The 71,688-nt window shown below is 38.0% G+C and overlaps 6 protein-coding genes across 7 annotated transcripts; 5 read left to right on the top strand and 1 right to left on the bottom strand.

Moving 5' to 3' along the window:
- The first annotated feature begins 11,859 nt into the window (after positions 1-11,859).
- On the top strand, positions 11,860-14,993 carry LOC137733607 (subtilisin-like protease SBT1.7). The gene has a single exon (XM_068472742.1). The coding sequence runs from the start codon at positions 12,149-12,151 to the stop codon at positions 14,540-14,542; it is 2,394 nt and encodes a 797-aa protein (XP_068328843.1). The 5' UTR covers positions 11,860-12,148; the 3' UTR covers positions 14,543-14,993.
- Positions 14,994-19,335: 4,342 nt separating this feature from the next.
- LOC137731408 (uncharacterized) lies at positions 19,336-19,925 on the top strand. Its single transcript, XM_068470520.1, has 2 exons — positions 19,336-19,578; positions 19,808-19,925. Exons 1-2 carry the CDS (start codon positions 19,350-19,352, stop codon positions 19,876-19,878), a joined length of 300 nt encoding a protein of 99 aa, XP_068326621.1. The 5' UTR covers positions 19,336-19,349; the 3' UTR covers positions 19,879-19,925.
- A 2,850-nt stretch (positions 19,926-22,775) lies between these two features.
- LOC137728869 (probable membrane-associated kinase regulator 1) lies at positions 22,776-24,298 on the top strand. Its single transcript, XM_068467662.1, has one exon. The coding sequence runs from the start codon at positions 22,802-22,804 to the stop codon at positions 23,996-23,998; it is 1,197 nt and encodes a 398-aa protein (XP_068323763.1). The 5' UTR covers positions 22,776-22,801; the 3' UTR covers positions 23,999-24,298.
- An 8,666-nt stretch (positions 24,299-32,964) lies between these two features.
- LOC137708633 (probable protein phosphatase 2C 78) lies at positions 32,965-35,968 on the top strand. Its single transcript, XM_068447756.1, has 4 exons — positions 32,965-33,336; positions 33,596-33,963; positions 34,950-35,186; positions 35,284-35,968. The coding sequence occupies exons 1-4, from the start codon at positions 33,075-33,077 to the stop codon at positions 35,551-35,553; spliced, it is 1,137 nt and encodes a 378-aa protein (XP_068303857.1). The 5' UTR covers positions 32,965-33,074; the 3' UTR covers positions 35,554-35,968.
- A 2,922-nt stretch (positions 35,969-38,890) lies between these two features.
- Positions 38,891-49,776, top strand: LOC137741462 (suppressor of RPS4-RLD 1-like). 2 transcript variants are annotated; one of them, XM_068481178.1, is made up of 25 exons: positions 38,891-39,150; positions 39,268-39,377; positions 40,070-40,288; positions 40,361-40,728; positions 40,849-40,893; positions 41,115-41,216; positions 41,306-41,386; positions 41,565-41,631; positions 42,179-42,279; positions 42,399-42,506; positions 42,862-42,932; positions 43,041-43,097; positions 43,601-43,709; positions 43,789-43,869; positions 44,268-44,354; positions 45,240-45,446; positions 46,291-46,628; positions 46,799-46,885; positions 46,971-47,070; positions 47,268-47,359; positions 47,443-47,481; positions 47,593-47,683; positions 48,633-48,730; positions 48,830-49,139; positions 49,590-49,776. In XM_068481178.1, exons 1-24 carry the CDS (start codon positions 39,029-39,031, stop codon positions 49,116-49,118), a joined length of 3,069 nt encoding a protein of 1,022 aa, XP_068337279.1. In that variant the 5' UTR covers positions 38,891-39,028; the 3' UTR covers positions 49,119-49,139; positions 49,590-49,776. The 2 variants fall into 2 exon arrangements, with proteins under 2 accessions (XP_068337279.1, XP_068337272.1); XM_068481171.1 differs by having other exon boundaries at positions 40,070-40,728.
- Positions 49,777-53,067: 3,291 nt separating this feature from the next.
- LOC137721662 (uncharacterized) lies at positions 53,068-55,180 on the bottom strand. The gene is made up of 2 exons (XM_068460711.1): positions 53,455-55,180; positions 53,068-53,111 (listed from the first exon to the last, which is right to left on the bottom strand). The coding sequence occupies exons 1-2, from the start codon at positions 55,178-55,180 to the stop codon at positions 53,068-53,070; spliced, it is 1,770 nt and encodes a 589-aa protein (XP_068316812.1).
- Between the last annotated feature and the right edge of the window lie 16,508 nt (positions 55,181-71,688).

Raw genomic sequence — 71,688 nt, 5'->3', positions numbered from 1 at the left:
CCTATAATTAATGCAAAGTCTCATCGACCTATCATTCTTTTTTACAAATAATACAGGAGTGCCTTAGGGAGACATGCTAGGTTGGATATAGCCTTTGTCCACGAGCTCCTGAAGTTAAATCTTCAATTCCCTCAACTAAGTCGGTGTCATTCGATATGGTGCCAAGGAAATCGGGTCAGTACCTGGAAGTAAATCAATGGTGAATTCGATTTCCCTCGCAGGTGGTAACCTTGGCAAATCCTCCAGAAATACATTGGTGAATTCATTCACCACTGGCATATCTCCAGCACATAAAGAAGGTTCACCCTATGTGACCATGTGAGCTAAGAATCCCACACAACCCTTCTGTAATAACTTAGTTTTCTGGATGGCAGAAATAATACTATTTTGAAGGATCCATTGCTCACCCTGAAACGTGATCGCTGATCGTCTAGGCCGATCAAATGTCACAAGTTTCTTTCTACATCCGACATAAGCATTGTACCTAGATAGCCAATCCATTCCCAAAATGACATCGAACTCCACAAGGTTGAAGAGAATCAAATTGGCCTCCATAAGTTCCTCTTCAACAATAACTAGGCAATCCTTAAACTCCCATTATGCACAGAATAGATCTCCCGATGGCAATTGTATGAACATATCAAAACCGAGCGATGTAGGTTGCGGGTTAACAACTCGTGCAAATTGTGGATATATGAAAAAATAAGTAGCACCTGAATCAATCAGAACATGAGCCAATTAGCACAAACAAGTAACGTACCAATAATAACTATAGGGTTCTGCTCCGCTTCTTGCTGAGTCATGGCGTTGATATGCCCATGAGCCTGAAGTTTCGAACCACTATTACGACCCCCACAAGTCCTAGAGCCCTGGCTGTTGTGGCCTACTCGGTTTGTCTGAGCATAACTGCCTAAAGCTGCACGAAAAGACTGCGGTTGTCTTCGAGTAGAAACCTGAGTACTCAAATTGCTACTCCCACCATAACTCTGAGTAGTCGAATAATTTCCCCCACCGTAATTCGAAGTCCTCGAGTTATTACCCCTACCGTAACCTGAACCAGAAGCATAACTCTTTGATGGTGGCGCCGAAGGACAATCACGGACATATTGCCCAATGCCACCACACATGTGACACTTGGTTGTAACCATAGTGCAATTCCCCTGATGGCGCAAACCACAATGCGCACAAGCCGCGATTGCTGGACTGAAGTGGGTGAAAGATTGCCTAACCAACTCACTACCTGAGCCCTCACTGGATGATCCTGAACCCTGACCATATCATTTGAACGACTGAGAGTGTCTAGGGCCGAAGGAATTAAAATAAGTAGAAGCATCCCTCATGCTTCAGGATCAGAATCCACGATCCCACTGATTCTGATTTCGAGGTTGATTATGGTTCTGAGGTTGATTCTGGTTAAGTCTGTTTTGCAGCTGAATCATCATCTCTCGAGGGTTCCCATAAGTTCCCTCATAGTGTCTCGACAAACACTGAAAAGTAATATTAAACTTTGTAATACTCAAATTGCCCTAGTGAAACTCTAAGAACCCCTGTTTCATCCTCATCTGATAACCGGGCTAAAAAAGTGTGCTTTGAAAAGTTTCCTAAATGTAGCCCAAGTCATCAAAGAATTACATGGGCGATAGCTCATCACCAACTTCCACTAATATCTTGCGTTCCCTTGAAAGAAGTAACCAGCGGTATTCGCCAATTCAGACCCTGGGCATCTCATACTCTCTAAAGTGTCCTTCATCTTTTCTAGCCAATCCTCAGCCACTTCACAGGCTCCAACTACATTAAGCTTCGTAATGTCGTGGCTACGAGCAATCTCCATATAAGTACAACTCGGCCTATTACTACCAGGAAAAGCATTTTGTAGTACGGAGGTCAACTACTGAATTCCTCCCATTAGACCAAAACGAGGTCGCCGAGGCATATTCCCACCAGTAGGATCCATAATTCTGATAAGAGGCAAAACAAAATTTAGAAGAACAAAAGATTATGGCCACAAGAAAGCTTATGATTACCAAATGGAAGAATGAAGTCCTAAGTAAACTCTGATACTAATCTGACACGCCCCAATCCCGATGTTCGGGGGACAGCATGATGGCCACGTACTGGTTGACACCCGAGGGTGACTCAAGCCATTTTATGAATGCATATGCCGAGAACATGTGAAATATGCATATAAATCACTAACTACACAACAAAATTTTCATATACAAACCTTACCCAAAATAATATAATAATATTCAGCCGTCAATAAAAATGATAGTGATAATGCATGACATGCTCAGAGCATACATCTAATTCAGAAAACAAGCGGAAGGTGTAACATAAAGTGTTATTACTAGTGATGTCAAAGGCAGAGAGGATGACATGATATAACTGGTAGGGGAATACCTCGTAGCTCAGATCATATGCCTCGTTCCTATGTCCTAAAGGGGCACAAAACAAACATGAGTGGACCAAGTTGATATATAAGTAGTACTAACATAGTTATTCAACAACGTATTAACGCCCACAGTTTATGGAAACTCATATAGCATAATAAGTAATAGGTTTTTCAAAAACCCTAGCATGCTATAAAACCTTTCATAAAATATATATCATATAATGTTCTTAATAGTGGTATTGTATGTCAATATCTTACAACTGAAGCCACCAACCTATGCACGACCGAAGCCAATATAAGTATCTCCCGGTCGAAGCCACCAACCTACGCCCGGTCAAAACCAATATAAGTATCTCCTGGTCAAAGCCATAAACCTACACCCAGCCGAAGCCAATATAAGTAGCATTGCCCGTAGAGAGAACAGTGACCGCTAGATAAGCACAGAAATCATTGAACATAATATTTCCAAACATAATATATATATATATATCTCATCGGAGCTCAGTAGCTCAAACATCATATCTCAAAACAACTTCGTAGTATATAGTCATCCATCATATATACTACAAAGAACATGAAAATCGATAAAGTATGGTATTCCAAAATATTCTCAGTAAAACATGATATCTCATAAAGTGTAAATCCAATTTACTCATAAACGTTTCATAAAACGCAACCATTAAATCATGTTTTTCATGTATGCATTTCTAATAGTAAAATCACGCATTTTAAAAGGGGTCCACTCATATATACTCTGTCGTCGAAGAGCCGTGTGAAATAGGAAGGATGGAATCACCGCTAATAAATGCACCTAAGCATATAAAGGGTCAAATTAATAAAACTTTACCATAACGATTGAATTTCGAAAAATAGACGTCATAAACAGAATCAGGACGTCAAAAAACATAAGAGGGAACCTCGAGTACCCCCACACGCCGCCGTAAGGTTGTTGCCCTGGTGGACCTACGCCTCTACGTTCTAAGATGGGTCGTCAGAAAGTTGGCCGAAAAAGTCATCGACGGTGCCGAAAAAGTCATACTGGCTTTGGGCTTGGGCCTGGGGCCCTAGGGCACAGCCCAAGGGCCTCTGTTAAAATGGGGTTTTACGTTTGAAAGCCCGGCCTAAAGCTTTGGGCTAAAGGACCTGGGTTTCCGGGTTTGGGTCAAGTTGACTCGGTTTCATCAAGGAAGAAGGCCAGAGCCTCCCGAGCTCCGGTCAACGCCGATTCACAACCCTACCTTACTATCTACCTACCACAATGAAGATAGAGATGAGAGGAATAAATTCGTTCCTTCGTGGTCCCTCGACGTGGCCAGGAAGTGGTCGAAAAATAGGCTTGAAGCCATCGGACTCGCAGAGAGGGTTAGGTGTGCTAGGTTCCGATGGGTGTGCTCTGCGCTTCACGAAGAAAAGGAGAGAAAACACGGAGTAAGGGTGATGGTGGGCGGTGTCGTCGTCGGCATGGTGTCAGTGGGTGCTTCCTTGGGGAAAGAGAGAGTTGAGAGAGAGATCTACGAGAGGGAGAGAGAGTGTAAGCTGAAAAAGAGTGTACTGGGGGGGGGAAAGGAAAAGAGAATGAGAGAAAGAAAAGAGGGAGAGGAGTTGCCACGTGGCAGCCAAGAAAGAATGAGAGTTATGAGGAAATCCAAAAAGGGAATCCGGATTGGGTAGGGGATAGGGGACAAAAATCCCATGTGGGTCCGATGGTTCACAAATTAGTAATCGTAAAAGACGATCACCAAATGTCCGAAAATGTTCGACGTTAAAAAGATACAATAAAAGTGGGACAAGGTTTCATAGATAAATTATAGATACCTAATGATTATTATTATTATTTATTTTTTTTATTTTTTTATTTTTTACTTTTTGGACAAGAGCTTAACTTCATTAACTTAAAACAAATTACAAAGCCAACTAAAGGCCTAAGACAAACAATAGGAGGCCCAATTCCACAACAACATAGGCCTGAAACTGAAAACACATGACAATAACAAATAAAATCTAAAAATCATCCCAGAAACCCAGCTTGCCGCCACCGAACTCTTGCCAGCAATCACCGGAATGACAATCATGTAGGAACCAGAATGAAGGAGGACCCGCGAAAAGTCAAGCACAACTGGAAAAAAAAACACAGAAAAAAAAAGAGAAAATCCACAGCAAAAATCAGATCTCAAAGTTGTGCAATCTACCAAGCCATCTAGATTTGTACCACCAACCACCACGCCTGCAGGAAACGAACCAAGTTGACATAACACGGGGGTGGAGAGGGCCAATAGGATGTGTAAAACACCCTTACTACGACGGAGACCGCAGAACATTTCGCCCAAAATTTCTGGCATGGCAGTAAAGCAGGAGGCAGTGGTGGTAGAGATCTACATCCAAAATCGAGTCCACAATTCGAAGATTTAATTTTTGGTAAGGGTTAAGGAGAGGTGAAATGGGGGTTGGAGATGAATGTGTACGCAAGGGAAAAAGAGGGAGAAGGAAGTGAGCACTACTACAAAAGTACCTAGTAATGTCATTTTAAAAAATGACAAGAAAAGACTATTTTTGTCAAATGTTAGCAAAAAATCCAACAGAAATTCATGTGGCGGCGGATAAAAGAACCGATAACATTGTTTGCGTCACGAAAAGGCTTTTGTTGTCGGACATGACTCTTAATTTGCCAAGAAAATAGTGTCGGACACAAATGACATTAATACTCTCGTCGGTTATAGGTGACATTAGTTGTTGAGAAATCCCGTCGGATATAAAGACAATGATGTCACATATAACCGACATAATAAAAAAATATAAAAATATAAAGTATATAAACCAAATTTATGTTTTTACTAAAAATAAAAAATAAACAAAAATGCTCCTTTATCCGACACCCATGCTCATTTAAAAAAAAAATTAAAAATTAAAAATTAAAAATCATATCTGACATAAATGCTTCCATTGGTAATGTTCTTCAGCAATACATCTCATTATACAAAGTGTTTATACAACAAAATAAAGAAAACATAATGATGACTCTTCATTTTTCCTATCTTCTTTTCTTCCCCTTCTTTTGTTAGTGCTACCTTTCTCCTTTCCCCCTCCCCCCCCCCCTCCTCCTCTTCTCTATTCCTCTTCTTCGTTCAGTGTTCTTCACTGCAGAACAACAATCCATCACATGAGAAAACATGAATTAACAAAATTTCAACAGCAATTGATGTCAAAAACATCACTAAATATTAACAAATTAGATAAAATAAATGTGGTTTAAGTAGAATAATGTATGAGAAATTTGATAATTAGCAAATTAGTCATAAAAATAGATTGAATTGAACAAAAACTACAAAACCATAATAAAATTAGGGAACTACAAATTTTTAGTTAACTTGAAAAAGTTGAAACAAAATTCCTCACTAAGTACCTCGGATAAGCAAAATCCCTTACACACAATAGAAAACAGGAGCAGGAAAGCGAGACATTTCTGGTGTTTGGCATAAATCATGTGTTGTCGTACTAGAGAAAGAAGACGGGGAGATGAGATCGGCGACTGTCGTGGGGAGAGTGATGGAGGAACTGGATGAAGTGGATAAAAAGAGCATGGTAAGAAGATGAAATGAAAAGAAGAAATGGGAGAAAAGAAGAAAGAGATGCCGGAAAGAAGAAGGGGGAAATGAAAGGGAAATGAAGGAGAACAGGAGAAAATAAGAAAGGGAAAAGGAGATAGGAGAAGGGGAGAAGAGAAGGAGAAGGAAAGAAAGAGGAGAGGAGAAGGAATGCAGCGGGAAGGAGAAGAAACTGGAGAAGGGAGAAGGCAGCGGCGCAAGGAAGAGGGAGACAGGTTTTATTATGTAGAATTGGTAGTACTGTCTGTTAGAATTGATAGAACCGACATCACACTTTTCAATGTAAAGAATGGTGGGAAATATCCCCCCCCCCCCCCAAAAAAAATCGCTCTCAAAATTTGCCAAGATTTAAAAAATAAAATAATAATTGAGTCGGATATAACTACCAGCGTTAGTATAAAAAAATTGAAAATATTTGTGTCAGATATAACCGCTAGAGTTTAGTATTAAAATTTTGAAAATAATATAATATAATCTAACACATTACTTACTCATGTCGGATATATCCGCAAGAATTGGTTAAAAATATTTTAAAAATAAATCTGGTGAAGTTAAGGACCCGCTTCATTATTCTTGTTAGAAAGTAGTGCACTAATGTCGACAGTAGTACTTTTTATCTGACACTTTTTAAAGATGTTGCCGGAAATATTTTATCCGACAGTAATAATATAAAACCGTCATCACTCTTCGACACATTAAGCCAATTTTATAGTAGTGGAGGGAAAAAGGCTGCAGAAATGGAAGTAGAAAGAGAAGCAAGGGGAACAAGGAGAAGGAGAAAAGAGGGGAGGCAACAAAACAGGGAAGCCATAGAAAAAAAAATCAGTAAGAAACACCGGGAAAATAGGGAGGACCGCCGAGACTGTGACCTCAAAAACCGACAACAAAGATTGTGGAGGGCAGGACACAGACAAAAGACAAGGAGAAGAAGAAAACAGAGGAGATAACAACCAAAGGAAGGAGTCGGCAGCGAAAATAAAGAAAAAAGGGGCTTCCGCGTGAGAGAAAAAGAGGAGGAGAGGCTAATTGGTGAACACAAAAGAGTACAACAATCACAATCTCACGTAAACAAACATGTCATTAAATTTTGCATGTAATTGGTAACTCAATCACATCCTCCTAAAAAAGTCTTCAAATTCAATAATGCATTGTCCGACTCTTCTCTCTTCTTCTGCTGTCAAGACTGTCAACCACTCACAAACATCTCTCTCAATCCAACTCTCCAAATCAATGTCATAATACCATTTATGTTTCGGTAGTTGATCAATTTGAAATACAAGACTTTTTAAGTACATTTTGCCAACAAAATCAATACAAGACTATCTATCTGTTATAAATTATAGTGCTGCCGTACGTGAATGCGGTTGCAGTTTGGAGATATATACATGAGCAATGACTTAATTTCTTCAAATGGAGAGATATATAGGGATTTTCTACGGTACTCCGGATTATCTCATACTCTAGGTGTTTTAATTGTTAAATTTTTATTTAAAAATATAAAAAATTATAATTTAACGGTTAAAACTTCAGAATATCTTCCATATGCTTAGAATGCCCCTAGAATTTTTGAATTACATAAACCATGGTCCATGCATGCCAAAAATAGAAAGAAGAAGGACAAAAGGAAATGTATTATTAAGTTCCTAAATAATGAAAGGTACCTGGAACAACTGGAAGGATTGCAAGTTTGTGGAGACAAATGATTGGTGTTGATATGGATATATATATGTTTTGCTTTTGGTTCACAAGTATGAGAGGAAAACAGATCTATAAAATATCAATATGGTAGTAATAGTCTTCATGCCAGACCAGGCTGTCACTAGGACAATAATGAACCTCTTTTGCATAATTCAACCATTATATTTCGGAATACCGAATTCACCTGTACCAGTGATTGTTATCAGAAAATTTTGTAGTGTGACCGCCTCATTACTACATGATGTTTTTAGTCTAAGTATTATACTACTCTCATTTCATAAAAAAAGTTGAGATTTCATCATAAAATCAACTGACAATCTTTGAAGAGTAACCCAATTAGTTATAAGCACATGTAAGATCTCTTTTTATGTCATGGAATTCATCTCCACAAACTCTTCATCGACCCTTTAGCAAACAATATCGTTTGCTATAAAAATATTTTTTTAATATTAATTTTAACATAATAACAATAGCAAATAGAAAGACGTCAAGAAATGAAAGTTACAAAATTAGTGGTAACCCACATGTGACAACTTGTATGGCTTTCATCTTGGTACGTATCTTACTCAGACGCAATTAAGATATTTTTATAAGTATTTCAGCACCTGCTCTCTTCAATGTATTGCTAACAATCTCATAATGTCCATACATATAAAGAACATTACTCCATCTAGGAAATGGAAAGGCTTCGAGTCTCGAACACGTCACATGTATCGTTGAATTTTTAGCACAAAACGTTACAATACCAATCAACCATTGCACTTGTCAAGTACTGTTTTTCCATGTTGGTGATAGTTGTGCTGGTGAAAGTAGAGCCCCTCTCTCTCGCTCTTCCTTCAAGCACGGTAGTTGGTATTTATCAAACGAAGAAACATGGTAGTTGGCAGTACTGCTTTACACTTAAATTTGACTATAATTAATGAAATCAAGCGGTAGATTAAGTAGTTAATGAAGATCCCACCAAGAGATGAGATTGACTAATGCAGGTCTACAGGTGGATATGCAATGTGCACACAGGATTGCCCCTCACCCTTAATTTAGCAGGGCATTGTCCTGACCGGAAGAGAATTCTCTACCTTTCTAATTTCTTTACCCTTTCATACTATTTTAACTGTCATGGTTAAGTCACGTCAACATTTTATATTAAATTTTTTATAAAAATAATAAAATAAAAAGTAATATGTAAGAAGAGAAAATGAAAAGAGATGAAAATAAGAAGATAGAGAATCCTCCTCCGTCCTAAATGAGCAGCAGCATCTAGAGTGTTGGAGAAAGCAAGCAGCTTTTGCAGCAATAAGCTGAGTAACAAGGAAACGACTTAATGACAGAGACTAGTCTCCAGATGAATAAATTAAAGAAAAACAAATAAAAAAAATTTGAAAATTTTGAGTTTTAATGATAAAGATAAAATAAAGGGTAAAGTAAATAGTACCATGATTGATTTTTTAGTGTAAAAATATAGTTTTTCATTAAAATGAACAGTACCGTAAGTTTTTCGTTAAAATTCGTATAAATTAATCGCATCTCACATTTATTCGATTCCTAATTTTAGCTGTCCGATTCTACTGTGGGGTGCACGTGATCTTAAGGTCCACACCACAATGACATGACATAGATTCTTAGGCAAAACAATTCGTGAGACTTGTCACTCGTTACATTACATATTGTTACGGATTCACCCGTATAATAATTTGCTTGAATATTAGTAGTTAATATTATATTTTAGGTACTTAATACGTCCATCTGGTTGTCCACTCAAGTTAATAATACCGAAAGTGTAATACTATTATGTTGTTCGAGCTTTTGACGCCACGTTGGCAAGGAATCGAAATCCTTGTGAGTCGATAATGCCAAGCGACTAATTCCGTGATTGTTGCTGGTGGGTTATGTCTTGTTCGACCTTCGACGCGAATCTCTTCAGCTACGCACCACGAACCACGAGTGAAATGGCCCTTGTACACTCAAATCACGGCTTACAATGTGCGATAGGGTCACGATTGTTTCATCTTTGACATTCTAATCGTCGTCAATAAAGCAATTGATAATAACATGAATCATAGTTATTACCTTGACATCAAAGAAGAGTTTGACTCAATGTATTATTTCTGTTCTATTTGATTTTGATTTGACATTAGAAGTATATTGAATTTTCTGCAATAACCGAGTACTTTTGTCTGTAAATGCTGCATATTTGATTCGATCCATAAATCTATTTTCTTCCTTATGAGTTTTAGTCTCAATAAGAATGCTAGTTATTAATGTTCATATGTATTGATATGAATATACGGTATATACCACACCAATTTGCTATGTATAGATGATGAGATTCCATTGATACAGAGCCAATTCTAATAGACTTATTGGAGGGTTCTATTAGCGTGCATCCAGTAGAAATTGAACCTACGAATTCACCAATTGTGAGTTGGGCGCTTTAACTATTCAACCATGGATGCTTAGCGGGAATCCTTGTAAATGATGAATAACCAAACTCGAATTGAAATGAAATCTTTATGATAAATCTATGCAATTTAGGAGGACATCAATTCAAATCCTGGATTTTCGAATTGAGGCCTTAAAAAATGATTAAATGAAGTCCACGAGGCTGCAGATACTATGGATCTTGGCGTTTCACACTAAGCAAGCAAGTTACCCTTCCCTATGGTCGAGCAAGTAAACTACCTTGTAGAATAATGAAAGTGAAGTCTGGAGTCAAACCGTATTTGTTGTTGCCTGTATAGCAAACCGCGCACATATGTATAGATAATTAGAGATCTCCGAACGATATCTACTCTTATCATAACACGTGAATCGATAAAAATAGTAACGGAGTAGCACACCCAATGTTATAAGTTGTGTTTTGTTTAATTATTAACAATATGTTTAACATTAACACGGGAACTATCGGTCACATTAATTAATGAGAGCAATAAACAAACCCGTGAAATTTCTTGTCTTTACGTTGTTCTACTACGTGTGTGTGGTGGGAAAAGTAGCCAGGTAGATGGCGGTAGTCACCACTCACCCACCAAAAACAAAACAAGCAAAATAGACTGTACGACATAAATATTAATTAATTATGAAAAATGTTAATGGCATTTCAAAATCTCATTCTACACTTCTCGAATGTATTTTTCTTTCTAAATATAGAAAGTTTGAAGTGCAGAATGAGATTTTTGGAATGAAAATAATAATTTCCTTAATTATATTCACTTTTTTTTTTTCTTTTCAAAAGATCGATTTATTAGATTAGAAAGTCAATAGAATTCGAATCTACATTGTAATGCAATGAGAACATTCTTTGTTACTACGGTAATAGATGACCATTTGCAATTAATTATATTCCCCGGAGAGTATAGAGAGTGTTGAGAGTGGATACACAACTGACAAACCCGTGAACCAAAAACACGTCAAAATTTCAACAATTTTGACATTATATGCGGTGCAGCTCTCAAGTCTCAACCATCTCTCATGAAATTTCTAAGTTTATCGGATTGAAGAATTGGATTCTAGTTGGGAAAAATAGTAAATGATTGAACATAGTGGGACCCCCCCAGCATGGGTTGTGTCATATTATATGTTTATATTGTAGTGCTATAACTGTTCGTTTCATGGGCGTGTTGATCCACCATCCGAGCCAGTGGTGGAACCAAAAATCTACGTCAAGAGGGACCTTTAAGATAATGAAAGAAATGTAAATGTGAAATTTCAGGATGAGCGCTGGACAACCCTCGCATCTATGTGGCTCCGCAATCCGAGCTTTTTGTTTTTTAGACCAAGTCAATCAAAGATCATTCTTACAAAAAATCTACTAATTATCACGATTGGTCGTTGGATTGTTATTGAGAATGTTTCTTTAGACTAATGTTGGTTGGTTATGTATGCATGGATGACTTTTTTTTATTGAAGTGATTTCTTGTAAAATGATGTTTCAGTGATGGTCTTACCAAATTAGTAGTTGTTCTTATGATGAATAGGGTTTGCCAAGTGGGTTTACGCCCAAACTCAATTACTTTGTATAATTAATCACACTTTAATATCTTATTTAATTGCAATTTAACGTGACTGGGCGATACATAACAGTATCTGAAGTGTGAAAACAAAAGAAACTCAGCCCCAAGGAAAAATGGAGAATATAGGCTAGTGTACAAAGGCAATGAGGATAGGCTTAGAAAAAGTTAAAAAAAAGCCTGCAAAAATGCATGTGATGAAAGCCAATTCACCCAGCTTTCCACTCACTCACGCACATTTTTGTCCCAACTCAAAGCATTCAACCTACCGGACAACCACCCACCGCCCCCTTTTTTCTACGCTCCTGTCCCATGAGCCATGATTATTATTTTCACTCTTTCACCATTACAGCTATCCAAATCCTACCACCTCTCTCTCTCTCTCTCTCCATTTATGTATTAAAAGCGGGCGTCACTAAAGCTGCTTCTTCTTCTTCTTCTTCCATTTTATGGTCTCTCACTCCCTTCTAAACACAGGGAGTGAAGAATATACAGTGACTGAGATTTCAGCTGCTAAGCTGAACAGAATGGCCATTATGTCTACCTCTTTTGTGCTTCTTCTCCTTCTGGCTCTCTGCCGATTCTCCACTGCAGCGGCGGCGGCGGACAATACCGATTTCTCCCACCCCAAAACCACGCCTTCTACTTACATCGTCCACATGGCCAAATCCCAAATGCCCGCGAGTTTCGAGCATCACACCCACTGGTACGATTCGTCGCTCAAATCCGTCTCCGACTCGGCCGAAATGCTCTACACTTACACCTCTGCCATCCACGGCTTCTCCACCAGGCTGACGCCGGAGCAGGCAGCGTCGCTCAGTTCACAACCCGGAGTACTCTCCGTGCTTCCTGAACTCAAGTACGAGCTCCACACGACTCGGACCCCCGAGTTCCTCGGACTCGGCCAGACCACCGAGACAATGCCCCAGTCAGACTCGGCCGGTGACGTCATCATCGGAGTACTGGACACCGGCGTCTGGCCCGAGAGCAAGAGCTTCGATGACACCGGATTCGGACCCGTGCCCTCCTCCTGGAATGGCACGTGCGAATCTGGAACCAACTTCAACTCCTCCAATTGTAACCGCAAACTAATCGGCGCCAGGTACTTCGCCAAAGGCTACGAGGCCACGCTGGGCCCCATCGAGGAGTCCAAAGAATCCAAATCCCCGCGCGACGACGACGGCCACGGCACTCACACCGCGACAACCGCCGCTGGTTCCTTTGTCTCCGGCGCGAGTCTATTAGGGTACGCGCCAGGAACCGCCCGTGGGATGGCCCCGCACGCCAGAATCGCCGCCTATAAGGTGTGCTGGGTCGGCGGCTGTTTCAGCTCCGACATTCTTGCCGCCATGGACAAAGCAATCGACGACAACGTCAATGTCCTCTCGATGTCGCTCGGTGGCGGGAATTCGGACTATTTCCGTGACAGCGTGGCGATGGGAGCTTTCTCAGCGATGGAGAAGGGAATCTTAATCTCGTGCTCTGCTGGAAACGCGGGCCCCAGTGCTTATAGCTTGTCGAACTCGGCTCCATGGATCACAACCGTGGGAGCAGGCACACTGGATCGAGATTTCCCCGCTTTCGTCAGCCTCGGTAACGGCAAAAACTTCTCCGGTGTTTCGCTTTACCGCGGCAACTCCAACTCAATGCCAAGCGCCTTGACGCCGTTTATTTATGCCGGTAACGCGAGCAACGCCACTTCCGGGAATCTATGCATGATGGGGACTTTGAGTCCCGAACAAGTGAAGGGAAAGATAGTGATGTGCGACCGCGGAGTCAACGCTAGAGTCCAAAAAGGGGCCGTGGTCAAAGCTGCGGGAGGATTGGGCATGATTTTGGCTAACACCGCCGCGAACGGCGAAGAACTGGTGGCCGACGCTCATTTGTTACCGGCCACGTCTGTGGGTCAGAGAAACAGCGACGTCATCAAGAGCTATTTATTCTCGGATCCGAACCCGACCGCCACGATTTTATTCGAGGGGACAAAAGTCGGAGTCCAGCCATCTCCAGTAGTCGCGGCATTTAGTTCTCGGGGCCCAAATTCGATCACAGCGGACATACTGAAACCCGATATAGTTGCTCCAGGTGTCAACATCCTAGCGGGGTGGTCAGGTGCGGCGGGACCCACGGGTCTTGCGATCGATGCGAGACGCGTGGCGTTCAATATTATCTCCGGGACGTCAATGTCTTGCCCGCACGTGAGTGGGCTGGCGGCGCTGCTGAAGGGGGCGCATCCGGAGTGGAGCCCGGCGGCGATTCGATCGGCGCTCATGACCACGGCGTATACGGCGTACAAGAACGGGCAGAAGTTGCAGGATGTGGCTACCGGGAAGCCATCCACGCCGTTCGATCACGGTGCAGGACACGTGGATCCTATATCGGCCCTCAACCCGGGACTTGTCTATGATATAACGGTGGACGATTATCTGAACTTTCTGTGTGCGTTGAATTACTCGGCGTCTGAGATCAGCAGCCTGGCGAAAAGATCGTACACTTGCGACGAGAAAAGGAGGTACAGCGTGAGGAACCTTAACTACCCGTCGTTCGCGGTGAACTTCGAGGACAGAACGACGTCGACGAATGTAGCTAAGTACACGAGGACGGTGACTAATGTGGGGCCGGCGGGAACGTACAAGGCAACAGTGACGTCGGACAACCCGTCGGTGAAGATAACGGTGGAGCCCGACACGCTGAGTTTTGGTCAGGTGAACGAGAAGAAAGCCTATACGGTGACGTTTAGTGCTTCCGGTTCGGCGCCGTTGAATGCGAACAGTTTTGGGAGGCTGGAGTGGTCGGACGGGAAGCATGTTGTGGGAAGCCCAATAGGAATGAGCTGGAATTAGGGGGGAAAAGGTTCACTCACTCAAAGAGTGGTGTGGATGTGATTAATTGCCAAAATTAATCTTCTAAGAATGAATGATTAAGGTGGTAATTAATGTTAATTTTCAGCTTAGGATTAAAGGAGCTGAGAATTGAGACGGTGTGCGTGTGCGTGTGCGTGTGCGTGTGTGTTTATAGACTTGTATGAGAGTATGCAAGTTAATGCATGGGATGGTTGGGTGGTGGGATTTGTATTTGATAGAATATTTCATGTATTTGCATAAGCCCGTCAATGTCATCAATCATCATATGTTGGAATAATTATTGGATAAGTGAGATTTCATTGACCAAGTGACAGCAGCAGCCATTGTTTTGGAATCTTTGGATCCTATTTTCTTTGAAGTTTGCAGCTAAAATGGTTAAACGAACTGTCACTTAGTATTACGGTTTAATAATATTTTTTTTCACTTGTAAGTGAAAGGCGTCTTAACTTCAATTCTCGTCAAAGGCGAATTCACTTGTCTGGCTTCCTGTTTTTCATAACTTGAGCTATAAGATTTTGAGGGAAAGTAGTATTTTAAGTTTTGCCTCATCCATTTACCTCAAAGTTGTGTAACTTGTGTAAGTAGAAATATGTAGCATCACTAAATGGACCTTATAAAAGATGTCTTGAGTCCCAATTTGTCTCATGCTTTTCAGAGATTACATTTGCCTTGTTGAAATGAATACCTTGTCATTCCAAGATGCTCAAATTGAATGTACAACCCAAACATTAGATTGTAGAAAACGAACAAAAAAGTGTCAAATTAAGAGCTCCTATGGCCTGCGTAGATCCACAAAATGAAAGCCCATTCCTCTTTCCCTTCCGCAGACACTTGAAAAATGTTAGCCATGGGGGCCACGCCCAACATGCTATTTTTAGGAAGTGCAATTTACATAGCACAGATACATCGTTACGTGACATTCTATGCAAATAAAATAAAGACATTTAATGAAAATTTACACATGTAATAACTTTATTGATACGAAACGCTACTGTGGCAATACATTCGTACCTTATAAGTCATTCACATTTTCAAGTGTTACCAGGACATACTACTATTGACCTATCTTTCTTTGTGCACTTATTTCTATTTTCCTTCTTCATTCTTCACCGCATTCTGTAATTATGTACCATAATCGAAACAGTTATGCCATCCGTTACGAATCATTTGTGTAAAATATAACAACTCAAAATCGTTGAGCCGTTTAATTAATATTGTGATAAATCAGCACTTCCCCATAAAAACTTCCATGTTTTCAACTTGGCTCCTTGAAGGCCCCTAGCCCTGATGGTTTTCCGGGGCTGTTTTACCACAAATTTTGGGATACTGTTAATGAAGTGATAGTAGGGACAACCAAGGAATTTATGGATGGTTTGTTATATCTACACCAACTCAACAAAACCCATATTGCCCTCATTCCGAAAGTCCCTAACCCAGAAAATACAAGCCAATTCAGACATATTAGCCTTTGCAACAACTCTTACAAGATTTTATCGAAAGTTCTTTCCAACCGCCTCAAAACCATACTACCAAATATTATATCCTACCACCAAAGTGCTTTTGTGCCTAACCATCAAATCCATGACAATCTTTTTGTAGCCCATGAAGCTTACCACTACTTGAAACTCAAGAAAAAAGGAAAGAGGTGTGAGTTGGCTTTGAAATTAGACATGAACAAAGCTTATGATAGGGTGGAGTGGGACTTTTTGGAAGAGACTATGTTGAGAATGAGGTTTGAAATTTCTTGGGTGGCGTTGGTGATGAGTTGTGTTGGAACTACTTCTTTGTCGATGTTGGTCATTGGGAAGTCGGGGAAGTTTTTCAACCCATCAAGGGAATTGAGGCAAGGGGATCCCTTATCTCCCTACCTCTTCATCTTGGTGAGTGACGTGCTTTCACAAAACATATGTTATGCTACTAATGCGAATTTTGTGTAGGGGATGACTATTAGCAGAGGTGGCCCCATGCTATTACATATCTTTTTCACCGACGACTCACTTTTCTTCCTTCATGCCACTGTGGAGAATTGTCACAATATTATAAAGATTTTTTATGTTTATTGCGTTGCTTCGGGGCAACAAATCAATTATGATAAATCTTATGTCTACTTTAGTGACAATACTCCGATGGATACCAAGATAGAAATGTGTGCAATTATAAGAATTCCAGCTACGGATGACCCGGGGGTGTACTTGGGATTGCCGTCTATTTGGGGAAGGTCTAAAAAAGCAGTGTTGGGTTACATCAGAGAAAGGATTTCGAAGAGGATTAAGGGTCGGAAGGCCTCTCACTTGTCAATGGAGGGGAGATAAGTTTTTATCAAAGTCGTGGCTCTCGCGGTCCCGGCTTATCCGATGGCTTGCTTTAAATTTCCCACCACTTTATGCAAAGCTATTAATGGAGATATGAGCAGTTTTTGGTGGGGAGATTGTGAGAACAAGTAGAAGATTCATTGGAGCAGCTGGGGAAGTTTATGCAACCCCAAGTCTGAATTAGGAATATGATTTAGAGATATTGAAAGTTTCAATGATGCTCTTCTTGGGAACCAGTGTTGGATAATCATTTGCAACCCCGACGCTCTATGGGTCAGAATTCTTAAGGCACGTTACTTTCCAAATTGTGACTTCATTCAAGCAACTTGAGGTTCACTGCCTTCATGGGCTTGGGTTAGCCTTTTGGAGGGTAGAAAAATGCTGGAAAATGGTGCTTTTTGGCAGATTGGTGATGGTGAAACTGTGAAGGTATGGAATGACAACTGGATCCCTAATATAGAAAGACGGAAGCCCACTCCTAAAGCAATTCTACCGGGATGTGCTTCTTCTCTTGTGTGTGACTTGATTGGGAGAGAAGACTCAATGTGGAATTTGAGTATATATGAGCATTTGTTGAAGGAAAAAGATATGAGTCTAATTCGTGCTATCCTGTTTTACCTTTTGGATAGCCTGAATCATCTTATCTAGCCTTGGATGAAGGATGGTGCGTACACACTGAAAAGTGGTTACTTTTGGACTTTCAAATTTAAATATCAAAATAATGTTGTCCACCAACACTCTTCTCATCAAGTCGACAAGAAAATATGGAAGTTTGTTTGGAGTGTGAAGTTACTTCCCAAGATTTGGAACTTTTTGTGGCGAGCTATGTTTTCTTTTCTCCCAACCAAGTTGGTCCTATCTCGAAGACATCTTGCAAACAACTCATGTTGCCCTAGTTGCCTGGTAGATGATGAGCCGATTCAACACGTTGCTGCTTTGTCCATGGACTCGGCCGATGTGGTTTGGCTCTCATTTGAGCTACTTACCGAGCCCACATTGTATAACCAGGTTTGATAAATGGTTTTTAGGGATGAACGAATCGTCTCTGGCACCTAACTATAATCAGCTCGTTATTGTTCTTGGGATTACTTGCTGGGAAATTTGGAAAGAAAGGTGTAGGGTGTCTTTCATTGATTATATTCCCAATCCTGTCCAAGTGAACCACAAATGCCGTTTGTCCACTGCTGAAATTATGAGTCACCGATCTAGAATAAGTCACGCACGAGGGAATAGTGGGAATGAAGTGCAGGTTATTGCATGGTGCCCTTCTACGTATCCCATGATCAAAGTTAATGTAAATGGCGCCTGGAAGGGCAATCTATAAGCAGTTGGCATTGGAGTTGTTATGAGAGACTCAGTGGGCAGTCTAAATGGGGGGAGTTGCATCCATTTGATTCGGTCGTCACCTGAGGAAATGGAAGCTGAAACTATACTTGAAGGTTTGAAACTTGTGGCTTTTAGCGATCATCGTAATGTGGTTTTGGAAAATGATTGCAAAATTGTTATGGACATAATTCAGAAAAGAAACTTGAAAGGTCTGTGGAAAATCATTCCAATTGTGGAAGAAATAAGGAGACATGCTTGCTTGTTTTCTTCTCTTCATTGGAAATGGATTCCTTGGTTAGCAAACAAATCAGCTCAAGCAGCTGCATCGTTGGCGATACAGAGGGTGTGCTCTTCGAAATGGGACTATGTGCCTGCTCCCTCTTTTGTCGGTGTTCTGTCTAGGGATGGCCTCCCTTGTCATCCTTCTGTATAATCCCCATATGGGGTGGGAATAGCCCCTCCATTTTGGGTGTAGGTAGATTTTTTGGTAGCCTTTTTGGCTAGACAGCTAGTTCTTACTTACTGGAACATGTCTATTCTTGCTCTATGCAAGAGTTGTGCTTATCTTCTCATTTTTTAAGGAGTCTTTCTGTATTCTCTTCTCCATGTTGCTTTTTAATGGAATTCCAATTGACCAAAAAACATCATATCATATATCTATAGACTATAAGAACTGGAATGAGGATCCTCTTCGGATTGGAGATCCTCAAATCGTGTATGTTCATTGTATATCGTGCAATCGGTTTTTGTCATATACTGTTTATGTTTAATTTTAAATAAAAATATTTAAAATAATTTTTAACCGTACTATATACGATAAACAGACACAATTTAAAAATTTTCAAAATCCTCACAAATACAATTAAGAGAGAATTCTCATTCATATGAATTGGATCGTAATTCGTGTCTCATCCCAGATCCGACTCTGTTGTCCTTTTTTTAGCTTATCCGATTTTATTGTCGTCGATATATGTAGCATGCCGCACAAGAAAATAGTAGCTGACCAGCTACGTTGCGCGACACGTGTCCTCGTCCAAACACGTGGCAGAGTCAGAGAGCTCTACCAAAACATCATAAAAGCTATGCAAACCACGAGAAAACCAGTGAAATATTGGAAGACAAATAGCCTAGAAATCGAGATCTCTGAGATGACGAGCAACCAAGAGCAGCAGAGCAGAAAGCCAGCTGAGGGCGAAGCAAAAGGGAAGGTGGAGGAAGGGCTGCCGATGAAGGACAGTCCGTACCTGCAGTATGATAACCTGGAGGATTACAAGCGCCAGGCATACGGAACAGAAGGCCACCAAAAGGTGGAGCCAGGGCGAGGTGCTGGCTCCACCGAAGCCCCCACAGTTTCCGGCGCCACTGTCTCCTCTCAGGGTGATATTTCTGCGCCTGAAGCTATTAACCAACAAGGAGTTCCTTAATTTAACTTAGTTTCCTTGCTTGTTTTTTTTTTTTTTTTTTTTAGCTTTTTGTTATGAAAAAATCTCATTGGCAATACAATGCATGTGTTTGTGTGAAGATTCAATAGAAATGCGAGCTTGCGTTTGGTATGGATTGCATTTTGTTTTGGGATCATGTAGTTGATTCAAGCTGTGTGTTGCAGGGATGATGGATGATGTTGATTATTCGATGCCCGTAGGCGTAGGGACGACTCCGGCATTTTTCTTAAAATGAAGACATTAACAATCATATTCCGGTCGCTCAAGTTCTTCGTGTATTGTAATTACACACACACACACTGTGTGTGTGTGTGTGCGCGTGTGTGTGTTTATCAAATACATTCCTTTAATCATTTTCTTACAATTGATCTTGGAGAAGGCAAGATTAAGGGCCATTACTTTGGAATTGAATCAAATCACGATGGCAAACTAGGTATATCTGATAGATTTTGAATATTCTTCTATCTTGTGAGGGAGGGATCAAGAAGTGGTAAACTTAAAAACCAATGTATTTTGGGACTGCTTCTGTAATACTCTTAGTTTCCACTCGCTGGTGGTAATTGTCATGCATTTATAAGGAATGTTATATTTTGTAAATGTAGGACCTAACCACATCATGAATGAGGCTTTTCTTTTTACAAGGGATAGCATTTCATTAATGAACAAGTACAATTATAAGTGTTGTCACAATGGTTGCATTTTTTCAGTGATTTGGAGATAATTTTCACACAAAAACAGTAATCTAATGACTAGCGCAAGCAGCATCGGCACTAGCACAACTTCCTCATCTATTCTCTTAAATGTTAAATAGTTTTCACAGGTTGCCAACTCTAACTTTCTCGGTTTGAAACAAGTTGATATTTGTGCTGGGCCAAAGAGAGATTTAACTATGCCACCTCCGCTAGCAGTCGCGGATTCAGAAATTTACCATAATGGGGTCACGAACAAGAAGCTTCTGAAAACTAAATATATATACTTTCATTTGTAATTGGCGACGATATGTTCTCATATTTTAGAAACGTCGTATCACAATCAACATAATCAAATATATTTTTCATCGTATATAATTATGTTATTATTTAACCATTGATTTTCATTCATTTTTTATTGTATACAACCAAGTTATCATTCAACCATTTTTTTTCATATGATGTGGATTCTTTACAATATTGATCACTAGAAAAGTTGTTTCTATTTTGAAAACGTTGTAGCTTTGGTATGTTTTAATTATAAAAAAACTAATAAATGGTCTCTCTATTGTGCTTGCCTTAGCTATTATAAGAGTCATTTAAGTATTTAAAGGGGAGATATTTGAAGTTGTTGGGGTCAGTAGCAGCCAATACCCACATTGGCTCCGCCACTGTCTGCTGGTTAGCCGTATCCCTTTAATGAACCTAGGTGAAAATACACCTTGGTTCGTCCTAACCCAAGTTAAAATCCTCGACGAATTTTCTTCGTTGGACTTATTCTCAACTGCAAAACTTCTTTGGCCAAGACTTCATCTTTAATTAGATAGACATATCCCTTTAAACTATATCTTATTCTTCACAAAATTATTATATTTCGCCGAGTAGACCTCTCTTCACACATGAGACTCTCGGCAAAACTCATAACCCAAAAAAATCGCTTCTAGAATCGGATTTACAAAAGTCCAACATGATAAGCCCTAGTTTGGTACTGAGGTGATTCTGAAAAAACTGGCTATCAAAAAAAGCTGTAAACATTCAGCTTCAGCTTTTTTACACAATTTTGGGTGAAAAAAAGCCAAAAACACAAAGCTGCAAAACCTAGCTTTTTTTCACATATGTTTTACATAAAAGTTTATCAAACACTATAATACTATTTTTTTTTTTTTTTTCAAAAGCACTTTTACAAAAAGTTTACCAAACACTGTGCTGCTTTATTTCACAGCTGCTTATTCTCACAGTACAGCAAAAACAGTTTTTTTTTCAAAACATAGCAATACCAAACCAAGTTGGCCCGCTAATGCTTCTTACTTTACAACCACTGAAATCTGGCCTAAACCTTAATAATCTTAATAAAATTACTGCCACCCCATCACATGATGTAATGAATTCATTCATAATTATTTTATCTATTTTATAAGACTATCCTCTATATGATCAACCATATAAACAAAAGAAACACCTTCATTCACCCAAAAAAAAAAAAGAAAGAAAAAAAAAAAAAAAAGAGAGGAATCTCAACTCCCATGAATGAACATAAACGATCGTACTACACCACTTGGAGCTTGGCATGCAATGGAAGGCAATCCACTTTGATTTCATAATTTCGATAGAGACAAACTCGGTCTCAGCTAATGGCCGGCCCCAGAGGCCACAAATTCCACACTTCCTTTCGTCACTCCCAAACAAGAAGAGGAGACACCACTATGCCACTGGGTCGCCTGCCCTGCCCCCCTTCTCCCATTCCTCCTTTATTGCTTTTTCGGCACTCCACTTGCTTTTTATCATATATATTTTGGCACACATCGTTTTCACTTCTCCAGTAGTCCAGATATTCTTATGAATAAGACTTGCATCTTCAATGAGAGAATACAAATGAACGGTTCATGATAAATATATTACTTGATAGTTGATACTCATTATCTTATTCTTTATCGGGTGACGTCACATGACAAACATCTATTAGATAATTGAGGTGACTTTTAAACATGCAACAAGCATTATTGGAATTATGCAATAATATCAATGGAGAATATCTCCTTGCGTAGAGTGATTTGAAATCACTTTTCTTTTATATACATAAATAGTGCAAATGAGATTGTACTGAATCATACAATGAATTATCCATAATTTGTATCGAACTTGTCATTAAGAAAGCTAAACTTTTTTTTTTTTTTTTCAAACAAAGAAAGCTAAACTTAAAACCTCATACTTAATAAAAAAAAAAATATTGAAAGATAAAGCGAGTGGAAAAATCACTCCCTATATTTTTTATATTTTAAATTTGGGATGTTCTTCTGTTTATATTCCACATGTGTCACTTCCTCACACCCTCTAAAGCCTCTGACCCAACTCTATTTATAATTCTCTCATTTTCTCAACATCCTTGCAACCCTCATTTCTTCACAAAGAATAAAAAATTAAAAAAAAAAAAGAAAAAAAAAAAAGGAGAACCCCAGTTCAGAAAACACAATGGCAGCAGTTCCAAACATTGCTGCTGATGATGAACAAGAAAGAGTACTTCTTGACGAAGATTTTACCTCCGACGCTGACGAATTGGAGGAAGAACAAGAAGAAGATGAAGAGGAAGAAGTGTCACTCTGTGATCTTCCAGTGAATTTGATCAAACAGGATCAAACACAATTTTCCAATCTCAATCTCAAATCTGAGTCTTCCCATGTCGCCATTGAAAAGCAAGATCAAGAATTTGATTTCTGTTCGTCGATGCGTGGCGGGTTGAATAATTTGTTGGCAGACACAAAAATGTGTGCTGCAGATGAAGTGTTCTTCCAAGGCCAAATTCTACCTCTCCGCCTCTCCATCAGCTCAGATACCCACTCCAACAGACCAACCAGTCAGTGTCCGTTGAGCGGTGTCGGGCTCAGAAGCAGCAGTTGCAGAAGCAGAAGTAGTCACAACTCATCATTCAGCAGCAGCACCAGCTCCACCACCACCACCACCACAACAGGCATTGCTTCAAAGCCAAGAGCAACAAGACCAAGAAACCAATTCTACACAGAACCAAGTCCAAAACTGCAAAACAAAATTCCGAATTCTCGATTAGAAAAGGCGGGCAGCCGGCATCATAAGTCCTCGATGTGGGATTTTTTCCGGTTGGGATTGGTGCGCACTCCCGACATGGAATTGCAGGATTTTAACAAGGTACTTCGTAGCAATTGTAGTACTAGTACTCGCGCGAATAACAACGCGAGAAATTCCGTCAGTCGAAATAGCAGCGTTAGTAGCACCAGCAGTACAAGTTTCATATCCAGTTACAACAATGCTGCTAGTGCTATTAGTGGTTTGAAGTCGGAGAATTTGAAACAGAAGAAGCAGAGCTTTTTTAGCAGTGTTCATGGCTGCAAGTGCTCGATCGAAACGGTGGCGTCTGATAACGTGATTTTCAAGAGCCGATCGAGCAGCGGTAGGAGTAGTAGTGCAAGTCACATCAATGAAGATGGTGGTGTAAGAGCGGCAGCAGCTGCTTCGATGCATGCCGCGTCGGAAGAAAAAGTAGCGACAGAGTTGAAGATGATGACGAGGAAGAATAACAAGAAGCAGCAGCAAAGTTGTAAGCAAAAGGAAAAGCAGGCCCTTTCACATCACAGAACGTATGAATGGCTAAAGCAGCAGTCGCATGCAAACTCTCCTTTTCCTGTGCATGTTTAAAGTTGATGGCGGTGGTGGTGGTGGTCGACGACCGGTGGTGGGGATAGGAAGTTAAAAAGGAAAATGATTTTTGTACGTCTCTTTTATTTTTCTGCACACTCGTTTATTTTTGTCCATCGGTTCCACCAACACTAAGTTATTTTGTGATTGACAAATTAAAATTTCAATTATATTTTTGAAATTTAGTTTTTGAGTGCTAGTTGAGTATACGTGGTATAAGGAGAAATGAGAAAGTTGTTAGCATTCTTCATGCCGGATAAACATAGTTGTGTCGAGAGAGAAAGATAGGTGTGCGGTTGAAATGAGAAAATTGTTAACATTCCTCATGCAGGTCAACGCAGTTGTGTCGAGAGAGAAAGAATGGTGTGCAAAAGTCATTTTTTCCCTAGTGTAAAAAAGGCTTTCCTCTAGAAAGCTATACGTGGATCCAATGTTTAGAAGGTTTTAGCTTTCTTGATGAAAGCTTGAAATATGGAAAAACAATTATATGCTCTCTAGCATGCCTGCAATTTGCTTTATTTAACTATCATTTGTTTATCCTTTTTTTTGGTTCGCTTTAATTTGAAATAATATTTACATTAGTTTTGCTGTTTGTTGTTAAACTTTTAGGCTCTTTGGGTTTAATTTTTATAATTAGCTTTGAATTTGAGGTTTAAATAAATAAATTCAATGATTAAGCATGGGTGGGTGTGATTGTGGTAGTCATGATTAAAGTGTGAGTAAGTTGAAGCTTTTTGGGTGGATGCTATATTCGTGACTGTTATAAGGGCACACGAGAAAGAGAGAGAAAGGGAGAGGTGGTGAAAAGCTAATGGAAGAGGGAACTCAAGAAGTTCTTTCAAAGTTCAAAAAGAATGGGAAAAAGATGTTTGGAAAAAGGCAAAAAAAAAAAAAAAAAAAATCTAAGAGAGCTGTTGAGAAAACTAAACAAGGAAAAGAAAAAAGTGGTAGGGTTTTTATCTTTTGACAACAAGGCATAAACTCGAAAGAAAATGATGGATTACATAAAATATCACATGGTAACGAGACTCCAGCTATATCTACAATTAGCAATCAACGACAAGAAATGAGGAGCTTGCTAAAAATCTAATAGGTTTTGACACAAGAAGTATGGACATTCTACGGATGGATGAAAAACAACCAAATTGGACCGGATTTATGATTTGGTTTGGTTTTCCACAAAGTATAACTTTTATATTGAACCAAACCAAATCAAATGAGTATGAATCGATATGACTATGAATTCATTTATATTAACCTTCAGTTTGAACCAAGCTGAACTGAACTACTCCCTTCGTCCTTGATATTAAACCATCCATCTCCCCAAAACCAAACCCAGTGGCTCAAATATAATTCACATCTCCCTTACTCATTCACATTTTATCTCCCCCCCCCCCCCCCCAAAGTTGCTTAGCCATCAATGACAACATACAACATTAGAAGCCGCAATTGAGTTAGATCTACTCAATTTGTGAGCCAAATTTGACATAATTGAGCTTTTAAATCTCAACGAAACCCAATTGAACCTGAGCTTCGATTCGCAATTATTTTTCACCGAAACCAGACCGATTTGAACAAACAATGAAGATGCGTTTTTAATCAAATTGAGCTTTAGTTGGGCACATTGCCAGCCATTGGAGATGACTTTAAAACCCGACTTCATAGTAGACCCAAAATGCCGTCAAACTAAGAGTCTGCACGTTCCAATTTGTTTCCCTTCAAAAATGATAACCAAACCAATTAAAATATAAGGCTATCTCCAACCGAAAGAGGGCCAGAGGGCGACTTCATAGTAGACCCAAAATGTCGTCAAACTAGGAGTCTGCATGCTCCAATTTGTTTCCCTTCAAAAATGATAACCAAACCAATTAAAAAATAAGGCCATCTCCAACCGGAAGAGGGCCAGAGGGCCTCCAAGAAATTAATATTTTAATGAACAATGTAGGGCCATATTTCTTACCATCTCCAACCGAGGGGCTAGAGGACCATAGGCCAAACATAGCCTTATGACAAAAAATCATCTCCAACCGAGGGTCAAACATAATTTATTATTTAAATTTAAAAACTACAACAACTTAAATTTAAAGTCTATAATCTTCATCATCTTCATCATTCGTCATTATAGGAGTATAGTCTGAGGTAAACAACTGCCATCGGGCCATAATTTTCTTCTTTTTCCTACCAAAATAGGCCTTACTCATTTGAGTGTAATTCAAAGTGTTCCTTTGCATATTTCTATCGTCCATCTTTTCTTGTATTTGTTTGGCCCGTTCTTCATGCCTACGGTTCCTTTCTTCCACAGCAATGGTATTTTGCTCTACCATGAATTGCAAAGAGGCAGCCACTTCCTGTTGAAAGACGATATCATCATTTGCCTTGCCATTTTCCTTCAATTTTTGGGCTTTGTTTCGTCCCATAGCCCTAGGTATGGAACCTTCACCTAAAGACATTTTCTACCCTTGTTTCTTGAATGGTAGGAGATCCATCTTCATCCCCATCTACAGTTGAGGATGCAGTTCCGAACACTGGCGTAGAAACTACTCTGTGTTGAGGTGGATCTTCAAATAACACCTACCCTTTAAAATTTCCCAACAACCGTGATGCTGAAAAGGTTTCGAGCTGCCCTCCATATACAATTCCTTCGCTTGGCGTACCTAGAAAATATAATTACAAAAATTAAAGGAAATTAATTTACAAAATTAAATGTAATATAATTAAATATTTAAAATAAATTGTGAAAACACTTACTTCGCCGTAGTAATTGACGCCGCTTTCATGTCTACTCGCAGTTGTTAACAGTGTTTGATGTCATTTATTCAAACTTGGATGAAGATGTTTCTTCCATCTTGAAGAGCAACTCTCATGGTTTCGGGTATTCGGTGGAGTGGTGCCTTCGTAGAACTCATAGTATTTTTTGGACACACGAGTCCAAACACCTTCACTTGTTTGAGAAGTCCCCTTCACACTAACTTCCGAAACCCATCTATAAGCCCTGCAAAGAGCTTCATCTTCTTTTCGGGTCCAAGCCCTACCTTTCATTGCAGATGTGGCCATTTGAAAATTATTGAAAAAATTGAAGGAAAGATTATTGGAAGAGGTAAGAAAATAGAATGTGAAGAATTGAAATAGAAAGAAGTGAGATAGTATGAAATTGTGAAATTATATAGGAATGGCTTACGTATTTATAGGAAAAAAAGGGGAAATTTTTTAATTTGGTTGAAAAAAAAAAAATTCAAAACCAACGGTAATTGACGTCAGCTACCATTGGATTCAAATTTTTGCCCAGCACTGGGCCGACTGGCTGGCTGGGTTACCTTTTCTCTTTTTTTTTTGGCCCGGTGGGGCCCACAAACCATTTGGCATGGCCCTCGGTTGGAGACGGTTTTCGTGTCATTTCGGGCTATTTTCGGCTCTCTGACCCTCTGCCCGAATCGGTTGGAGATGGCCTAACATGTTTGATTTGATTCGAGTTTAACAAAAATTCTTAAAGAAACTGAACCAAATCAAACTAATGTTAAACCTTTTGGTACTGGTGGTTTCAGCCTTAATTTTATTTGTTATTCTTTCATTTTTCTGCAACCTTATAGTCCAATTACGAAAATTCAATAATTTGCAACATACTTTTCTTATGATACATCAAATCATCCTAAAATCCAACATAACATCAAACTTCCAAGTTTAGTGATCAATATATATAGTTACAACTCAAAGAGCTTCAATTTTCCATCAACCTTGAAAATCAACTTTCTTTCTGCTTACCTAATTATTAGCCAATAAAAGGATTTAAATTTGTAAAATAAAATCATTTAAATATCAATGTGTAAATTGTTAGTTCTGTTTGATTTAGGTCAGGTGACAAAATCTCAAACATGTAATCAAATCAAACCAAACCAAATTAAAAGCTAGATAGTAAAATTTATCATTTACAATTTTTTTTTTCTTTATAAATGTGGAAGTGGGGTTTCATTTGCATCTTAAGAAATTAACTTGTAAGTTTCTTCTTCGAAACTTATCAAGAAAGTGCTAAATCTCTTGTTTTACATTGTTTTTTAGTAGCCTTGCTTTCTACGTTCTATTTTTTATTTTTGGCTGATATGATGTATACCACTTGTTGCTTGTAGCCTCATATTTTTTTTATTATTTTTTGTTTTGTTTTGTTTTGAATAAACGATATTATCTACACTAAGAGAATGTGGGTGTGGGCTAAGCCTCACAATAGGATAGCAATAATGTGGTTCAAATTCACATTTGGTGAGAACCAAACCTAAAACATCTCACTAACAAGTGAAAAAAAATACTACTATACCGTAGTACTAAGTGCTGCATATCTTAGTGGTGTGAGTTTCAATGGATCCTTGTTATATAAATGCTAAACTATGTGTTTTATATTTTTCTTTTCAGTTGGTTATTAACCCAGAAATTTCTTCTGAAATATTTCCTTAGAAAAAGAAAATGAATTAGGGACGGGAGAAACCACATTTCCAAAAACATTCAAAGAGTGCGGAATTTTCTAAAGCATATTGTCTGTTCAAAGTATTTAATTGACCTAGTTATAATGGAATGGCCAACTTTTAACTCGACAGGAAACTTCGACATTGATATCGACTTTTTTGGTCTCCTCACATCTCGACTAAATTTACAGGAAATACATATTTGGTTGTTTCCTAGTAACATTCCAAGAGCTGAGGAGAATAGCGTTCATGCATGCATGCAGTCGAGTTTTAAAATTGATACTTTGGATGCGGTCTCTGGTCCCTAGTCCCTAACACTCTTTGACTAAAATCTTAATGGTATTGAAAGTTTGATCAAAGTTCATTGACTTTGTACACCTCATTATATTACTATTACTATTGATATTTTTATAGTTTTGACATTAATTGTTTGATATTTTATGAGATTTATAATCTTATAAATTTAAAATTCCTCATTATAATACCATTAGAAACAGCTACAATAAAAAAATTCAAATATTTTGATTGAATAAATGGATAAAAACTATGTAACAATGGGAAATAATAAATGGCAAAAGAATGTATCCATAGTGTTAAATGATTAAAAAATTATGAGTGTAAATGAAATTTTAAAAAATATGGGCGAAAAAAGAAATTAATACATGGGTACAAATTAAAACTAAAAAGAAAATACTACAAATTTTTTAAAAAAAGTTGCTAATTAAAAGTGGGTACAAACTAAAAATATAAATATATGATACAAAGTTTAGCCATAAAACATAAATATACCATATGTAATCTTTCTATCATTGATTAATTATACAATGTTATGTGATGGTAAACACATGGGTACAAATACAAATAAAACTTTAAAAAAAATGGGCATAGTACAAATTAAAACTAAAAAGAAAATTGGTACAAATTAAAAAAATTTGCAAATTAAAAATAGGTACAAACTAAAAATAAAAATATATGATAAAAAATTTAGTCATAAATATAAATATACAAATTGTAACATTTTTAACACTAAAGGAATAAATTTCAAAATAAAAAATACTTTAATATTGAAATAATTAATGATGTTATTAATATTCAAGGACCTTGATCAAAAATTGAAAAGGAATAATGTTTTAATCAATGAAGTAGCAAAAAGAGGGATGAGAACCTAATTTCTCCTTTAGAAAATATAAAAAATTCAAAGATAAATGAGAGATGCTTCTATTAGACAACATGATTGTACTTTGTGATAAATAGTTCCTCTTTGGGGGGCATCCAATAAAATTGGAATGGAACTTTGTGATAAAAATATGAGGTGATTGAGAGTCTATGAAGAGTCCTACTTTTGAGAGAGTTTCCTTAACATTTCTCAATAATTAAATAGAAAGTTGGAACTATAGAGATGAGCTAGCCATAATGAACAGGATGGCCGGTGTTACCAAAGACGACTCAAAACACCCGCCATTGAAACTGACAAGGGAGAGTTGTCCAAGGGTTTGTTTTCTTTCTTTTCAATTCACCCACTCTGAGACCTTGATATCAAATAGTTCTGCAACGCTCCGAAAATTTTATACGGAAGCTAACTACGGTGATAGGCACAAAAATGTCATAGTTACCCTTTATGTTATTAACCATACTAACATTTCTCTCTTTGACGATTTTTCCACTAATATTTAATCTCGTTTATTTTATGGCTGCATCTAACTTCTCGTTAGACTGCCTACGTACCCTTTGGAGGGATCAAGCCAAGCGTAGTTCACAATCCATTTTACACATTTTAGAAAAACAACACTCTTGGACCAAGTTTAGGCTCCCTTTGGAACATTCAAAACTAAACCAAATCGTGTAATTATATATGGGTTTTGAAGCTTGTGTTATGTACTTTAAAAGCATATAAATTTTGTGGAAAACGGAGCTCTAAATTGGAAGTTATGCCAAGAAGAAAAATGGAGTCTTGAAACTGGAAACCCAGTTTTCTGCTGCTGTTTAGTAGCTCGCGACCCAAGTTTAAATAAGGTTTTGATCAACCAAAACTCAACGGAACTGAGTGAAAACAATTGGGTTATAATCATGAACATATGTACTTTCAACACACTAAAATTTTTCCCCAAAGAAGCACATAAAGACCTAGAAATTAAGAGCCAAAGAAGGCTACTTGAAACTTGAGTTTTATTTGCAACTTACGTAACAGCCCACTCCCAATTCATATAACAAATCCCAAAATACTTCCAGGTAGTCCAGAAGTCATGCATACAACATCCAAAACTAACAAGGCTCAAAATTAACAAGAAATTGACCTTTTGAACTAAACCCTTAATCAAGAAATTTGATCTACAAACCCAATCCGAATTACCCAACTCTAATTCATGTTCATATTGGTTCATTGAATGATAGAAAACCCTAAATAAAACTAAGAACTCCAAATATATCATGGCAGTTTCAATTCAACTTAAGGAAATTAAATTCAAAAATCAAGATAATCAAGGAACAAGGAATTTACCCTTCAAATCTCTAAATCCTTCATTCACAATCACGTTCTCTAACTCTCAATTTCTCTGCCAAACACTCCCTCTCCAATTTTTGTCTAAAATGGAGAAGAATTTTCTTCCAAAAGCTATGGAAGAGCCACCTCCTCCCCCCTTTTTTTTTTGGGTGTTTTAACGAAAAGTCCACGGTACTGTTCACTTTAACGAAAAATCACATTTTTACACTAAAAAGTCAATCCTAGTACTATTGACTTTACCCTTTATTTTGTTCTTATCATTAAAACTCAAAGTTTTCAAGCCATTTTCATTAGTTTTTTTTTTTTTTTTTTTTTCTTCCCTTCTTTCCCCTTTTTCTTCCCTCTTATTTGTCTCCTCTCTTTTTCCCCCAACCATAGCTACACACGTGGTTTATCTCCACCAGGCCTTTAATTTCTCAATTAAATTTTCATAACCATAAATCGATTTATTTTCGATTTTCTCCACATATTCATAATTATGAATATCTAATTCATATATTTAAATTTTCAGGATATTACAAGTTCGTTCTTATATTAGTCGAATATAGTTTTGGGGTTGTGATTTTTCAGGGCCGAAGTAAGACGGATCAGGATGCGAATACCCCAAAAGTCTTTGATGGACTCAACATCTTCCCAACGGAGTTGAATAAACAGAGCAGCGATGCAATTATCATCCAGTTCCAAAGCAGTGGGCGAAATCCGATGACTTCACTCAAATTGACCATGCATGTTCCACAAGATATGAAAACCTAATCCAACAAGTAATCAACAAGTTTCTTATAATTTTGGCATGCGCAGCAAGTAATTACACTCCTAAGAGAATGCAATATTAACTTTCTAGATATCATTTGGGATCTCCTGGTTTAATACAGATCCGAAAAGGTCTCATTCTCGAATGGTATAGATACACTCTTCTATGGTTCATCTCTAGTAACGCAATTATCACACACTTGTTCTCTTGCCTATGCTTGAGTTTCATAATATTGCTGACTAACTTGACGGTCGGAGAGTCTTTTATCGGCACACCTCAGTCTTTAGCTACTTACGATTGTTTACTATTTTGCATGTAAACGGATTTGTGCGTCTCTAACCTCCATGGCAGTGTGCAAATTTAATTCCAACAATAATAATGTTTGGGTCGTTTGGAACTGCTTCTTCTTTAAAACGCGCTTATGCTCACTTCTAATAAAAGCGCTTATATTAAAAGCAAATCAATTTTTTTTTTAATAAAATTTCAAATGCTCCCTGAAAAAGCATGTCTATTACCTTTTTTGAACTCAGAAACTCTTTTAACTTTTTTTTTGTTTTGCCAAACATGATCAGAAGTGCTTTTGATAATTAAGAAACGATTTTAGTTGTTTAAAAAACTCTTCCAAACAAGCTCATGTACTTCAACAACAAGAATCAAATGGTTCCTTCTTCTTTTTCTAATATTATCATGGATCATAAGTCAAATGGCAAAACCAAGACTTAATCCTCGGAAAATCAAGGGGTCTCCACGACTTCATGAGTTGTGAGTCCTATCCCATATTCCTAAAACACACCATAACACTTGTTTTCCAAAATTTTAATAAAGATAATAAAGAACATGATTCCTTCTCTTTCTCCTTCTTCTAACAAGGCTCTAGATAAGTTTTCTCCGTCCACTCACCACCACATTCCAAAATTAAAACCCCATCTTTTAATTAAACGACTAATTGGTTTCATTAAATCGCTAATCATCTATCTATTTACATATAAAGGGAGAAAGAATAATGAAGCTTTTATAATTCAAAAAATTAACCGTTCAAAAGAAATTCGCAAAAAAAAAAACTGCACAGGTAAATTGTAATTGGACAATGTGTGATTAATAATAATAATTTTCAAACAGAAAAAAAAAATTAAAAAAAAAAAAAAAACTAGTCCCAATAACCATCATTAAAAGTTAAAACGCACCAAAGTCTGGCTTTTGGGCCTCGCCCAATATAATCCTTCATTTACCCTTTAACACGGGATCCCCACGTCCCTCTCTTTTTATTCCAACACAACACCCCAACTACCAAACCAAAACCCGCGAATTCCTCTTCCTGTTTTTCCCCAAAACCATAGGGAAAATCCAAGTACAACCAGAGAACCCAAGCTGACAATGATGTTGGACATGTGTAGGAGGCCGTTGGAGAAGTGTTTTGGTGGCGGAGACGGCGGCGATGGCCTGCTTTGGCACATGGACCTCAAGCCACACTCTTCTGGGGACTATTCGATTGCAGTGGTTCAAGCAAATTCGGCGCTGGAAGATCAGGGACAGGTGTTCTCATCTCCTTTCGCAACGTACGTTGGAGTCTATGACGGCCATGGCGGTCCTGAAGCTTCCCGCTTCATTACCAACCGACTCTTCCCCTTTCTTCATAGTGAGTAATATGCCCATCTCCAGAAATGCCCACGTTCTTGTTTTTCTTTCATTTCAATTAGGAGATATATGTATTGAGACCAGGAAGATTCCCAGTTGACTTATTGATCTCACAGATTTTTTTAGTTTTTTTGGCTAAGCAATTTGAAAGAAATTCAGATGCTACTTTTATTTCTTTTCCTTTTAACATTTATTTCAACAAAAAAGAACAAAGGAATTGTGTTTTTCTTCGAAATTAAGGTTGTTTGGTGTTCCCTCAGAGTTTGCAACCGAACAAGGTGGACTGTCGGAGGATGTGATAAGGCAGGCATTTGATGCAACAGAGGAGGAGTTCTTGGAGTTGGTTAAGCGATCATGGATGGTGCGGCCGCAGATTGCTTCAGTAGGATCGTGTTGCCTGGTTGGTGCAATTGCGGATGGTCTTTTACATGTGGCTAATCTCGGAGATTCGAGGGCAGTCCTTGGCAGGAGATCATCGGATGGGCAGGCGGTGGTGGCAGAGCGGTTGTCTACGGATCACAATGTTGCAGTGGAGGAAGTGAGGAAGGAGGTTAAGGATCTTCACCCTGATGATGCGCACATTGTGGTGTTTACGCGTGGAGTTTGGCGAATTAAGGGCATTATTCAGGTACTAAATGTGGGGTTTTTTTTTTTTTTCAGTTCGTGAATCATCTTGCTGATCATTATTTCAGATACTAGTGGAATACTAGAGTTTCATTCAAGTTACCTTCATTGTAGTGTAGTGTTAATTTATGATGGTTATATTGGTTAACGTATTTAGGGGTTGTTCGAAAAACTTAGTTCAAATGGTAAGTTATTTGGAATCTGAACCCGAGGTTTGATTTCAGTGATGCATAAGAATCTGGGGAAACTTGTCCCCTACTGCAACTAAAAGAATCTTATGAAACTTTGTGGTACGAGCGTAATGAAATTGTGCGCTTGTACTTTAGGATGTCCGCGATTATTAGCTCTAGTCCTATGAAGAGGAGATTCCCTGTAATATGTTGTTTTGTCCTGCGGTAATACAAACGGCTAATCGTCGTCTCATGCCTTTCATTATTGCCATCTTACAGCATATTGTTTGAGGGCATGAACCTCGTCCTAGAAAGTCCTGCTCTGATTAGGAACCGTATCTTACAGCTTTTCTTTCTTGGCGAGTACGAAGGAAAAGTCCACTTTTTTGTGGATATGGTATTCTCTCATTGTTTTTCCAGATCCATCTACCTTCACAGGTTTTCCTCTTTACTCTTTAGCCGCTTTCTAGGCAGCTAAGAATTTAAGTATATGAAGCAAATGGGATGGTGGTTCATGAAATGCTCATTAAAGCCTAAAATGTATTGTATTGTGTGACTAGCAAATCATGGTCGGGTGGATTCTTTGTATCTCATTTGTTGAAGTGCAATTAAGAGATATGACAAGTTTCAGGCTCATTACGGAAACACACATATAGCAAACATACTCCAGCGGCCTTATGACGAAAGTTCAGTTTGGTGGTAGTCAACTTTATAAATCCTAAATACCTTGTGAAAGTGAATGTAATATTCTTGTGAGTTGTTGCTTTATCTCATTGGTACTTTACTGTGCTTATTGTCTGATGAAACCTCCCCTTTGTAGGTCTCAAGGTCAATTGGTGATGTCTACTTGAAGAAACCTGAGTTTAACAGAGATCCTCTCTTTCACCACTTTGGCATGCCCGTTCCTTTAAAGAAGCCTGTAATGACAGCAGAACCCTCTATAGTAGTTCGAAAGTTACAGCCACAGGACATGTTTTTGATATTTGCAACAGACGGTCTCTGGGAGCATTTGAATGATGAAACAGCCGTGAAAATCGTCTCCAAAAATCCAAGAGCTGTAAGGCCCCGACAAAGTTCAGTTCTGTGTTAGTTTTCTGTTTTGTAAAAATTTTAAGATGTTGAGAACTTAAGAGTTGCTCATAATTTAATTACAGGGAATAGCAAAGCGATTGGTAAGAGCTGCCATCGGTGAGGCTGCAAGGAAAAGACAATTGAGATATGACGATATAAGAAGAATTGAAAGGGGGGTAAGGCGCCATTTCCACGACGATATCACTGTAATAGTGATATTCCTAGATCATTCACAAGTTTCCTCAAATGCTAGTCTCAAGGATGAGAGCCTCTTTAACTACACTAATGTCCCTGTCGATATATTTTCAATGAACGAAGAAGCAGCAGACAGATCACTCCACACCTTCCCATGAAAGAAATCGGTGGCATAAAATTTGCATCTGTTGTGTAAATAGAATGAGAAAATTTAAACGTAGGTGCAGCAGACTGCGAGATTTTACAGGAAAGGTGGTGGCTTGTACATAGTTTGATGGCAAGATTGAAGGTGCTGTTGAATTCTCGGCGTTGAGCTTCGACTTCATTTGCAGCTCTCTCTCTCTCGTCAGTGTATAATTTGTTGTGATTTCCCACATTGTGTATATTACTGGGATTTATTTATAGAAGCTTAAATTTGTCTTGAACTGCAATTCACAGTCATGATAGTTTGATAAACTGGACCAGAGTGATGCCGCTGTGATGGTATTTGGAAAATGATTTTTGCACTCATGTTTACTTTTGTATATTGATTCTCTTTTGATTTGTTGAATCTAATATATGAATTTTTATGCACTCTTTTAAAATCCTAATTGAATATTCATGGATTTTCACTCTTCTAAAATTCCTCCAAATTCCGATTGAATACCACGTCTAAATTTAGGAATAAACATTTTGGTGTGCATGCAAGGCTAATTCCGCACGGTCTTGTGTTCTAACTTTTCATGTTGCAATGAGCAATTGGTTTTCCAAGCTAAACACAAAATGTGTCGTGTTTGAATATTTTCTATAATGATCAATACGACTAAATGATCACAAAAGAAATCTTGATTGTCAGTGTAATCAAACACTCATAAACTTATCGTGTCCCGTTTATAGTGTTTCCCTTTTTTCGGCGGCCTAAGCACATGGACTCATCATTTCACTCTTATAAAATTCATCAATTTTTCGAGATGAATTAATTCGACACTTGAATGTTGTAGTTCGTTAAAAAGAACCAACGTAAGATTAAGTGCATGGACATGGAAGTTGTTTTGTTTCAAGATTGACATACCAAACTGATACTAATAGTCACGTGGTTTCTTCAACTTTTGTATGTGGTGCCAATGCGGCAGGTATTCCATGTGAACCACCGGCCCACCGCCTTCAAAGTTTTCAGGAAAATACAAGACACCGTCACACCACCAACCCCAACAAAACAAACAAGTAGTTGATACTAATTTGACGGGTATTAATTCCACTGATTTATTTCTCGACACATGTTACAAGTGGCACCATGCCCACTGTTTATTTCTTTTCCTCTAAAAACATAGAATGAGGATCCTTTGCGGATCTTCTTTGTGAAGATATTGGGATCTTGGGGATCCTCAAATCGTATCCGTTTATTGTATATTGTGCGGTTATAAATTATTTTAAATTAAATATGAATCCTATATGACAAAAAGTTAACCGCACGATATACGATGAGTGGAGATGATTTGAGAATCTCCAAGATCCTCATGAAAAGGATCCGGAGAGGATCCTCCTGGAAAAACATAGACCTTCTCACAAGTTAAAGAATTAGATTGTTTTATATTATCAATTGATCTTCTGGTGGAATTTTTATTGTATCAAAATATATTGTCTTGCTTGTAAAGTTCAATGACTATACGTGTTACACATCACTTAGTATGTGTTATTCATATATTAGGCTTAAAAATTTGTTATACATGAGAAAACGTATGAACAGTATCAATCTCACACATCACACCAGGAAAATAAAGAACCTTGCAAGTTACATGGGCTTATAAGAGTTAGATTACTACCTATGTTGCTAGATTATTTCTCATATTATTAATTAATTTTATATTAGAAACTCAACTTTTTAAAATTAATTAATGGATCGAATGATTGTTATTGGAATATATAACTTAAGTTATACCGTTATAGTCTAACAACGCAACTCTCACATGGCAATTATTTAAAAAATACAAGCATATAACATTTAGGAAGGATCCAGAGTACCACCTCTACGAATAGAATGGGGAGCAAAAAGGGGGAAGAAAAAAAACGCAATCAGTGTAGCTGTGGCAACGAGTTTCCAAGTGTAACGACTAAAACGAAAATGATGTTAAGTTTTATGTACTAAACATGTTAGTAAAGAAAAATGTATTTGACTTGGGCCTTATAGTGGTGCGGTGAAGGTGTGGGTGGTGGCACTGGCAATGGTGGTAGAGAGCGGTGGTATGGAAATGGTGGTGCCCGTGGAGGTGATGGTGGCTCAAACGGTGAAGTTGGTCGTGTCTAGGGTGGTAGTAGCCTAAGCAAGTCATCACATATGATACAATGAGCGGGGTTTGGTGGTGCGAGTCTAAATGCTACAATGTTGGTGGGGTGGCGTTGGTGGTTGTGGTGGTGAGGGTAGTGATTAATATGAATGAATTTGATTATAAGCACAAAGTTTTGTGAATCTGTCATAAACTATTTTGAGGAGTACCAAGTATTATTATTTCTTAATGTGGTTTGATTTAAATTAGGTTATCTATTTTCATTTATGACAAACAACTCCAACTTTGCTCAACATTAATGCTAATCCAAATACTTGTTTGGATGTAAGTGGTAAATTGCTCAGATAGTTAGAGCGTTCCTTTTCAACCCGTGGCGTCTCAGGTTCAGACTATTCGCTTAATATAAGTTAAAGTAGTTATATCATTTGTATTAAAAAAAATTATTTGAATTATCCGAAGTATTTTGAGAGAGGAGATACTGGAAACTTAAGGAAACCAACAACTTGAGAAACGGAGAAAACTCAAAGACGACAAGGGAGAAAGTAGATGCGTGTTTATGTTTTCAGCAAGTTTTAGAGCTCCGGTCTAAAAAATATCGGTTTTTTGGAGTGGATAGACTGACGGTGTTGATTGTGTAAAATAGACTGGACTATTTAATTAATTTGGCGACTATTTTTTATGTAAGTACCAAACACTCATGTTTGTATTAATTAATCATATCCCATCCTTTATATGAGTATATCTTTGCACGGGAACTTATAACTCAAGTGATAAGGATGTTTTTTTTTCTTAGTACAACAATATATTTTATATTAAGGGGAAATAGTTCGGCTAAGCCATACAATTGACAACATAATTTGATGTTGAATTTTTCATCTACGAGATTTGAACCTAATATCTCTCACTTACAAGTGAATAGGAATACCACTAGACTGTAGTAGTGACTGACAAGTGATAAAGATGCCGCTTGCAACGTGTTCCTAAATGGGCCTGAATAGCACATTCCAAAGAACAAACGAACCCAATTCAAAGTCCGGCCCAGCCGACATGGAGAGGTTTGGTTTTGGATTGTTGCCGTACAAAATGTCAAACAAAGTGCTAAAGCTCAACCAATCACGTCAAATTTCGAAACACGTGCGAATCGGACGTGTAGGCACGCAAGCCCATCTAGTTATGAGTCGCCCCATTCTCAGTTTTCGACTCTCAGCTTTTTCCTATTACCAACTTTACCCCTATCCCTCTTTAACCCCCACCTCACCACTTTCCTCTTGCTTGAGCCGTTGAAGCGAAGAAAGGAACACACATCAAACACACACAGAAAACGCGAGACTTCCCGCGACATCCCGATCCCTCACTCCGGCGACTCAGAATGGCTGCCGCCGTCGCCGAGAGGGCGGAGCTCGCCAAGCTCTGCACCTCACGTGACTGGTCCAAGGCCATCCGAGTCATCGACTCCCTCCTCTCCCAGTCTTCTTCCATCCAAGACATCTGGTCCGCCGCGCTCTCCATCTCTCTCACTTGCTTGTTCGATTCTTGCTGATCTTCCATTTGTTAAATGAATTGTGTTCTGATCGATTTTGCGTGGCTCTGAATGTTGGTGTATTGCAGCAACAGAGCATTCTGTTACAGCCAATTGGAGCTCCACAAGCACGTGGTTAAGGACTGTGATAGGGCGCTTCAGCTGGACCCTGCGCTTCTTCAAGCTTACATCCTCAAAGGTTTTTCTCCGATCATTTTCGTCGAATTCCTGCTCTTATTTGACTTGGAATGTTTATTTCGTTTTCTTTAAATTTGATATAATTGGAGTAATTAGCTGATATTTATAGCTCCCATTATGAAACTGTTAAGCTACTCGTAATTAGAGGTCTTGGATTAGATTTTAGGTCATCTTAATTTGAATTTTAGGTGTTACCAGAATATGTGATTGAGTGGTTAGTTGATGCCGAGTTAAAAGTGCCAAAAATTTGTGAGCATGATATTAAGGAATCACAAGTGCATTATTTAGATGACTTGCGGTGGTGTTGATTGTATCGGTCCTTGTTTTACCAGATTTTTTTTTGGTATGATCTAGAAGTTCCTTAACGATGATTTAATGAAGGTTCTGTGTGAGAATTATAAATTAAATTTTATGTATTTTTAATAGTTGGTTATTCCAATAATTAGGAGCTTACTCCCCGACATTATATACGAAAGTACATTTAAGAGAATGTACACTTTTTCGCATAATTAATATACACGCATACACACTGAAACAGGACAGTTAATTTTGTTACAATTATGTTGCTCTTTGTGATGCATGCATACTGGTGCACTCTCGGTGTGCACTTAGTCGATTGTTTTATGATTCGACATGAAGTACTCTTGGGGCTCAGGCATCTTTGCGATCTTAGAATTGGTTTTTGTCCTATAGGCCGTGCATTTTCTGCTTTGGGAAGGAAAGAGGATGCTTTTTTGGTTTGGGAGCAAGGCTATGAACATGCCTTGCGTCAGTGTGCAGATCTGAAGCAGTTGCTAGAACTGGGAGAGCTTTTAACAATTGCAAAGACGGACAAAAGTAATGGAGATGATAACCAAGCAAAAGAGTCAGCATCATCTAAACTTGTGTCCGAAGCAAGCCCGCATATTAATGGTAAATCTGGTGATACTTATAAGAATCACAATAAATTGAGTGGTGAATCAAAATTATGCTGTGAATCAACAGTTACCTCCGCGGTCCATAGCAAGGTTAATGGAAATGGAAATTTTGTCGCATCCAATGGAATTGGTGATAAAGCCCGAGGGAGTAAGAAGTTTGATAGCCAAATGAATGGGAATCATGATATTAATGATAAATTACATTCTGAATCATGCAATGATTTAAGTGATACATACAGTAAGTTACCTATGATTTGTAGCAAATCAAGTGATTTAACAGAAACTCCTCCCACACCCCCTAAACTAAGTACTAAATCTGATATACGCCATGAAATTGGTGAGGAGTCCAAGAGAAGTAAAAAGTTCTCTGTTGCTAGACTTTCAAAGACCAAGTCAATAAGTGTGGATTTTCGACTATCAAGAGGTATAGCAGAGGTATGTTATAATCCTTTATTTGGTAACAGTTTGTCTGTTTGAGCACAGTTATTGTTTGTGTTGAACTTCCAGCGTTTTAAACCTTATATTCTGTTTAACATATAATGCAACTTTTTAAAGGTTAATGAAGGGAAGTATGCTCATGCCATATCTATGTTTGACAAGGTAAAGCTTCACTCCATGCCAGTCATCCTGAACAGTTTCTGGCAATTTCAGTTTGTCTTCCCATCTATACTTTTCCTTGATTGTCTTCCGCTTCCATTTGTGTTCTTTTCCCTTCTTTGTTTCTTGTTTGTGGATAGGGAACAAGTCTAGAGGGTCATTGTTCTATGGGGCCATTAGCAAGTTTTATGAGCAGTTGCATTTTTGTATAATTATATGCACAGATATTGAAAGAGGATCCTAACTATCCAGAGGCACTAATAGGGAGAGGGACAGCCTATGCATTCCAACGAGAGCTTGATGCTGCAATAGCTGATTTTACAAAGGTATTTGACTAAATAATATCTGACAAAAGAATAAAAATATTTTGGCTTCACCTTCACCTGCAAGTAGTCGATCTGATTATGTTGTTCAGGCCATGGAATCAAATCCATCAGCTTGTGAGGCATGGAAACGGAGAGGACAAGCACGAGCTGCCATGGGAGAATTTGTTGAGGTGTTTATGCTATCTCAATCTTTCCATGTAGCTGTATCATCTCTGAATTTAACTAATGAATGTTTTTGATTGTGGTTGTACACTGTTCCTCCGACTTAATTATTGGTAAAATAATAAGAAAAATTCTTTTGTTATGACACAAGGACTGCCTTGCATATTTGTTTCCTCATGATTCCAGGCTATTGAAGATTTGTCCAAGGCATTAGAGTTTGAACCAAATTCAGCCGACATTTTGCACGAAAGGGGTACCTAGCTCAAACCCCATATCTTTTCATTAATCATCATATCTCAGGACTCAGTTTCAAAGGCTATAACATAATGCTTTCATCTTTTATATGAACAAAATGAAATTGTATTACAGGAATTTCAGTATTTCGTTTTGTCTTTCCTGATGCAATAAGTGCTGTTAGGATGTTAAGAATGACGCAGGCAAACAATTTTCTAGAGAGATTGATAGTCTAATAGCTGTACAAGCTTGATATTGAAGTTTGTGAGGTCTTTAATTATATTAAATGAAAATTTATATGCAAGTGACAGAGACTATTGCATGATAACCTCAGTACTATGAGTAACAAATGAAACTTATATGATAACCTAAACTTATATGATAATTTCAATACTATAACACAATAGCCGATAGAACTACACATATTGGGAAATCTATAGAACTACACATATTGGGAAATCTATTCACTGTATTTTTATTAGTAGCCAAAAGAACGAGTTTTTTTTTTTTTTTTTTTTAATTTTTTTTATAGACGGATAATGACAGTAGCATTTTAATTTTTGTAGGAATTGCCAACTTCAAGTTCAAGGAATTCTACACTGCCGTTGAAGACCTAACTGCATGCGTGAAACTTGACAAGGATAATGCATCTGCGTACACATATTTGGTGAGTCTTCAAGATTCGGTTTCCTGTTGATTCTTTAGTCTAGTGATTGGTCACACTGGTTTCCCTGTATTATATCTTGTCCTATTGAGTCTTGACTGAACTGAAATTGACTTCCCTAGGGTTTAGCATTGTCCTCTATCGGTGAATATAAAAAAGCTGAGGAGGCACATTTGAAAGCAATTCAACTGGATCCGAAATTTCTTGAAGCATGGTTGCAGCTAACCCAGGTATCCATGGCAAATTATTTTGTTTACCAAGGCCAAATGCATTTCCATTAATGTTTGAGAAAGCTTTGTGTGCGTCTGGTTCATTTCATTGCATATCCTCATTCCAATGGCATCATTCATGGTGAAAGGCAGGGTCCCATGGAATCAATATGGGACAATGTCTCTGTTAGTCAACATGGTACTCATATAATACACTAGAATCTAAGGATAGGCTCATAAGTCATAACTGATGCTTGGTAGCAGTTTATTAGTTCACTCCTATAGAGCCAATAGGACTTGCCATTTTGGATGATACAAATCAAGCAGTTAGAACTTATTACAAATACTATTCTTCTGGGCATGTTGGTTATTTCAGTTCTATCAAGATACGGCAAACCCAACCAAGGCTTTGGAATGTCTGCAGAAAGCTCTGCAAATTGATGGGAGGTGAGCATTTTCTGTCTGAACTAAGCCATTTGTGTTTGTAATGTTCATGTTGACCTTCAGGTGCCTGGTGTTAACACTGGAGATTTTTTCTCTGTCTAAATCTGAAAGGTTTGCCAAAGCATATCATTTGCGTGGACTACTGCTCCATGGGATGGGAGAACACAGGTGCGTTCTACCAAATCATATATTTGGTTTCAATGATTGACATGTAGTCCATTAACCATATTACTACTAACATGTTTGCATGACCTTCTGAAGCATAAATGATTTATGGATATGGATATTACCGTTGTCTTTGATCATATGTAGATGATTTAATAAATTGTGATCATCACTTGCAAGGACGATATATTTTTTGTGATACAACAATCCACTTAGGCACTACAATAGTCCACAGGCACAATAGCTTTTTCTTGTATAATTATTTATTTGTTTTATTTTATTATTTTTTCTTTTTTGTGGTGGGGCACTATACTTTTGGTCTTCTAGTTTCCATACATATTGGGTGTATTAAGTATTATGTTAAGGATGATGACATTTGACCATATTGATAGATGAAAAAGTTGCCAATGTTGCTTGGAGATGCCTGACTAAATTTGTGGTATCTTGTTAGTGAAATCATACCCCTTGAAATAGTCTGTAATTTATTGCTGGATTCTATCGTGCAGCAAGGCTATTAAGGATTTGTCAACTGGTTTGAGCATTGAGAGTGCCAATATTGAGTGCTTGTATTTGCGGGCATCCTGCTACCATGCCCTTGGAGAATATGGACATGCGGTATTAGAAGTTATTTCTTTGATTGGTTAGGAATATCAGCTGCATATTTATTCATGTTTCAGTTATGTACTGGTCACAGGTCAAGGACTACGACGCTGTGCTCGATTTGGAGCTAGACTCAATGGAGAAGTTTGTGTTGCAATGCCTTGCTTTTTATCAGGTTTAATTGATCTGGAATAATATGGCTTATTTGATGTTGATATTCTTGCACTTGCATTGATATTTTTCTGCTTGTAAGAACTATGTAAGTGCTGATGTGAAAAGAGCCAGACTCATAGCGTGCACTCTGTAACTTTTGGCGTGCGGTTCCATGTTCTAGCATATATCTTGGATGAACCTTTGACACTTTGCTCCATTGCATTTTATTTAGTTATTTCAAATACATTGAATGAAAGTAGTATGAAACAGTAGTATCCCTTTCATGAGTGAAAACGTATACATGATAAATCACAATACCACACAAGGGGAACTGATGATTGACGATGGCCTTACTTGAACTCAAACTATTCATTGCTTACATGTTAAAACTATAACTTTGTTATTTTGTTTTGTTTCCAGAAAGAGGTTGCTCTATACACAGCATCAAGAATCAACAGTGAATTTTGCTGGTTTGATATTGATGGAGATATTGATTCACTTTTCAAGGTATTATCTCTTGAGAATTATATTTGGTCTTGATTCTCAGTTCATTGTGTTAATTTTGCATCTACTTTTTGTCATACCATTTCAGCAGGTGCATGCGTCTCAATTCTCAAATCAGAAACTTTACAATGTGTGGCACAGTTATACTTCAAATAACATGCATTATTGGCATACTGTAAACAATAACACAAAAGGCATCAAGTATACAATGTCATCGGATATATATAAAATATACAAAGGAGCTATTCCCTTATCCTAGTCCTTTAAACAACTAATTGTGAAATTGAAGCTGAAATATGAAACTCTCAAGATCGTCTATTTTCCACTGCAAAGAGGCTATAAAGCCAACCATGTTAAAAGTTATTAATTCAAAAAGAACTCAAACTATAACTTTAATGGCATGTTTGGATTAGGGTCTTTAAAGTAACATGGAACTTGGGCTATATTTGGTAGGATGACCTGCAGCAATTAGATAGAGGAAGAAAATAACTAGATCCAGTACATTTGAGAAAACTTCGAGTTTTGAAATGACAACTTTCTAGGTGTCATTTGTAAGTCCTTTTTTTGGTCTCTTTGTGGTGTGCTAGAAGAAGCTTTGTAATGTGCTTGAGTAGGTCGTTGGTAGTCTTCTTTTCTTGCATTTTTAACATTTGAGTCTCATGTTCCTTGGAACTTTAAAGTCCTTAATCCAAATGCACTTTAATAGTCATGGTTTTCAAAGAGGACACTAAAAACTTCTTTTTCTTTTGGCTATAAAGTTCAACCATCTTTTCCCAAATAGAGGGTAAAACACAGCCTCTTATAAATCAATATGCAAAAGGAACATTAACCAATTGCTCCAAATTCTCCTACATTATGTTTATTGTTTGTTCAATATCAAATATTCAGGAGTACTGGTGCAAGAGATTGCACCCCAAGAATGTATGCGAAAAGGTCTTTCGACAACCTCCCCTGCGTGAATCTTTGAAGAAGGGTAAGGTTAGAAAGCAAGATTTTCCAGTTACAAAGCAGAAGGCTGCTCTTCTGCAAGCTGCTGATTCAATTGGAAGGAAAATCCAATATGACTGTCCTGGCTTCTTACCAAATCGACGTCAGGTGATTTGATTAACTTTGAAGTTTGTCTACAATTATTGATGTGGCTTCTTAATTGTAATTTTTTTTTTCTTGCCATTTTTTCGAGTTTCAACTTTTTATCATTTTAAGTAAACATATTACCTGAGGAATAGTTGCACCTCTAGTTTTTCCCCTAAAATTGAACAACCTGGATCAGTTAGATTCATTTGAAGCTGCAGATGTTGCAATGCATTCAAGCCCCATGATATTTCTCCTCTCTCATACCTAGATGCTAAATGGTATATCATCTGTTAAAAAATTGCTCAGTTGAAATATTTGCCAAACATTTCACCAGAGGTGCACATCAAGAATTGTTTCACTATTACCTGAAACATCTTGTACGTGACCCATTTTATTCGCCTCATTGTCCCAAACACAAATTGATGATTAGAAGTGACCATGCTTGTGTTGGGTAATTTGAGAATTAGCTTTTATATTTGAGCCAGTTTAAAGACAAGAATTAACTTTTCATGTTCCAAATAAGTTTTGAAAAGGGAGCTAAAATCTGTACTTGACTGTGAGAACTGTTAATTTTGACCTATTGTGTTGGTGTAGCCAAGTTAAACTTAACTTGTGCAGTTTCCATATTTTTGTAAAGAAGAAAACAAGTAAACTTTTTCCGCATTTTTTTTATACTTTTTTCATACGGGTTGTTATTTTACGTTGGGGCTTTTGGCATTCTTCTTTTGACTCGTTTTGCACTTTCAACTCTACATGCATAGGATATAATATATTTCATTGTTTCTTCTAGTTTTCCTTGCCATGAAGTGCTTTGAATTAATCAACCAAAATTTTTATTAAGTTTCTCATATCCTATGTCTACCAGCATCGTATGGCAGGATTGGCAGTTATTGAGGTTGCACAAAAGGTTTCAAAAGCATGGCGTTCCTTCCAAGCGGAGTGGAAATATTCCAATAATAAAAGCACCTTGAAGTTTGGTAAGAGAGGCCGGAGAAGGGAAAGAGTTAATTTGCCCAGCCAGAATAGAGGCGGTGCTGGTTGCAGTACAAGTAGCTCTTCAGAGACCTCAACTTCATATGGAATTACAGAAGCTAATTCATCTGCACGGTCTATGATGTCATGGCATGAGGTTTATTCGATAGCTGTCAAATGGCGGCAGATTTCTGAACCGTGTGACCCTGTTGTGTGGATTAACAAGCTAAGGTATTCCATGTGATTGTTATATGTGAATCATTTCCATGCTCAATAGCCACTGGAGATCATTTGTGGATTGAATTTCATTCTGATTTCCATTTTAATGGTTAAATAAGATAGTAAAATATTCTTCTATGTTGTCATCTAATGTGAACCTGGATTTCTTCTACCCAACTCAGTGAAGAGTTTAATGCTGGATTTGGGTCTCATACACCATTGATCCTTGGACAAGCAAAAGTTGTTCGCTACTTCCCAAATTTTGAAAGGTGAAGGTCTATAATGGTTCCATTTTGTATTGAACTGTTCAAACAATTGCCCTCCTCGAATGCTCATCACTTGTCAATGTGGCAGAACATTAGAAGTCGCCAAGGCTATAATGAAGGAAAGGTCATTTGTGTATAATAAGGTCGATAACCTTATTGATTTATCCAGGGATGGGAAATTGCAAGATGTGAGTTCACCAATGCGTTTTTTATACTCTTGTAAATCTTATATTTTGATACGAAGGCTACTCTATCCTTTTCCTAAATGATATTATCACTTTTAATTCATATTTTGTTTGCTTTCTTCTCCATGTATAACCCTCATTGAACAGTCTTTTCTTTCATATGTAAATAGTTGTTCACTAGTATATTTATATTTGTGCAGATTATGCAAGCAAAATCTTGCACTGATTTATACAGAGTGGTTGGTGAGGACTTCTGGTTGTCTACTTGGTGCGATAGTACTGCCTTTGAGGGGTAAGATTGCATATTGTTAAAATTGACGTCCTCACATTTTAATTCCATGTCACACCTAATTTCTGACTGGTTGCTTGTTTCAGGAGGCATCTTGAAGGGACAAGGATTACCCTAGTAAAAATGTAGCTCCTTGTCTTACAACTTTCTGTTTTTCCTTTCTATTTTATTTTTTTTCCATCTTATTTATTTCTTTCCGTTTTTCAATTTCTGGATGCATCAACTGACTATTCCAGGGGGGAGAACAAATATGACTTTGCAATCAGAACACCTTGTACGCCTTCAAGGTGGGATGAGTTTGATGCAGAAATGGCGAAGGCATGGGAAGTAAGTTACCCTACACCCTTCTATGTGAGCCAATAAATTTTATTGTATTTCTATCCATACATTTATATATTTGTTTCTGGGGATCCTTGATATGAGCAATACATTTGTATATTTGTATGGGAAGAACAGATGCGCAATATGAGACATGAGAAGTATGTCTTACCATCCCCTAGTTTGTATGTACAGCATCTCCGAAGCATTGTGTTGGCCAGTGAAATGCTTGTACCAGATCTTGCATAGAGTATATCTGAATTTGATTTTGCTAATCCTACATCCAATGGATTCCAACCTGAAACCTAGACTGAGCCATGAAACAAAACATGCTCTGAAGTGTTATTCCTCTCTTACATGTCTGCAAACCTTGTGAACTCTCATTTTTCATATTGTTCAAAACTGATGCCTTCTCAGAATTACCACAAATCCTTCTTGGATTATGCAGGACTCTAAATCCGAGTAATCCCACATTCCTGATATACTTTTTTCTCATTTCAGACTGCTAACGCTAGGTTAATTAAATATGTAAGCAGAAATATGTGCTCGAGATATACCTTACATTTAGCCACCATATATCATGCTTAAGCAGAACCTTAAGATGCAGTCCCACATTTTACTATTTCTTTCATGGTGAGTCCTGTGGATAGAATGGACTTTAGGCTGGTTCCATTGGGCAGATTCTTTTAGCTGGAGGTGCTAAAAAAACGATTTGTTTATACTAATGTTTGTCCTTCACTTGGAGTATCAACAATCCCTGTTGGCATATTTTATTTTTATTTCAAATCGTTTGATTGAACAAATTACTAATGTTTACTCAAAAAAACGATTTGTTTATACTAATGTTTGTCATTCACTTGGAGTATCAACAATCCCTGTTGGCATATTTTATTTTTATTTCAAATCGTTTGATTGAACAGATTACTAATGTTTGCAAGCATTGACTATGTATTGGCAGGCTATATGCAATGCTTATTGCGGTGAAAATTATGGATCTAATGAATTCACCGTGCTTGAAAATGTGAGAGATGCGATTTTAAGGATGACGTATTATTGGTATATCATTTAACCTTGTTGCATATATATGGCATGTTTGTCTTTCCAAAAATATATAGATCTAAATAAAGACTACATCCATACGTAATTGTCTTTCAGGTACAATTTTATGCCTCTTTCAAGAGGCTCTGCAGCTGTTGGGTTTGTTGTTATGCTCGGATTATTTCTTGCTGCTAATATGGAGTTCATAGGAAATATCCCACAAGGTTTACAGGTAGATTGGGAAGCCATTCTGAACTCTGATCCGGACTCGTTTGTTAATTTGATGAAGACTTGGTTGTATCCGTGTCTGAAGTCAACGACATCCTGGAAAGATCATCCTGATGTGCAATCAACTCTGGCTACAACCGGTTCAGTTGTTGCTGCTCTGAGCACTTACAATGACTGAGCTTCTAAAAGTCCTGAAGAGGTGAGTTCACTGCATCAGTAGGTCTAATGAGAATATAGTATAGCTCTCTGATTGCTCAAAACTAGGGCTCATTTGGTTTCTAGGATTGAACTGGATTGGACAACTGTTGCAACGTCCACTAGATTTCAAGATAAGCCGACGGAAGAAATGAAACAAATTGTGGCCAATTTGAAGGTTGGAAATTGATTACATATTACGGAAATTCATCCCTTCCAATCCCTCCGAAAATGGCGGGATTGTAATATCATTCACTTATAACCTTCAATAATCAATACACCTTAAGAGTTTATGAGTTACCCAATCTAATTCAGTCCAAGGAACCAAACGAGGCCTAATTTATTGTACAGTCTTTAGATATTGGATATCCAAGTATTCAAATGAAGCTCCGACATATAAAATACGCATCATGTGATACGATGTTGTGACTTCCTGAATCTGACTTGGTTGCAGCCAAATATTGTAAGCGGGAAGATTGTTTGTGGTATTCGTCGGACGGAAACTGAGTCAATTTGAGGCAAGATTTCTGCAAATCTTACACCTACTTGTATCATTGTAAACATGTTATGCATGCTGTATGTTTATTTGTTGTACTTGTACAGGCTCCCTTGGATAATAAATTTGTAATTGTTATTTTCTGTGCTTCTGCATTTGTTATTGTTCATCACAATAAATTTGACCTGCAATTTTAATTCACAATACATACTTGTTATATTATACATTTTCAATATTTCACTATCTTTTCACTTTTTGGGACATTATTGTTTGCCACCGTAGTTTTTCCCTTGTTTCCTTTGAGCTAAGCTAACTACATCGTACACCATCGAGGTTTGGAGTCGGTGTCAAGACGGGTCATGAGGTTCCAATTCTTTTTAACGGTAACGGCAGATGATTTTGTTGTTTGTTAAAAATGGAGGTCTCATGAAAATGTGAGACCGAATGTGAATGAACGAAACACACACATATACATGTATCAAATTGATTTGGGAAATGCTCTCAAATACCACTATTACTGTAGCAGTGTTCTCAAAGAGTGCTATACTATATCAGTTAGCAATTAGTCCTATTATAACTCTATTGTATTGGTATATCATATATCAGTCATAGATAGTCTTTAATATCATTCAATTTAGTACTGCAAAAAATTAGGCAAATTTAAAATTGTTAAAAACATTTATTTGTAGTGAATAAAGTTGATGAGTATAGTTTTGCAAGTAAACATTAAAGTAACTATCTTTAATTCAATTGTCATATGATTTCCGATTTAGGTAATTTTTATGGACATAATTTTTAGAGCAGTTCTAAAAGATAAATGGTTTGGATCTTTGAAAAAAGTTATGGAGTGGGATATACAAAATGTGTCAAAAAATGGGTGTTATCGTAAGCCATTAAAAATTCACTAATCTAATGTGGAGCAACGGAGGACATAGAGCAACATTTGTTTTTTGAATGCGAGTTCAGTCGTGTGTTGTGGTACTGATGCTCTATGTAGCTAGACATGGAAGTCTATCATGGGGTAGGATTTTCGTGAGTCTTGGCAAGGGTTATGTGCTCGATTCGTGATGAAGATAGACAAGAGGAGCTTTTGCAAGAGTGTGTTTTTGTTATGTGGAGAATTTGGAAGAGTCGAAATGAGATGGTGTTTAAAGGAGTGTTGACTAATCCCATGGAGGGGATTAATTTGGTGAGGCATCAAATTATTGAATTCAGAGCATGCCATAATTCTAAGAAGTAAGTTGTTGTCCGTTGTGAGGATGAGGATGGGGCTATCTTTGCTAGACAATCAGTTCGATGGAGGCGGCCAAATTATGGTGTGCTTAAGATTAACTGTGACGGTGCATGATGTGGGAAGACACTCAAAGGAGGATATGGGTGGGTTATGAGGGACTTTGGTGGATTGCTGCAAGCGGTTGGTGGGAAAGGAGGCCTATTTTTCAATAATGCGGAGATGGCAGAAGCTGTTGTGATTTGTGCGGAGTTAATGGTATGCATTGAGATGGGTTGTGATGAAGTGGAGATTGAGTTTGACTCTCAGGTGATAATTAGTATGCTTAATGGGGAGTATGTGGTAGATGCTACTTTGGAGTGTTTTATCCATGATATTGGTCATTTGGCGTCTCAGTTAGGAGGGGTAAGGTTTGTGTTTGTCAAGCGAAATGGAAATGCCACTACTCATGCTGTAGCCTTATATGTTGCCTCGCATAAAAGTGTTTTTCGTTGGGATGCTCTTAGTCCAGAGTTTTTATTTAATATTCTTACTGAAGATATAAATGTTTCTATTAAAATTTAATAAAAGTTATCATTTGACAAAAAAAAAAAAAAAAACAAATAATTGTCATCCATAAAATTATTTATCTTTTGCTAAAGTAAGAGTGCAATTAGTTTTTGGTATGATACTTTAAAACGACATCTGATTGGGTTTTGAAGGACTTTATGTTACTAGAAGGTTTTATAATGGTTAATTACAATATCAAGTGTAAGAAAGTACACCTTATCAAAAAAGTTGGCAGATCTGTAAGAAAGTACACCTTACCATGAAAATTTAATAAGTGTGATTGTAACATTACGCGTGGCATGAAGAGATGATTGTAATTGCACAAATTGATACAAATTACAACATTTATAATTGATGAGCAGATTATGCAACTCAAATCCCCGTGGAAACTCTAAATATTTTATCAAAATAATATGCCAAAGAAATTAATTCATATGATTAGTACCATGCCAATGAAAAATCTGTATTTGTAACGAAGTCAAAGAAACCAAGATCTATGATATGCATATGAAAATGCAAAATTTTATATAATGCTCTAGAGTATCGATAATTCAGTCTCTTTAATTGTTGAATTTTTTGATAAAAAAATAAAAAAGAAATAAAAAATATATCGGTTAAAAAATTTAAACCATCCTTTACTCCGAAACACCACAAAACTTTTTATGAGAATGATTGAAATTGAAAGTTTGTAATTGTCAATCTTTGAAGCACGAAAATGTTGCTAAAAAAAAAAAGCGCAAAAAAAAAAAGGAAAAAAAAAAAAAAAGAAGGGAAAAAGAATAGCACAAAATGATTCATGGTTTCTCTGAAAAACCAAATTGTCATACCGACAATCCCCATCCCAAAATTTGAAATAATAAGGGCATTATGGTCAATACGCATAACACACTGCCGGTGGACTGTAGACATAAAGACAAAACTGTCCTTAAATCCTGATGGAGAGGAAGCCAGAGAATGTCTGTTCTTTTTTCGAGTTGCAGAAGTTTATTGATTTTGTCTTCTTCCCCTTACCCTATTTTCAATCTTCCCACTCTATCACTAAGATTTATATCCTTTCTTCTTCTTTCCCTTTCTACCTTTCTCCATCTTTGTTCATCAAATGTTTCTTCTTCAATGGTAGGTCTGCCTGTAAGACAAATGAATGTGATTAAGCACAAGTGGGAGCACAATGTGATGGAAAGTGAAACATTACCAGTGGGTTTATGAAAAGAGTAATATTGCATTTACAATGTATTAGGTATTGTAAAGTGATATAGTGTCGGTATTATCGAATATCAAAATCAAGCAATTACTATAAATTGGTACATAGCTTTCCCAAACAAGAAAAGAGTAATTGTGCATTGACCATGTATTAGATAATGTAAATTAATAAAATGTTATTACTAGATCTCAACAACCTGTAAATTGGTATCGACTTTCTCATATAAGTAAACGGTAATGTTGCATCAACAATGTGCTATATTGTAAAGTGATACATTGTCGTATTACTACATATCGACAACCTAGCTAATATTGTAGATTGGTGCCAGGATTTTCCTAGTAAGAATAAGAGTAATGTTATGACGACAATGTACTAAATACTGTAAAGTGATACATTGTTGGTATTACCACATATCGACAACCTAGCCGTTACTGTAGATTGGTGTCAAGATTTTCTTAGTAAGAATCAGAGTAATATTGCAACGGCAACGTACTGGATACTGAAAATTGATACAGTGTCAAAATTACTAGATATTGACAACCTAGTAGTTAATGTTAATTGGTACTTGACTATCCCAAATAAGAAAATGATAATGCTTTCTTTGATAATGTAATAGATATTGTAAAGTAAATAGTATTACCCGCCACTCTAGCAATGCTTTACCAAATAAGAAGAGAAGAATGCTTCATCGACAATGTGTTAGATACTACTCTAAACTCTAAAGTGATACATTATTGGTATTACACTATTACTTAATATAAAAATGTAGCAATTACCAAAATAAGAAAAGAGCAACGTTGCAAATCGAGATTAATAGACTGTGCTTAGTTAAGAGGACTCACAGCGCTCATGGAGTTCTAATAAATCTTCATGCATGTTAAACGTCCTGGACGTGGCAGGAGCAAACAACCAGGTTCTGTTCATCTGCTTGATATACATATGTGCCGCGTAGCTCGGGATTTTTTCAGTTTTGGGTTCCTCAGACTTCAATCGGTCATTAACAAACGCTAAGCAGTCCATCAAGCTCTCTTTGGCCAACCCTTTCATGTCATAAGCCTGTGATCTTCTCCACAGGCTCTTACCATGAGGACTCATTGAGCTAGATAAGCACAGAGCTCGGGTGGTGTCACTAATGACAGCATCAGGCTTCTTCAACAGCAAGAAACACTGAGCTCTATTGCTATGCAGCACGATCCTCTCGTTTTGTATCTTCAGCGGGCACAAATCCATGGCCTCTGTGTACTCCAGCACAGCTTTTTGAAGGTTCCCAGACCGAAAGCTTTCATTCCCTCGTTGCTTCAGCTCCTTCACCATTGATTTTTTCTTTCTAACTTCTTGTTCAAACATTAGTCTCTCTCTCCTCTTTCTGTCAACCTTCAAATCCCATATCTCTTCCAATGCTATCTCAGCGTTTTTGCTTTCCACTTTTAAATTTCCATACTTTATTTTATGATAATCTATTAAGAGCGTCTGCGCAATTGTGTCTCCTACTTTCGGTCTTCCTCCACAGCTTCTAAGCTCGACCAGATCAACAAGAAACACAACTGATTTCTCCATGACTTTGTATCTTGTTTCGGGGTCTTTGAGAAGAAGCAAGAGGGAATCAATGGCCATGATCTGCCAATCATCTGATGACCTCGACAGATTGCAGAGTGCCTCCACGACTTCTTCCGAATTCGCTACACTTTGTCTACCAAATTTGGTTTGACAAAGTGTTCTCAACAACCCAATTCCAGCAGGTGAGGTTTGATTTTCCAAACCACCCCACATTACACACAATTTAATCAAGAATTCCTTCTTGCAGATTAAATTTAGAGACTTTTCTCTGCATGCAAAGGAGTGGAGAAGGCTGAAAGACCAGCACTGAAGCTGGCTCGCCCACTCTTCCGCCTTTCGGTTCTCAATCTCCAACCCTCCATCAACCCCACTTGTAACCAAATTGCAATGGTACTTCAATCTTTCTGTACGTTCCAACCCAGCAAACTTATCGTAAACCTCTTTTGGGCCAGTCAAGGCTATCTCCATGGCTAATTCTACAATCTCGAACTCATTTGCAGAAAAGGCTTCTTCAAACACCTTGTCATGTCCAGCTATATGAACAAGAGCATGAACCGCTACCCGCTGCTCCACCCATGTGATCTCACCTCTCATCAGCTCTAATAAAGGCAAAACCACCCCGGATTTTACAGCCTTCTCAGCAAATTCAACTATGTTCATGGCGTATGACCCGATGATATGAGCAGCATAGTAAGGAATATAAATGTTCTGATCAGTCAGCAGCCACTCCTTGTCATTGACTCCTTTGTGAATAAGCTTTGCCATGCATTCAAATATTCCAAGAGATGGAAATTCAGGGTCATTAGGGTTTTCCATGGCTATGTTCCACAGGCTGCTTAGTACAAGGACATGTTCTTGGTCATGGCTGAAAGGCAAATCTAACAAGGCTCTGATGATTTTCACATTTCGGATAGACGGGTCCGGCTCATTCATGCTGCAGAAGAAACAAGAGGGTTTTGTGCACTCTGGATCACAGGTTTTGGTGGTGGTGTTTTGAGATTGTGAGTTCATGGTTTTGTGAAGAGAAGTTGGAGTTTTATTGGGGTTTTGGGGCTTATAAAAAATTAATAATTTATGCTTAGTTTGGTAGAGAGTTTTGGTTGCAAAAGAATGAACTTAGATGAATATGACACCACCAAGAGCAAAAAGTGGAAAAATAGTCATATAAATGAAGAAACTCAACTTACTCTATAAGAATTGGTTCACATGATTGCCTCTAACATCAAATCCAAGCACCATGAGTTTGAGAAACATATGAGATTTCATCCTATACTCTTTTTCTGAGCGTTTTAAATATTGATTTTTGAGTGTCTTTATCACAAACTGAGAGTGAACAACGGTTGTCTAGATTCTTAATCTGTATTGTCTCATTAGAAGGAAAGACGATTCCAATTATTTTGTCCTTTGCATCAAGTCACGTTTTTCTTCATGAGAGGTTTGTTTGTATGGCATTTGCCTTCTTCTCTTTCAATTTTTGAATTTGTTGGTGGAGGGGGTGCCTCTCCATGTGAGAAACTTGCTAAGGCAAGAGAGACTACTTAATGGATTAGCAACTCACTTTGTCATGTTTCTACAGGCAAATGGCCAAACAATTCTTAGCATTTTATGGGAAGTTGTAAGTAATTAATAGGATAGCTGCAAAGCATTTCTCGGGTTGGATTTAACTAAACCAAGTGTCTTTTGCTAAATGGAGACAGAGTACTACGATCTCACTTGGGATTATCTAAACAATTAATGATAAGATTTTTACCACCTGCAAAAGTAAGGATAAAAGTACTTAAAATACTTGCAAGAGTACAAGGTAATTGTAGTATAGCAGCTCAAACCATGTCACTTTTCACATGGATTGAATTAATAATTTATATTAAAACCAAATCTTAATTAATTATTTGAAAACAAAATTTGGAAGAGGTTGATTTTATGACCTAAAATATTAAAAGCGAATTTAATTAAAAAGAATTAAATAAATTGGCAAAGTAAAGAGAATAAAAGAAAATAGTTTTGAAAATCTATTTAAGCACTAGTTTCCGCCGTTACCTTAACAATCATATGTAGTTCTTCCAATTACTTATGAATTACCCATGCATATTTTGAAGGTTAGGTTTTCCTAAAGTATGCCCTACTTGGAACCTCCAACATAGAACGTATATCTAATATGCAACCCATCTGTGGCGTCCAGATCGAATGTGAACACGCAAGACTCATTAAGTTTTGTGAAATCCTTTTGAAAAACCATATAACCCTTAAGATGTGTCGTCCATCCTAAGAAGTTACACATATTAACCACAAGAAGCCTTAGTCAATTCCAGGGACAACCCTCTGCCAAAATTGCATCAAATTACTTTTCTAAATATCCTAACGGTGGCCAATCATCAAGACAATTAGATAGTTTAAATCGGTAATTAATAATTCAAAACTTGCATGCATAATATCATAAGTAAATTGAAAAGAAACTACTTATTCTCGCTAAGACTCGTGGCCTCGCCCTAGCAAACGAAACCAGTTACTAACAATCATAAAATAAAGGGAGTTTTAACGAAAAGCCCGCAGTACTGTTTACTTTAACGAAAAACCACATTTTTACACTAAAAAGTCAAACCTAGTACTATTCACTTTACCATTTATTTTGTCCTTATCGTTAAAACTCAAAGTTTTCAAGCCATTCTCATTAGTTTTCCTTTAAATAAAATATTATTAAGAACATAGATAGAAAACACCTTGAAAATAAACTTGAATCGTCAAAATCTCTCCAAGCCTAGCAAAGTATTGATGCGTTCTCCTTTCTAATGGCTAAATAACCTTTTTAATACTACTACAAAATAAAATCCTACCTAAAAAATGTCTTCTAAAAACTAGGAAACATAGTAGAATAAGATAACTAGGAAATAAAAGGTTTCCTATTTAAATTGAAATTCGAACTTATCAGAAAATCAGACTTTTGACCAACCAAATCAACTCTGATTTGGTCCTAGAAAGTTTCTTTTGAAAGTTGAAGATGTCCCCTACAAATCTTCAGAAGGAATCTTCCTCAAAATATGCCATCTTGGCCTCTAAAATACCCAAAACATCCAAAAATGTCAATTTGGGAAAGCTGCGCGTTGAGTCTTTATTTTATTTCCACGGTCAAACGACTTGGTAGAAAACTCTGGAATTTTGACACAATCATCATGAAACACTCATGAACATCCCCAAATTGAAATCACTCCAAAATTCATCTGTATGATCACTTTTTGCTCCAAATGAAGTTGAATGTCCTACATTGAAAATACATAACAAAATATCAAAGTTCCACCAAAATAACTAGGGGTGGTTCGGTATGGGATACCATACCGAAACTAGTATCCCGAATCCCAAACCAAAATTTTTTGGGATGGGAATTTGAAGACCAATCCCAAACCAAATTTTCGGGAATCCCGAAATATTTTCGGGATTTTGGGACAAATCGGGAATCCCAAATTGAAATATGAAATTATGAATTGTTCTTCAAATATATAATTTAAGAACACATTCATGAACTAGGAATTTCATTTCATTCACACTACCATTTAATTGAACACTGGCATGTCTTACTGTTTTTATCATAGTCAAAATTCAAATTAATTAAACCCTTTTTGCAATCTGTTGAGAGACAAAAGAATCAAGTCTTCTGAAATCATCAGCCATGGCAGCCGCAATAATAAAATCCACATGAATATCAAACAGAACATGAAAAATATGCAAGGTGTAGGGCATTCCAGGTTGCAGAGCATGAATTAGAAACTACTAGCATCAATTATAAAAGAATAATATATATATATATATATATATATATATATGTATAAATATATATATAATAATTAACATTATATATTTTCGGTTCGGTATGGGATTCCCGAAATATTGAGAAGCCAATCCCGAATCCCATACCGAAATTTTGGGATCGGTTCGGGATAGCATCCCGAAAATTTCGGGAATTTCGGTTTGGGAAATTTTTGGTTTGGGATTGGGATTTTTTCGGTTCGGTTCGGGATTTTTGGGAATTTTTTCCACCCCTAAAAATAACCAATAAACTATAACTAAGAATAAGGCAAAATATATGGTATAGTATGGATTCATCAAATACCCCCAAACTTAGCTTTTTTCTTGTCCTCAATCAAAACAAAACTAAAAAACAAATATAAAAACTAGCAGACTAGAAACTTAAACAAAAATTAATTAAGACAAAATTTTCACCTGCAAGTTGTCATCATAGAAAACATTAAAAATCAGAACATCTTTTCAAAAGTTCTAACTAATCCCACTATAGAGTCTAAGCCATTTAGAATCAATTAGAAAATAATTCATGAACTTCTTTTGGTGTAAAGTGAACCAACATGGCTAAGAAGACTTGATTAAAATCCCTACCTTTTGTCCTTTTTATTCCACACTTCAGACATAATAACTTGATATAAAATTTTTTTTTTCACTTTTTTTTTCTCCTTTTTTTTTTTTTTTTTTTTTTTTCCTAGTAACAATGGTGGTTGTGCAATGCCAGTTCCCTTAAGCTTTCAATCTAACCCATGTAACGAGCTTTAGGTCAATGACTTCCAAACCACTAAGGCTTTAGGGCACTAGTTGTAGAACACCCCTAATGACTTACTAACTCGAGCTGAAAAGACTACGAAACCAACCAACCACCCTACCCTATGCCAAAACTCTATCGTTTGACGCGATAATCACTACTGATCAGGCAAGACTGGCCCGGTGACTAAGTAAAACCTCGGGTGGAACAATTATTATTTTATTCATAACAAGAGCTAACCATTACTTTATTTAAAACAAAAAAAATTAAAAATAAACTTAGACTAAAAGTAAGTGTTTCAATCTCACTCCCCACAAACCATGTTGATGTGAATGTGCAAAATTTCAAAGTATAACTCATGAATTAGTGTCTAAGCAATGATAAATAGAAAAGACTCTATTATGGGATTAACCTTCACCATGTCCATTTGTTCTAACGTTTAAAATATTCTATGGATATTAACTTAAAAAGAATGAATTTTTTTTTTAATTGACTCAAAAATTAAAAACCTAAAAATCTTATTTCCCCCAAACTTAAATCACACATTATCTTCAAGGTGTGAAAAATAAACATGACAAAAATAAAATAAAACTATAAAAATAACTCAAATGAAAAAGACTACCAAAGAAAACTAATAAAAAAATAAAAATAAATAAACAACAAAAATTAAAAATAAATAAATAAATAAATAACAAATTATAAAACAGAAAAATAAAGAAAGAAAAGAAAACAGAGGCACCTGGATTCGAAGTGGTAACCTGGTGCAGGGAGAATTTGCCCGCTCAGTGGATATCTAGGGCTAAATTGCCTCCAAATGCAACCTGCAAAGATCACATATTAAAAATCTAACTAGAATAAACCCAAAATAAAATACTAATTAACTAAAAAAAATGACTACTTTTGTGTTTTTCAATTTTCTTGATTTTTTTTTTTGGTGATAAAGAATAAAAGCAAGAAAATAAAATGAATGGAAATAAAAAGAAAAGAGTTTCGAAAAATTGGGTTGCCTCCTAATTAGCGCTTTAATTAACGTCTATAGCTAGATGTAGAGGAACTGATGATCACGTTACTTGTCCTTTTAAAATCAACCACTCTTTTGCTGCATCATTGGATAATGGTAGGTAAGGATTGACTTGAATTGTGCATTTAAATTCATTGGTTGAATCTTTGATATCCACCCTTCCGTGTGAATGAATTTTTGTAAGCAAATAGGGGTTTTTACAAATAGGTTGATGTCTCTACCAAACTGACTTAAACCTTGTATTTAACACCCATAATTTTTTTATTGGTTGAATTTCTTGACGAAGAATTGGGCTGCCATTAAGCTTCTTCTTTTTCTTGTAGATTTTAACATTCTAGCAGGACTCCACATGAATTTCCTCAAGTGTAAAGGGTTGTGCAGTTACACTGTCAGTTTTGAAGCTTTCTTGCAGCTGTGGGTGGCTTTGCAGCCTCTTGAAAGAGAATGTTTGGCATATAGACTTGGGGTAGCAATGGGATCTGTGGAAAGTTCAGGATCAGCATATGATGTTTCCTTCCTTGGGCGTGAACAACAGGTAGATGGCTCATCAATTCCTACACCAACCTCTCAATCAACATAGCTTGTCCCACAGTTTACTTCTTGAATTGTGGAGCATTCCTCCGAATCTTGTGGGTTAGCTATAGTTTGATTAGAAAAATTGGCTTCCTCCTTTTGTTGTTCAATATTCCTTTGTGCAAAGTGCCCATCTTGCTCCTTAGGCTCTTCAGTCAAAGTGTTAATGATCTGAAATTCTCCATTGCTTCTTTTAATGTACAACTTAGTTGATTCTGCCAATTTGGAGAGTTAATCCTACACCGAAACCTTTTGTGGGACATTAGGCTGCTCAAAAAGCTAATGATTACTTGCTCACATAAAACTAAGATACTCATTCAACCTTAGGGTGTAGAAATCATAGCTGGGATCATTCCAACGCTTTTGTGATTTGTTCCTCATATTAACATGCTCTTGCATATATGCTAGAAAATATTCTCTCTTAGGACACTGCAAAATATCATGCGTATTTAAACAGCAAAGAGCACAAACTGTAGGTTGAAATCCATAAAACCCCTGTTCTGCTAATGAAACCCATAATGGTGGTCCTGGTTGTACAGCTCTCAAAATGAAGTTGTAACCTAAAAAAAATAAACGCAAATTATTTAAAACAATTCTCGGCAACGGCGCTAATTTCTTGATAGGATTTTTACCATTTGCAAAAGTAAGGATAAAAGTACTTAAAATACTTGCAAGAGTACAAGGTAATTGTAGTTTAGTAGATCAAGCAAGGTCGTTTTTGCACAAGGATTGAATGAATAATTTATGTTAAAACCAAATCTAAATTAATTATTTGAAAATAAAGTTTGGAAGAGGTTGATTTGATGACCTAAAATATTAAAAACGAATTTAATTAAAAACAATTAAACAAATTGGCAAAGTAAAGAGAACAAAAGAAAATAGTTTGAAAATCTATTTAAGCATAGGGTTCCGCTGTCACCTTAACAATCTTACATAGTTCTTCCAATTACTTATGAATTACCCATGCATATTTTGAAGGTTAGGTTTTCCTAAAGTATGCCCTACTTTTCCAACATAGAACGTATATCTAACATGCAACCGGTTTGTGGCGTCCAAATCAAATGTGAACAGGCAAGACTCATTAAGTTTTTGTGAAATCCTTTTGAAAAACCATATAACCCTTAAGACGTGTCGTGCATCATAAGAAGTTACACATATTAACCATAAGAAGCCTTAGTCACTTCCAGGGACAGCCCTTTGCCAAAATTGCATCGAATTACTTTTCTAAATATCCTAATGGTGGCCAATCATCAAGACAATTAGATAGTTTAAACCGGTGATTAATAATTCAAAACTTGCATGCATAATATCATAAGTAAATTGAAAAGAAACTACATATTCTTGCTAAGGCCCATGGTTGAGCCCTAGCAAACGAAACTAGTTACTAACAATCATAAAATAAAATATTATTAAGAACGTGGATAGAAAACACCTTGAAAATAAATTAGAATTGTCAAAAGCTCTCCAAGCCTAGCAAAGTATTGATGCGTTCTCCTTTCTAATGGCTAAATAACCTTATTTATACTATTACAAAGTAAAATCCTACCTAGAAAATGTCTTCCAAAAACTAGGAAACATAATAGAATAAGATAACTATGAAATAAAAGGTTTCCTATTTAAATTAAAATTCGAACTTCTCATAAAATCAAACATTTGACCAACCAAATCAACTTTGATTTGGTCCCAGAATGTCTCTTTTGAAAGTTGAAGACGTCCCCTACAAATCTCAGAAGGAATCTTCCTCAAAATATGCCATCTTGACCTCTAAAATACCCAAAACGTCCATAAATGTCAATATGGGAAAGCTGCACGCTGAGTCTTTATTTCATTGCCATGATCAAACGACTTGGTAGAAAACTCTGGAATTTTGATACAATCATCTTGAAACACTCACTAACATCCTCCAATTTGAATCACTCCAAAATTCATCCGTTTGATCACTTTTTGCTCCAGAGGAAATCGAATGTCCTATATTGAAAATACATAACAAAGTATCAAGGTTCTACCAAAATAACCAATAAACGATAACTAAGAATAGGGTAAAATATATGGTATAATATGGATTCATCAATTAATAAAACAAACTTAAATTTCATAAAAAAAATAGGCATAGAAGTGGGACTTTTCAGCGCAAAAAAGGTTTTTGTCCCATCAATCATACGCCCCATTTGGTTCTATAATCCATTGCTTCAAAGTTAAGTAAACAACTTTGGTACCCCCTCCATAAACAAACCAATAAAATAACTATTTAAATTATTTTGTACTAGCCTTCATGCACACGCTCATGCGTGTATAGAAGGTACGTTTGAATCATGGCGTGCTACACTCGACTTACACATTTTAAATGTATTTATATACATGAATTGACAAAAGGAAAATCAAATATTTGAAGTAAATGTGCAACATCGCCCAGGGGAGTGGATCCTATAAGCCTTATATGTATATTCTCATCTCTACTTAGCACGAGGCCTTTTGGGAGCTCACTGGCTTCAGAGTTCCTGGAACTCCGAAGTTAAGCGAGTTCACACGAGAGCAATCCCAGGATAGGTGACCCATTGGGAAGTTCTCGTGTGAGTTCCCAGAAACAAAACCCTGAGGGCGTGGTCGGGGCCCAAAACGGATAATATCGTGCTACGGTGGAGTTGAGCCCGAGATGTGGTGGGGGCCCGGGCCGGGATGTGACAAAATGAATAATCTTAGATAATGCTACAAAAAAACCATTCACAAACCAATCAAAGCAGCTGAATTCACATAATAAAATCGGTCTTCAATTTCCATCTACATTCTATTGAATTTACATTAAGAGTAATATTTAATAAATAACTGATTGAATCACATTATTGTTAGCCCATTGTGAGGCTAAGCCCACCACCCTCCCCCCTTAGTGTACATAATATCGTTTATAAAAAAAAAAAAAAAAACAATCATTTGACAACTAATTTAATCACATTATTATGCACGTGGGAAAGACATTTTTTATAATCAGCATTACACGCATCTTAAGATTTTTTTGAACGTGTTTAAAAATAGAGAAAATAATATTTAATGAACAACTGATTGAATCACATTATTGCTAGCCTATTATGAGGTACTAAATTAAAAAAAAATTGTACAAAAAGAATTAATTATTAAAAAATACTGTTAAAATGACATAAATACTCTTGCATTGTTTTGGGCTGCTTTTGAATTTTTTTGTTTTGGAGGCATTTTTGTTCAAAACCTGTTGGTGAAGCTTGTGATCGATCCAAAGGGGTTGTTTGTGACATCTCACATCGCCCAGGTGAGTGATCCTTATATGTATGTTCTCATCCCTACCTAGCACGAGGCCTTTTGGAAGCTCACTGGCTTCGGGTTCCGTAGGAACTTCAAAGTTAAGCGAGTAGCGCGTGAAAGCATTCCCAGGATGGGTGACCCATCGGAAAGTTCTCGTGTGAGTTCCCAAAAACAAAACCGTGAGGGTGTGGTTGGGGCCCAAAGCGGACAATATCATGCTACGGTGGAGTCGGGCCCTGGAAGTGGTCCCGTCCGGGCCAGGATGTGACAATTTGGTATCAGAGCCTAACCCTGGCCGTGGTGTGCCGATGAGGACATTGGGCCCCTAAGGGGGTGGATTGTGACATCCCACATCGCCCAGGGGAGTGATCCTTATATGTATATTCATAACTAACCAAATGTGATTACGCTCATGACTGCAGTTACATCGACATATACAATATTCAGCAATAGGCTATAGGCAAAATTTTTGCCATTTATGCCAGAAAACATCTCTATGGGATGCTGCTCGGTTAAGATCAGCCGAGTCCTAGTATGCGACGGATTGATGGGAAAGTCGAATCCTAGCATAACAAGGAGTCTCAATGGGATGAAGATGTTAACATTTGAGAAGTGAATGTGGCCAAATAAAGAGTTTGGTTCAAAGTCCTAATGGAGGTAGGATTGGCCAAGACTTGGTTAGATTAGGACAAATAATCCTAATCCGAGTATAGTTCTGGTTCGACCATGAAGAGATTGGCTGCTGTAAATAAGAATGGGGTGCATCATTCTAAGCCTCTCCAATTTCAACACACAAACTGCCTTGTGCAAACCCTTCTCCACGCGAAACCTCTCAAACACCTTGAGATTTTTATTCGCCAACACATCTTCAGTTTGGATAAACAGCACTGTGAAGGCAACCGGTGACACTTTTAGTTTGGATAAACAACATTGTTGCCGTAGAATCAGCTGATCGCGGAAGACCTTCAGTTTGGATAAACAGCACTGCGTCAAGGTCGACTGGTTACCTATCCAAGTCTTTGTCGAGAAGGATTTTCGAATCCTTATTGGAAGAAGTCATCTCCTTAGTCTTCTTGGCAAAGTGAGGTGTTACAGATTACTAGGCTCGACATATTGAACGCCGAGTTATTTTATGATTGGATACTTATAAGTAAGTTTTAGAGGTCGGCATTCTGACGGCCAAACCACATTCACTAACAAGACATACATCTCTTTTGAGTACTTGTATCCGTATAGCTTGGTACCGATTCGGCGTGCTTATACTCTTACGAATATAATCACCGTGACCGAACCCAGCGCCGACAATTTGTGAACTTCGCAGAACTAGCAGCCTTGTCTTTAGGCTCCAAAACCCGAAGGCTAAGACGTGTTCCTTCCTCGGCCGCAATTGCAAGATCAAGAAGTCAGTAGCGCACTCAACGCAACATCAACACATTTTACTCCTCAGCCGAGCTCGGTCGACGAGTTGGCACACCCGCATCAACCGAAAGATATAGTTAGCTCATTAGTTACTCAGCTAGCACGCCATGTAGACTTAGTAGTTTTTAGGGTCAATATTTTGGCACGCCTAGTGGGACCCATTGCTGAAGTTATGAAGTTTATGACCATTGAGACACAGTCAGTGAAAAAGAAAATAGAGATGGGTAAATCAACGAATAACCTTCCACTTATGGTCCAAAACCCAGATCATGATGGCATGTCACAAGCACAAAATAATTTTGCGGCCATCACACCCGAAGCAACGAGTGTGACACACCGAGAAAAGGAAGTTAGTCTCGGCGGACAGGCTCATCATGCAGAGAACACCACCAGAGCGACAAAAGCAATTTTTGTCGAAGAAATAATCGAAAACTGCGATGAAGATGGTGGTGAAGGTTCTAATCCACTAACTAGATGTTTTCTTCGGAGAAGACTCGAAAAGAAATCTCAGATTTTCAGTTGAGAAATAAGGAGCATACTTGAAGTAATACATAGTAATGGCGAGGCACATAACAAAATGCTCGAACTGTTGGTTAGTAAAGTTTACGACAGTGGACCCACCGATCGTTCCTGACAGCTTCCACCTAAGGGTAATCCGGTATCAACGTTACAGGCTGAAACATGATATGCTCGTGATCGATTTGAAAAAAATAGGAGGATCAAGCAACAGATCAGACGGGTTTGATCAGAGAGAGGAAACAGCATCTATCGATGTGATCGATGTCTAAAGAATGATCGATTCAGCCTTAAAAAAAGGGTCGAAGTTCCCAAAGTTCATCCATCCATACCCAACTTATGTAGAGAAGTTTGAATATCCTAAAGGTTTCAAACTCCCAAACTTCAGCCTTTTTGCTAGCGAATCGTCCCTGTCTTCGTTAGAACATGTGGCTCAGTTCACTGCACAAAGCTGAGATGTTAATAACAACTTCCATAAATTACGATTATTCAACTTCTCGCTAATAGGTTCGGCATTCGCTTGGTACATCAAACGCTTGCCTAATTCCATCCAAAGTTGGGAAGAACTGGTTGAGAAATTCCATGAACAATTCTATCGACCGGGGATGGAAATGTCAGTTTCATCACTAGCTAAGATGGGTCAAACATCGGACAATGGAATACTTAACAAGGTTCAAGTCGGCCAGAAATTGGTGCCGAGTACCTTTCCCTAAAGTTGAATTTGTCAGAATCGCTTTGAACGGCCTAGATATGGAATATAAAAAGAAATTCTTGGGGGCAAACTTCCAAGATATGTATGAACTGGCCCAGCATGTCGAGAAATATGATTATTTCCTCCAAGAAGAAAATATCTCGAAATCCCCATCCCGGGGAATGATTTACAAAAATCCCATGGTTATCTATGCATCGGCCGAAGGCGAAGAGTCCCGATTCGCCAGTGTAGACGTGGGCGAGATAGTGATAGATAAATCGTATGTATGCAAGGCTTTGGCTCAAATTAATTCCAAGGAGGCCAAAACCCGCTCGGCCTCTGAAGAGGCAATGAAAACATCAAAAGTTTACACCTTTGATATCACCAAGGCCGATGCAATTTTTGACCAGTTGTTATCGGCAACAATCATCAAACTTCGGCCAGGACATAACATTCCAAAGGTCGAAGAGCTGAAAGGCTAAACGTATTGTAAATACCACAACTCAAATAAGCATACCACAAACAACTGCATTGTGTTCCGTGATGCTATTCAAAGCTGGATTGATAAAGGCAAGCTAAAATTTCCTGAAAAACAAATGATTGTCGACGTTAATCCTTTCCCTTCAGCGACAGTTGGCATGGTAGATGCTCATTTGCCCAAGAACAAAGGGAATGGGAAGGCCGAGTTCGTTCCAATACAACATGTCCCAAAGCAGAATTCTCGGCCGCGACTCAAGCTTGATCTATTTTCAAACGAACCACCTATAGAGTTGTCAGGACCGGCCATAATCGAATCTATGTCAGACTCTAGTGCAGAAGAAACTGATAGACCGATGGTTTTGTGCAGCCATTGCAAAATGTGCGTTATCCTAACTTAACCAAAGGAAAAACCAACTCAGGTCCCAACACCACGACAACCATCCACGGCCGCGGCAACACCTGTAAAGGTACTTGATGCAGGCCAACGCCAGAAGGTGTTCAATAGGCTCAGCCCTCAAATACGAACGGACGGTCCAACTTCAGCCAAACGACATCTTGATTTCGATGTGTCGTTTTATAACAAGGATTATTACTCGCATAACTCCAGCAGCTCGAGTTCATCGGCAAACAAAAAAACATTGAAGCCACCTGAGCCACGAGACCAACTTTGGTATAGTTACAATTCTCCTACCGGTATGTATACTGTATTATCCAAATCTCAGAAACGTCGATGCCAACGGATAAACTACATGGCTCAACGACAAGCAACACAGGCTACTTCGGCTGCCAAATGGCAGCCGAAAGAAGCTGCAGGAAGTGGAGACGACCGATAACCCCCATCAATCATGGCCAAATTACTTCAAGGGAAAAAGGTAATTGATCGCAACTTTGAAACCACCATTGAAGAATCTGAGAAACGCATCAAACTTCTCATTCGACCCGGGAAGATGAAAGCCCGGTTCGAGCATTTCAAAAAAGAAGCTGAAAGTAAGCTTCCCTCACTACCCCCGCAAGAGCCGTCATTGAGAGTTCGATGGAATCTATACTCTCCATTTCTCAAAGAGTCTCTAGAGTACATGCGAGAATTTCACAAGAAACATTTTTCCAATGAACTGTATGAACTACCCAAAGCGTATCAAGAAGCCCTCGACCTGGCCCTAACTTGCCTTGGCGCTAAACAGATTATCCAGAAAACCACAGATCCAGCAATGAAGGCCAGGGTCTGGCATATACGAGAAGCTCGGCTTCGAGGTCGACCCATACACAGACATAGACACTGCTGAGCTTCTTTTTTCTCTTGAAGACCTTCAGTATTTACGACATCATTTCGAAGTCTTTTTAGCCGTATCTCTCTTTGGCCTTACTGCCGATGAGAATGAGCATGTGAAGCGTTTGGATGCTTACTTAGACACAAGGGACGCCCGAATTGCCTATGAAGAACGGGCTCGTAAAGCATTATATGGACAAAATCAAACCTCAGTAACGAACAAGCTCAAGGACGATAGCCGGTATGAAATAGGTTCAGTCAATATACCAGGAGAGCAGGTACCCGATGAGGTGAAAAATGATCAGGTTGAGAATACTTCAAAGCATGATAACACACTCGATAACCCGGAGGACGATGACCAAGACCCGATGGGCCCTTCAGTCCTCGAAAATATGGAAATCAGCATGGTCCATGTCTTACCTGTTGAATTTCAACCAACCACACACCAACCAAATTTCTTGGATGGGGATGTGATTGTCGAGGAAGCAACACAAGTCGATTTCATTGCCACTGAGGAAAATGGGCAAGCCAGTAAAGATGACAAACTTAAAGCAGCTCTAGCCATACTATTTCCTTGTTCTTCTTCGGTTAATCTTCAACATTTGAGGCCGTTGTATGTTACGGCTCATATTGAAGGTTATCCAATCTCCAAAATCTTCGTCGATTGTGGGGACACGGTCAATATCATGCCCGTATCTGTCATGAAGGCATTACAATGATCTAACGACGAATTCATTCCATCAGGAATAACCATGAATAGCTTCATCGGCGACAAGTCCCAGACCAAATGAGCACTTCATTTGGAGGTAAGCATTGCATGTCGCAATCACATAACTGCATTCTTTATCGTCGACTCTAAGACCGAGTATAATGCATTGCTCAGTCGGGATTGGATCCATTAAATAAATTGCATTCCCTCTTCATTATCTCAGGTTCTTATCTTTTGGGACAGTAAATCAATTGTGGTTCATCCAGCCGACAATCAGCCGTTTGAAGCTAATATGAATCAGGCACGGTATTACGATGGTCACATCGGCTATATTACTCTCCAGGGTTTGAATGAAAAAGGACAACAGACTAGAATTTCGGTACAAAAAGTAATCGAGGTAGACGCTGAGACTATCCATCAGGATTTGACGAGACTTGGGTTGGCTGAAAGACACTGATGTCTGAACATAGCCAGGACAGACGTCGGGCCGTGATTTCATCTACCATGGAACGACTGATGGCCCCTTGGTATGATATTTCCAAGCAACCAAATTCGGGCATAAATCTAGTCGAATTTTTAGCCGAATGAGACAACGGCCTAGTACTCTCACTGGACAAAGTTCAGGCTGCACCAGCCAAGCTCGAGGATAGTCAACCTCAAGTCAAAGATCCTTTAGAGGAAATAAATGTTGGAACGGCTGAAGACCCACGACCTTTGTTCGTTAGTGCTTTGTTACCCCAATATGTAAAAACCGAGCTTTGTAATTTTCTCAGAGAATTTAAGGATTGTTTCGCTTGGAGTTACCATGAGATGCCTGGTTTAGATCGAACATTAGTCGAACATGAATTACGTATTAAACCTGGGTGTAAACCATTCCGCCAACCACCTCGATGTTTCTCAACCGAAGTACAACTCGGCATAAAAGACGAACTCGTTCAACTTTTAAAGGCTGGGTTTATTCGAACAGCTCGATACATCGAATGGTTTGCGAACATCGTACCAGTTTTAAAGAAAAATGGTGCCTTGCGTATCTGCATTGATTTTAGAAATTTGAACCTGGCAACTCCTAAAGATGAATATCCAATGCCAATTTCAGATTTGTTAATCGACGCAACAACAAACCACGAGATCTTATCCTTTATGGATGGACATGCTAGTTATAACCAGATTTTCATCACCGAGGTTGATGTTCATAAGACCGCTTTCTGTTGCCCGAAGGCACTTGACACATATGAATGGGTCGTCATGCCATTCGGCCTCAAGAATGCCGGTGCCACATACTAACGAGCCATGAATACTATTTTCCATGATTTGATTGGTACTACTGTCGAAGTTTACCTTGACGATGTGGTAGTCAAGCTTTCATACGAATGAGCCAGCACAACCTTAAAATGAATCTAGCCAAATGTGTTTTCGACGTATCAGCTAGCAATTTTTTTAGGATTCCTGGTACATCATCATGGTATTGAGGTAGATGAAAATAAGGCTCAAGCAATCATCAATGCTCCACCCCCGACGACTAAGAAACAACTACAATTGTTGTTCGACAAGATTAACTTTCTCTGTCGATTTATTGCCAATTCGGCGGGAAAAATGAAAGCCTTCTCCACGCTCTTGAAACTTAAGGATTCTGACATCTTCGAATGACGTACAGAACACTAAGAGGTGTTTACCCAGATCAAGGTCTCCTTCATGACTCCACTTGTCCTGGTCCCACCATGACGTGCCAGACCTCTCAAGCTATACATCTCAGCGGCCGAAGAATCCATCGGATGCCTTCTTGAGCAAGACAACTATGCGGGGCGAGAACAAGCCATTTTTTTATCTTAGTCGAAATCTCAACCCACCTGAGATTAATTATCCCGCCGTCAAGAAACTTTGCCTAGCCTTATTTTTCGTTGCATCAAAACTCCAACATTACATGCTCACGTCGGTCACTCAGATCATTGCCTAGACCGATGTCATTCGTTACATGCTCACTCAGCCGGATCGAAAAGTGAACAATGGCATTGTCTGGATTCAGTTTACAATATGTGCCCCAGAAAGCTATCAAAGGCCAAGAGTTGGCCGATTTCTGGGCCCAACATCCCTCACCATACGGATTTGGGGGCAATGATGTTGAAATTGGCATGGTGGAAACACGTGATAATTACTAGACGATGTACTTTGATGGCTCTAGTACTTCAGTCTCGGCTGGCGTTGGGATCGTTATTCAATCCCCAAATCACAGCCGTTAGTATCTTTTTCTCAAACTCAATTTCGATTATACGAATAATCAGGCCGAATACGAAGCCCTTATCATCAGCCTTAGTGTCATACACAATTTGCGGGCAACTCGTGTCTTTATTCTCGGTGATTCTGAACTTCTGATTAACCAACTTAATGGGACTTTTCGTTGCATGAGTTGCACCCTGGCACCCTATCACATGGTGGGGGCCGAGTTAGGAGTTGTTCTCGGCCCGGCAGTATGATTCTAGAATCATCGTGAATTCTAGTTATTATGGGCTGCTCGGTTAAGATTAGTCGAGTTCTAGTATGAGACGGATTGATGGGAAAGTCGAATCCTAGCATAACAAGAAGTTTCAATGGGATGAGGATGCTGAGATTTGAGAAGTGAATGTGGCCGAATAAAGAGTTTGGTTCAAAGTCCTAATAGAGGTAAGAATGGCCGAGACTTGGTTAGATTAAGATAAAGAATCCTAATCCGAGTATAGTTCTGGTTTAGCCATGACGAGATTGGCTGCTATAAATAAGAAGGGGGTGCATCATTCTAAGCCTCTCCACTTTCAACACACAAATTGCCCTGCGCAAACCTTCGTTCTATGCGAAACCTCTCAAACACCTTAAGATTTTATTCTCTTTTTTGCCAACACATCTTCAGTTTGGATAAACAGCACTGTGAAAGCAACTGGTGACACCTTCAGTTTGGATAAGCAACACTGTTGTCGTAGAATCAGCCGACCGCGGAGCACCTTTAGTTTGGATAAACAGCACTACGTCGAGGTCAACTGATTACCTATCCAAGTCTCA

The sequence above is a fragment of the Pyrus communis genome, chromosome 1, assembly GCF_963583255.1.
Source record: "Pyrus communis chromosome 1, drPyrComm1.1, whole genome shotgun sequence".
In the NCBI taxonomy this organism is placed as follows: domain Eukaryota; kingdom Viridiplantae; phylum Streptophyta; class Magnoliopsida; order Rosales; family Rosaceae; genus Pyrus; species Pyrus communis.
The sequence above is the reverse complement of the archived record's forward strand: the minus strand, read 5'-3'. Positions and strand labels throughout refer to the sequence as shown.

Coding starts and splice junctions, on each gene's coding strand:
- LOC137728869 (XM_068467662.1), top strand. CDS start 22,802: ATGGCAGCAGTTCCAAACATTGCTGCTGATGATGAACAAGAAAGAGTA.
- LOC137708633 (XM_068447756.1), top strand. CDS start 33,075: ATGATGTTGGACATGTGTAGGAGGCCGTTGGAGAAGTGTTTTGGTGGC. Junction 33,337..33,595: donor ACTCTTCCCCTTTCTTCATA/GTGAGTAATATG, acceptor GTGTTCCCTCAG/AGTTTGCAACCGAACAAGGT. Junction 35,187..35,283: donor TCTCCAAAAATCCAAGAGCT/GTAAGGCCCCGA, acceptor ATTTAATTACAG/GGAATAGCAAAGCGATTGGT.
- LOC137733607 (XM_068472742.1), top strand. CDS start 12,149: ATGGTCTCTCACTCCCTTCTAAACACAGGGAGTGAAGAATATACAGTG.
- LOC137731408 (XM_068470520.1), top strand. CDS start 19,350: ATGACGAGCAACCAAGAGCAGCAGAGCAGAAAGCCAGCTGAGGGCGAA. Junction 19,579..19,807: donor CGCCACTGTCTCCTCTCAGG/GTGATATTTCTG, acceptor TGTGTGTTGCAG/GGATGATGGATGATGTTGAT.
- LOC137741462 (XM_068481171.1), top strand. CDS start 39,029: ATGGCTGCCGCCGTCGCCGAGAGGGCGGAGCTCGCCAAGCTCTGCACC. Junction 41,632..42,178: donor CGACATTTTGCACGAAAGGG/GTACCTAGCTCA, acceptor TAATTTTTGTAG/GAATTGCCAACTTCAAGTTC. Junction 44,355..45,239: donor ATATTGATTCACTTTTCAAG/GTATTATCTCTT, acceptor TCAAATATTCAG/GAGTACTGGTGCAAGAGATT.
- LOC137721662 (XM_068460711.1), bottom strand. CDS start 55,180: ATGAACTCACAATCTCAAAACACCACCACCAAAACCTGTGATCCAGAG. Junction 53,112..53,454: donor ATTAGAACTCCATGAGCGCT/GTGAGTCCTCTT, acceptor ATCAATTTTCAG/TATCCAGTACGTTGCCGTTG.